At 38.5% G+C, this 60,948-nt stretch overlaps 1 protein-coding gene and 7 non-coding genes across 9 annotated transcripts; 3 read left to right on the plus strand and 5 right to left on the minus strand.

The window, feature by feature from the left end:
• The first annotated feature begins 289 nt into the window (after positions 1 to 289).
• Positions 290 to 383, plus strand: TRNAI-UAU. Its single transcript has 2 exons — positions 290 to 327; positions 348 to 383. It is a non-coding gene; the product is annotated as a tRNA-Ile (tRNA).
• A 2,865-nt stretch (positions 384 to 3,248) lies between these two features.
• Positions 3,249 to 3,321, minus strand: TRNAR-UCG. The gene has a single exon. It is a non-coding gene; the product is annotated as a tRNA-Arg (tRNA).
• Positions 3,322 to 8,161: 4,840 nt separating this feature from the next.
• ZBED9 (zinc finger BED-type containing 9) lies at positions 8,162 to 26,520 on the minus strand. Of its 2 annotated transcripts, XM_029242746.1 has the most exons (4): positions 25,639 to 26,520; positions 17,119 to 17,266; positions 13,425 to 14,920; positions 8,162 to 8,233 (listed from the first exon to the last, which is right to left on the minus strand). In XM_029242746.1, exons 1-4 carry the CDS (start codon positions 26,056 to 26,058, stop codon positions 8,180 to 8,182), a joined length of 2,118 nt encoding a protein of 705 aa, XP_029098579.1. In that variant the 5' UTR covers positions 26,059 to 26,520; the 3' UTR covers positions 8,162 to 8,179. The 2 variants fall into 2 exon arrangements, with proteins under 2 accessions (XP_029098579.1, XP_029098578.1); XM_029242745.1 differs by lacking the exon at positions 8,162 to 8,233 and having other exon boundaries at positions 12,217 to 14,920.
• A 2,473-nt stretch (positions 26,521 to 28,993) lies between these two features.
• Positions 28,994 to 29,065, plus strand: TRNAQ-UUG. Its single transcript has one exon. It is a non-coding gene; the product is annotated as a tRNA-Gln (tRNA).
• A 4,109-nt stretch (positions 29,066 to 33,174) lies between these two features.
• TRNAS-GCU lies at positions 33,175 to 33,256 on the minus strand. Its single transcript has one exon. It is a non-coding gene; the product is annotated as a tRNA-Ser (tRNA).
• Positions 33,257 to 39,239: 5,983 nt separating this feature from the next.
• Positions 39,240 to 39,311, plus strand: TRNAA-AGC. Its single transcript has one exon. It is a non-coding gene; the product is annotated as a tRNA-Ala (tRNA).
• Positions 39,312 to 54,936: 15,625 nt separating this feature from the next.
• Positions 54,937 to 55,008, minus strand: TRNAA-AGC. The gene has a single exon. It is a non-coding gene; the product is annotated as a tRNA-Ala (tRNA).
• A 5,370-nt stretch (positions 55,009 to 60,378) lies between these two features.
• On the minus strand, positions 60,379 to 60,450 carry TRNAA-CGC. Its single transcript has one exon. It is a non-coding gene; the product is annotated as a tRNA-Ala (tRNA).
• Between the last annotated feature and the right edge of the window lie 498 nt (positions 60,451 to 60,948).

Here is a 60,948-nt window from a genome sequence, read left to right on the forward strand (position 1 = left end):
TTTTTCATTCAAATGCTTTCAAATAACAGTCTGAATTTAGACAAGCCGTGGGAATCTGAGCGGAAAATCAAGATAGAGATAACTGCGACGCTCAGCCCCGGCAGCGTCTCTGTACCGGGGAGGAAACGGCTGCAGTGGCAAATACCAGTGATGCCTTGATTGCTGCTTTTAATCCCATCTGTGGAAGCCCCATATCAGAAGGTGCCATTTTGTTCATAATATTTAATATCTTTAACAAAAATACCGTCTTCATCTGTGAAAGTATATTCACTTATATCTCCCTAACGTAGCTCCAGTGGCGCAATCGGTTAGCGCGCGGTACTTATAAGACAGTACACTTGTGAGCGATGCCGAGGTTGTGAGTTCGAGCCTCACCTGGAGCAACTTTTACTACTACTCTCCCGTCCATACAAAGAGACAGGCCAAATATGAGGCCACCCCCGAAGAGATCAACTGTTGTGATTTCTGTCCTACATCTTGCTTGTGATTTGTCTTAGAATTCTCTCTTAAAGTCATGCATAACAAGTACCATCCTGCTGAGTGTGGTGCCTGCCTTCTTCCAGCACTTTGGCAATTTATCATTTGACACTTGCCAAGACGACTGTTCACAGTATTCAACTACGTCTGATTTGTCAATTATGTGAAATGCGGACGATCTTGGTTTTTCTTACAAGTCTTTCAGCGGAAAATGTCCTGTCCTTGAACCTGCTTTCCTCCGTTTCTCCACTCCTCTGGCTTCCTCTAGGATGCTTATTTATAAGTCCATGCTGCCTGTAGATATATCGGAGACACAGGTATTCAGTCTCAGAAAATGAGTTGAGTCAGGAGCCTATGTGTGGGTCACTTAATCTCACCTGGATTTAAACATTATCAGAGTCATCCTGAGACACGGACATGGAGCTCTCCGGCTTTACAAAAGATTTATAATTGCCCGTGCGCAAGTGCTCAGCACTATCAGTTCTTTTTCATCTGCTGCTACGTTTTGGAGTGCTTACGTTCTCCCCGGCCCTACCCTGAGCTGCCCACCAGGTACATGTGGGTTCGAAATAAGACTCACAGACCAATTTAGATTAACGCTGGTAAAGAAGTGATCGTGGATAACTTACTTACCAAGATATACAACAGACATATCTATAGGGGCTATTCAGAGTGTTGTTTTTAGTGTTAAATGAGATAATAAATTATTGATTGATTAATGGCCACAAATTCCTCCCATTATACATGTCCCTTTGCAATGTGGTTGTGCAGCAGCTACCATTAAGAGGCGGAGTCTATTTCCCTCCCTCTTGTATGTGAGCTGAACTTGTGCTTTGGCCAATAGAATGCTGTGGTAATGGTGTTGTGGAAGTGAGGTTGTGAGAGTTCCAAGATGGCCTCAAGAGTCTTACAACTTCTCCTCTTGTTGTCTTGGGACCCTGAGACACCATGTGAAGAAATCCCACCTAACTTCCTAGAGGATGGAAAATCATGTGGAGAGTGAGTCCCTGCCATCCCAGCCATCCCAGCCACACTCCCCAGACTGGGAGTGGGAACATTTTGGACCATCTGGTCCCAGTCAAGCTGCCAGATGACTGCAATCAATGAGTGACCACAAGCAAAACCAGCAAAAGAATTGCCTGGTTAAGCACAGCCCAAGTGGTTGAACTTCAAAATTGCAAACAAAATAAATAATTATTGTTTTAAGCCACTAAATTTAGGTGAGGTTTGTTACAAAGATGTAGATGACTGATAAAGGCATTTAGCGTGGAATAAGAGTCTATAACAAGCAAACAGATTGATTAAGTAAAAATTACCCACAAAGAAAACCCCAGACATCTTCACTGCTGAATTCTCCCAAACATTTTTTAATTGATATTAATTCTTCACAAACTCTTTAAAATTTGGAAAAGAAGGTCAAATTACCCTGATGCTAAAACCAGACAAAGATATAATGAGATAAGAAAACTATAGATCAATATCTCTTATAAACATGGACACAAAAGTACTCAACAAAATATTAGCAAACAAAGTCCAGCAACATATAAACAGGGATTACAAAAGGGCACGAGGAAACGTTTGGGGGTGATGTCTATGTTCATTATCTTTATTGTAGTGATGGTTTCATGAGTTATAAATATGTCAAACTATAAGTTTAAATATATGCAGTTTATTTTAAGAAAATAATGCCTCAATAAAGCTGTTTAAGAGGTACATTCATGGGAAAAAGCTCATTACGGCATTCGGCAAGAGTAGTTGTGGATTTTTTTCTTCTTTCTTTCCTTTCTTGTCCTATACTGTGGAAGAGTTGTGTCTAATTAGATTTATTTCTTCTTTGAATATTTTAAAGAAGCCCCTGGTAAACGAAAGGATGTGGAATTTTCTCAGAAGGAAGACTTGACAACTAATTAAAAATATTTCATAGTTTAAGACTATTTAAAATTGCGATTCCTTCTTGAATCTACTTTGATACGTCATATTGTTCTATTAATTTGTCCATTACATCTAAATATTTAAATGTATTTGGCCACATTCTTTCCACTTGTGTAGAGGCTGCTCCCTCTTCATCCTAATTTGCGTGACTGGCCTCTTCTCATAGTTTCAGGTCTCTGTTTTAATCCTGGTTCCTCAGATATTGCTGAAAGTTCAACTAATTCATCCCGCACCGTGCGGGAGAACCCACATGAGGTCTCTGCAGAGGCCAGAGAAGGACCGCGCGCCTCTCGGGAGGCAGCCACCTGAATCAGGGGCGGGTTTTAGAACATCGTTTCTCTAGCGCCTCTAAAATGTGGCAAGTTTTCCTTTCGCAAGGGGGCGACATTTAAACTGACTTCAAAAAAACAAATCTCTCAACATAAAGACGCGTTTTCAGCGTCAAACTGCCGAGAACCAACTGAAAACCAATGAAAGAGTGAGGGTCGTCTCACGCTAAAATAACAGAGACGTCCCGGCACTGCCTGACCAGCGAGCAAAATTCCTTGACATTTGTGCCCTGTCGCACCCACCTCGCTCACTGCTCACCCAACCCACTAGAAGAGGGTCAGGAAGACCAGGGCTGGCGCTTTTCCCTATTCCCACACCTGTGTGCCTGTCTGGCCAAGGACTTCTAAAGTACGAGCGGCTGGATGCAGGGGGCTGGCGCCGACCCCACTTACTGAATCAATCATACCAGAGGGGAGATCTCTGGAGTGCTCGGATGTTATAATTTGGAATCTGAGAGCTGGGATAGTGATGCCTGGGAAAAGCGAACCGGAGCGTGAAAAAGGGACTTACAACCACGAAGGGATTCGAACCCTCAATCTTCTGATCCGAAGTCAGACGCCTTATCCATTAGGCCACGTGGTCCTACAACGCTCCAGCTGTGAAAAATATTACAAGTGTTGAGACTCTGGACTATTTCTGTATTATTTAGTATTCATATAATTCTTACGAAGAGAGGCCTTCCTTATTAATCTTATTTAAAAGATGGTGTCATTGATACAAAAGCCAAGTAACTTCTCCAAGAAATTATGGTAAGAGGCTAAGACAAAATGGAAATTTCGCTTTTCTCCAAACTCCTGCCCTTAGTTTGACACCAAATTTCTTCTCTGAACAAAATTTTACACTTGCATTGTGATGCCTCTCTCAGCCGGTTGCATTAACCTGTAAAGAAATAGGAGAAAAGGACTGAATGTCCCTCTGTAATCACGGCTACAAACGCTCGGTTTACCTTCAGAATGAGTCAGAATTTACCTTCAGAGTCAGAATTAAGACCCTCCGGGAATAAATGAAAATCACAAGAAAGACCCCTCCTGCCACCCTCTCAGCCGGGCGCCCAATCCTGCCAAGACTGCTTCAATTAGGATTGAATCGAGAAGCGTCTTCCTAGGCCTGGCCCCTTTTGGAAACCACGATGAATAGACCCGCTGAATACCCTCCAGGGAGACCTATGTTAAAAAGCCCAACAGTTGCACTTAGCGAGCAATTAGAAAATGGCCCTCCTCTTGTGCAGCCACTGGGTTGCGGTGTTGTGTAGCTCAGAGGTAAGGAGCCAGACTTCAGGTTAGAAAGGAGGGGTTTTGAGTCAATTTGTGCTCGTATATTTTCTTTCCGGCACCTCATTTTCCCCAGCCGCCCTCATCTCAGTGGATCCCGATCCCCCACTAGTGATGGCGCGGGCGAGGAGAGCACACGGGTGGTGGGTAGGCGCACTCGAGGCTGGCCGGGTTACTCAACACCGCCTGCTTTGGACCCTCTTCCTGGGGGTGCTGTGGGCGTGGTGAAAGCAACCCGGTTGGAATCCGAGGCATCTGGGGGACTTCATCCCCCATTATTAGGAACTGGGAGGGTCGGATTTTGGTCTTTATCCAACCTGCCTTCTCAGCACATTCTGGCTCCCGGCCCCCCAAAGTCGGTTACATAGGTTTTGCACAATTTAGAGGTGCTGGAGAAACAGTGTTTTCTCAAAAGCGCTTCTGAGCAGCGACTGCACCCTGAGGAGGCTGCACTCTTTCTCTTGCTTTCCAGGAAAGCACCACCCCGGTTCTCTGGGCCACATCAGGCCAAAGTGACAGACTGTCTGGGGTCTATCCTTAACCCAGCCTTCAGTAAGCCTTCCAGGAACTGAAATCTACAAGATGCGAAAGGTTAACCAAAAAAAAAAAAAAACGCATTAGAAGAGTATTCCAGAAGGTGGATCAGAATGTGCAATGGTGTAAAGAATTTTGCCCAATTAATTTGAAATTTTAAATGAAACAGCAATTCTGCAAAAAACAAATAAAAAATAAAAATTGCGCTAAAGAAGAAATAGCAAATATGAATAGTCCAAACCATTAAATGTATTGAATAAATAGTCAAAATTTTTTCCACAGAGAAAACTCCAAACCCAGATATTTTAATCTGGAAGTTCTATAAAACATTCCAGAGACAATAATTTCACCTGGACACAAATACTTCCAAATACAGTAACAGAGGGAAGCCTCTCCATCGCATTTTATAAGCCTACTTTCATCCTAATATCAAAACCAGCATATCAAGAAATTAAAGGGAAAAAGTTTTGTTCACCTCCGTACAGACAGAAAAAAGCATTTAATAAATTTCAGTGTCCACTAATGGTACAGCAATTTGGAAATAGAAGGAAAGTTCTTTAACCTGATTTTTAAAATACAAAAATAGTCTGCAGAAAACAATACTTAAGGGCAAAAAATTCAAAACATTCTGTTTGAAATTGGGAACACATGGAGTAAACCAGGAACTGCCACTTCTATTCCCTACTAGACAAAAGGAGAGTTAAAAAAGGTGTAAGGAAGAAAGAAAGGAAGAAACAGAAATGTCTTTTTTTTTTTAAACAGATCGTATGCTTATTATAGTGTCAGTTTTAACACATTTTCATGACAGCTATAAAAATTTACAAAAACAATTATATGCAATAAAGAAAAATCTAGAAATCACACAGAATGAGATGTTAACATAATATTTCAATAACAAAAAAACATTCCAAAACAAATACATGGTATCATCTATAGAAATCACAAACTAAGCATACTAAATAATCTATTGTTTTATGGATACATATATAAGTAGTAAAGCTATTAAGTAAAATCAAGGGAGTGATTATCACAAGCATTAATACTGTGGTTATCTTAGATGAGAGAGAGGTGTAAAGTGGAGTGGGGCAAATGGAACTTCTAAAATAATGGCAATGTTCTCTTTCCTAATTGGTGACTTTGTTTTTCTTTTTAAAGCAAACTACTTTTTTAAATTGAAGTGTAACAAACATTCAGGAAAGTGCCCAAACATGAGCATATATAGAATACTTATATTTATGTAGGTATGTATCTGAATATATATGTATTATTGTATCACTGAATATTTACAAAGAGAATATATCTATGAACTCTCACTCAGATCTTTTGTTCCAGCTTATTGCCACTATTTCCATCAAATGGGATCCAGAATTAAGTTTTGTCACTTAGGCTGTCTGTGTCAAGAAATAGAACATTACCAGCACACCAGAAGCCCCTCTCACGTGCCTCCTAATGACTTTCCTCATAAGGGTAACCAGTCTTTTGACTCTGATATCATCTGTTAGGTTTGCACATTTTAATAACATATAAGTAGAATTATATAATAAGTACTCTTTTATGCCTGGCTACTTTTGTGCAGCACTATGAGATTCATCCATGTTTTTGCATTTAACAATATTTTTTATTGCCATATATATAGTCATATTGTATGAATATGCCACAATTTATCCATTCTAGTGGTGGATGTATGGGTTGTTTCCAGTTTGGGCATATCATGAATAGGTCTGTTAGGAACACTGTTGTATATGCTTTTTTGTGGACCTGTGCACAAATTCCTATTGAGTATTGTAATTAAGAGGTTGACTCCATTTTTGATATTTACTGACAGCTTTCAAGACCCATCACTCTCACTCACATCTAAGCCAGCCCATAAGAAAGTGCTTAAGCTCTCTCAGAGGAAAGATCAAACCACACTAGTCCTGGTTCTCAGGAATCTTCACCCGCCAGCCCACCCTCTAACCCAATAAAAGCCAAAGCCCATCACCCTTCCTTGCTCTTCCAAGCTGTTTTTGGACTTACCTGTGAGCCTCCCCTGCTCTCCCAGAGAGCGTCATTATGTGAGTGATAAACATTTTCATATCCTCTTGGTGCATGTGTAGCATTATCAGTCTTGCCATTTGAATCATTTGGGTACAGTGACCATTTCATTTCAGCTGAATGACTGCAAGACAGATGTGTACTTAGGAGTGGACTTAACTGAGTCACAGCAAGTGACTTTACTACAAACACTTTTGCAAGCAGCATATGTGATTTCCACATATCTGGAATTACATGTAAAATAAATGGACAAACTGATAATGGGAAAAAAAATATAACAAACTAGGTAAAAAGATAGATGAAAAACCATTATCTATAACCCAACAAACTCATTTAACTTGTTAAATGCAAGACTCTATTTCAACACTGTAGAAATGCTAGTGCCAGTGGGGCTAATGAAATATTTTTTATGTTGATTCAGGTTTTCTTTTATTTATGGAAAGTTTTTTTTAATTGAAGTATATTTGACCTACAACACTATATTAGTTTCAGTTGCACAATGTAGTGATTTGATATTTTCATTACGAAATGATTACCATGATAACTCGAGTTACCATCTGTCACCATACAAAGATATTGCAATATTTTTGACTATATTCCCCATGCTGTACATTTCACCTCCATGACTCATTCATTTTGTAACTGGAATTTTGTACCTCTTAATCTCCCTATTTCACTCATCCTTCCATTACCCTCCCCTCTGATAGCCATGGTCAATCCATGTTGTCGCAAATGGCAAGAATGTGCATATTCGACAATTCTCTGAACCCCTCCCGGGACAACTATCTGTATTTCCCCAGAAAATGGCCCTCGCAAGTTCACTTGCCTTTTTGTGATGGGAAGAAGAGAGTTGCGGAAGTTTAAACTAATTTTTAGGGTTCTGACTTTTTCCGGAGTCAGGAGGAGGCGGGGGTACTGTAGTACTTTTATACGGACAATTTCCTCATCCCTTCTCAGGGCTAAAGAAATGTGCAAAGGAGGCCCTACTGGGATTCGAACCCAGGATCTATCACAGTTTACAAGACAGGCACTTTAACCAACTAAGCCACAGAATCTAGCAATGAGTGGGTTTCAAAAGTAACTTTTATTGAATTCATCATTTTTCTTTGTTCTTTTGAGAAATATCCTCATATCTTCTTTTTCTGTCTTATTCATATGCAGTTTGTGCACATTTCAGTGACTGAACAAAGGGCCTGACAATGTGATGATTACTATGCCTCACAGTAACACAGAAGCTAAAATGATGCCATAGACACCACGTCTGAGTCCAGACTTTGAGTGAAAATATTGTAATACCTTACATTTCTCTAGTACTTTAGAATTTGCCAAAAGCTTCTGAATTTATTTCTTCTTTGAACATCAGTGACAACCCCAAATGCTGAGCATATTATCATCTTTATTTTATATTCAACTCCAAAAATGTTTAAGGACTTGTTCAAGTTTGTTCAGACAAAGAACCACTGGAGTTAAGACGAAGTCATTTTCTGGTGCTAATTCAATCACATTGTCAGTACAGCATTTTCGCAGTGCCGCAGAAACAAACAACCCCAAGAATAAAAGTGGCTTACCATAACAGATACCCTGTTCCTGCTATTTGTCCATCATGACTCCGCCCAGGATAATGGAGCCACCTCAACTTGAAACACTGATGGCGTCTTGACAGAGGAAGAAAAAAGATATGGCAAATCAAGGACTGTTTCTTGTTTTGTGCCCAAAAGTAACATGTCAGGTCTGCTCACATTTCATTATCCAGAGTGAAGTAAATGAGTCAAATCTGATATCTGTGGAGTGGGGCAGTATAATCTTACCCCAGGAAGAGGCAGTAAATACTTTTGAATAATAATAATTTATCACAACTACCATCCAATATTGTTTCTCATTTGCCAAACTCAGGATTTTTCTTTTAAAAAATTTCTTTATTTGTTCATCTCCTCCTTGTCTGTGTTGAAAATATTCAATTTTGTGGCTTTTAAGCTCATAGTTTGGGAAACATGAGTATCAATTTTGGTAACGATAAGCTGGGCTAGTGTGGGCGCTGTGGAAATTCAGTCAATATAATCTATTGTTGCTATGTATTTGGGATAAGAAGTAGGAGAAAGGATGAAAGATGAAATTGCAGTCAATTAAGAGGAGTAAGAACAAGGTAGTTCTTGACAGCAGTCTCCTGTATACCCAGATAACACTCATCTGGGACCCTGACTGACAATTTTGCATATGGCTAATAGTAAACACCACCACAATCAAGATGGAACATTTCATCACACCCCAGAATTCCCTCCACAATAACTCATTTTTACTACTGTATTCTAGTTGTTGAATAAACACAGTACATTTTATTCTGTGAACAGACATTTGGGTTGTTTCCCATTTGAGCTTTTATAAGCATTGATGGCTTTCCCCCACCTTACCCACTTAAACACTGCATCTGAACATGCACCAACAAAACAAACTTATTATCAACTTCCAACCAAACCACCCAGGATCAGTTTAACAAACCTAACATCTTACTGACCCCCTCCCTTGCATTCAAATTCTAATTCCACCCCTTGAATTCACTTCCCTTCACTGATGAAGTCTGTCATTTTAAAGAAATTATTCCCCTCCTGAAGTCATCCTACCATCTTAATATCCTAATAAAATGCAATAATGAAAAGACATACAAAATACAAGACAAATTTTTTTAATATTAGAATGAACAGATTTAAAATTACATCTTAATAAATATAACAAATATAACGGGGAAAAATAAGAGAATTATAAAAACTGTACACTTTTGTTTACATATAGGCAATTTATATAGAGAATTGTCAATTTAATCATAACTTTTCACACTTCCATAATGCCTATATGTATACTTTGAATTAAAACCTTATAAATCAGTATTTTAAAAATTTAATGTGATAAGTGAGCTTGCTTCTTGCTTGTTAATTTGTCTAATCTAGGTTGGATTGATGACAACGCTACTCTCAGGGGATAATGTATATTTAAACTGTTTCTATGTTTTGTTTTAATAACACTTAATGTAGAGAACCCAGTCTCACAGAGGTATGTTGAGGGGAACAGAAGAAGAGATTTTAAAGCAATCTCAGCAAGCTCAGGATATTCATTTTTAACTTTTATCCAAAATGAAGCAAGTGATGCTGTATTTTCAAAATTCATTTTCAATCCTTCATCAGTAGCCAGTTTCAACAACTTATCCTGTAGGGTTATAGTTAAATATAAATTATCTTTTGATGAAAGAAATGGATTTTGTATCCATGAATTTCCTATGCGTGGATCTTCTTTTGATGGAAAATACAATTCAAAACAATCTAACAAATTTGTAAGATGTTCATTGACAACTTTTCGCAGATATGCAATATCAAGATCATTACCTACTTCACTGATAACTGTTGTTAAGTTATGGAACATGTCATAACAATCTGTAGAAACTCTTTTTTTCCAAGCTTCTAACTTTTGTTTTTGTCCTTCAATCTTATCTGCCATTGAAAAACATGTTGCATTCTTTCCTTGCATGCAAACATTAAGATCATTAAAAATACTGAAGATATCAGATAAATAAGCAAGTTTGGCTGTCCAATTCACATCTTTGAAAAGTTGGGACCAAACTGGTTTCTTGCTTTGCAGAAATACTAAGAGTTCATTTCGTATTTCAAACATTCTTGATAGAACTTTTCCCCGTGATAACCACCGTATCTCAGCATGCAATAACAGTTGCTTATGATCAGCTTCCATATTATCACATAATAAAGAGAATAATCTTGAATTTAACGTATTAGATTTTACATAATTCACAATTTTTACTATGTCAGTAAGCACACTATTTAGTTCAGGTGATATTTTTTTCATAGCAAGACTTTCTCGATGAATGAAGCAATGTGTTATTTTACATTCTGGTGCAAGTTCTTTAATCTGGGTAACCACTTCAGAATGTTTTCCTGTCATTGAAGCTGCACCATCAGAACACACTCCTACACAAAACTTAAATTCCAAACCACATTTATTGATAACATAATTCTTCACAGCCTCATAAATTTCTGAGCTAGTTGTGTTTGTTGGTAAAGAGGCTGAAAAAAAGAATTCTTCCTTTATATCATCATCATGTTCAAACCTCACGTATACTAAAAGAATTATCATGTTAGCAATATCTCTGCATTCATCAAGTTGCAGTGAAAAATACTTGGCTAGTTTTATTTGTTCTATGAGTTGGTCTTCCATATCATTCGCCAGTTCCTGAATACGTCGTGCTATGGTGTCATTGGAAAGTGGCACTTGAGCTACCTTCTTTGCTGCAGATTCACCCAACATTTCTAAGCAAACTTCTTTGATGCAGTCCTTCACTAGTGTCTCGGCAATTGTGTATGGGGTTTTAGACTTAGCAACCGGAAGTGCTACTTTATAAGAAGCCCGCAAAGCACTAATGTTTATGTGAGAAACATTGAACACCTGCTTTGGTTGGCTTTTCAATTCAGTACTCTTTCTTTCAAAGAATTCTTTTGGCTGTGAACTTATTTCTTTATGTTTTGAATATAGATGCCGCTTAAGTTTTGATGGTTTCATTGCTTCATTAGCCAGTACATCTCCACAAATAATACACTGTGGTTTCAGCACTTCACCATCAATTACAGCTACAAAACCAAATTCAATATATGAGGGATCATACTTCCGAGTAAAGCTAGTATGAAGTCTTTTGGTTTTCACTTCCTCAGGATGACTTCCATTGTTACCAATTCTTTTACTACTACTGCCATATTCAGAAAAGGTATGTCTTTTCTTCACAAAAAAGTCCAGTGAAGCTTGTTTTTCCATCTGCAAATTAGAATTAAAAATAAGTAATACAAATTTTACTTTTGTCTTTAATAATGTTAAACTAGAAATCAAAAACTAGGCTCGCATCATCAAAAAGCCTACAAATAATAAATGCTGGAGAGGTGTGGAGAAAAAGGAATTCTCCTACACTGTTGGTAGGAATGTAAATTGGTACAGCCACTATGGAGAACAGTATAGAGGTTCCTCAAAACACTAAAAGTAACATACGATTCTGCAATCCCACTTCTGGGCATATATCCAGAGAAAACTCTAATTCAAAAAGATATATGCACTCCACTGTTCATTGCAGCGCTATTTACAATAGCCAAGATATGGAAGCAACCTATATGTCCATCAAAAGATGAATGGATAAAGAAGATGTGGTATATATATATATATATATCAACATGGATGGACTTACAGATTATCATACTAAGTGAAATAAGCCAGAGAAAGACAAATACATGATATCACTTATATGTGGAATCTGAAAAAAAAAAAAAGATACAAATGAACTTATATCCAAAACAGAAAGAGACTCACAGACACAGAAAACAAACTTATGGTTATCAAAGGGGAAAGAGGAGGGGAGGGATAAATTAGGAGGTTGGGATTAATATATATACACTACTATATATAAAATAGATAACCAACAAGGTCCTACTGTATAGCACAGGGAACTATACTCAATATTTTATAATAACCTATAAGGGAAAAGAATCTGAAAAAAGAAAATATATATAGAACTGAATCACTGTTCTTTATACCTGAAACTAACATGATATTGTAAATCAACTATACTTTAAAAAACTTTTAAAAACCCCAAAACTAGGCTTGATTAAAAATATAAAATGATTTTTAAATTAAGTTATAAAGATAAATAAATACTTACATTTTCTCAGAGTTTTATACACTTTTGGGTTACAGCTGACAAGCTAATCATAGCATATCACACATTTTTTTTTTTTTTTTTTTTGCGGTACGCGGGCCTCTCACTGTTGTGGCCTCTCCCGTTGTGGAGCACAGGATCCGGACGCGCAGGCTCAGCTGCCATGGCTCACGGGCCTAGCCGCTCCGCGGCCTGTGGGATCTTCCCGGACCGGGGCACGAACCCGTGTCCCCCGCATCAGCAGGCGGACTCTCAACCACTGCGCCACCAGGGAACCCCTATATCACACATTTTAATATGAACCTATTGTGCTTGACTAATGTAGAGCTGCTACCACATGTGACTCACCTTGAGAGTTTAACACCCAAATTGAATATTCTATTTGAAAAGACGAGTTCATTAATCACGTGCTTGGGCATTGCAGCAAATGTTAAATTGTTGTAACTTTCCAAATACTCTCAAATTTGTGTACTTACCTAATTATGGACTAGTATAAACAGTTTGCAGACCAGCACTAGTCTGAAGAACAAACTCTGAGTACCACTGGCCCAAATCATGTGTAAGCTTCACATTTCAAAACACTTACCTGAACACATATTATCCTCATTGGTCTTATTTCACACTCTGCATTTAAGTCAGAAAACCAAACTCTTTCCCAACACAAATCCATATCTCCCAACCAAACTTATCATCCCCTGCCCTTCCTAAATATTTCTTCACTTGACCTGAGATGCCCTTTCTTAGCTTACCCCTCAACCCAAACTCACATATAATTAAAACAAAATAACATTAAATTCATCTGTCCCCAAATTTATCCTTCTATAGAAACATACCATCATGCATACCATTTATCCCCTAGCTTTCTCATTCCACTAAGAAATGCCTGACATCAGAAATAAGTAAGAGATACTACTGTTTTTCACCCCAGAACAATAAACAAAGCTGCATCCAAGGTTATAACTTCCAACTTGAAAAAAGGAGTGGAGGGAGGACATTAAATGTAATTGGCCTTTCTTTGGAGAAAATATACACAAGATGGCCATAATTTTGCTTTAGTACGCCATGTCAAAAATTTCTCACTCATCATGGTCACAGTAAAGTATGAGGCTCTTCCCCTGCTTTGATCTACAGCAGACACTCACTCTTACCCATTCTCCTACTTTGTCTGATGAAAATGGTGTCTCCGATGGCTTTAACATTTTGGAGGGTTGAACAGTCAAACTTCTTGGAATCTCATCATGTTTCCTTTTCATTGTAGTGGTCTCATAGCAAAGACTACAAGTTATTCTATGGTGATAACCATCAGTCTCACGTTGAGAGGGCACTCCACAGATTGCATGGACGTTTCTATCACATGATACACAACTATTAACACCTGTGCATTCTTTTTCACAAACTACACAAGATAAAAAATTCAGTCTGCTTTCAGGAGGAGTTTTTTGGGCTATCTTAGGAGAAATAGAAAGATTTTCTTCAATATCACTACTATCTGTTCCAGTCTCAATATTTTCTTCATACTGGGCTCTTAGAGTATTTTCTAATTCCTTGTCGGCCTGTTCCAATTCATTTTCTGTGTTCAGGCTGGCAATAAGTTCTTCAGTTAGCTGAGATTGAGACAAGCCCAGTTTAGCTTCAGAGCTAAATGTACCCTCACATGGAGTCTGTTGCATGCCTCTGTGATAGGGTTGATTTTGGGTCATCTGAATAAACCACAAAAATTCAGCCCAGTGTGATGAATTGTTAGTTTGCATCCAGGAGATAATCCGATTTTGGATATCCTCATTAGTTTGATTTATAGAATTTAGACTTTGGCAGGGCTGAGGTTTCCCATGGACAATTTTCAGTTCTGGCCAAATATAACTAAGTTCACTGACAATCTGGCTTGAAAATTCCCTCCCATTGTCAGACTGTAGAACACTGGGTGCTCCAATAATCGTAAAAATATCTAAAAGAGCATGTGCAACCTCTTTAGGCCTTTTAGATTTTAATGACCGCAAAAAACTCAACTTTGTACGAAGGTCTTGATAATGCATGATAAATTTATACTCCCCATCAGGATTCAACTGCATGTCTATAAGATCTACTTGGCATCTTGAGTTAACTTCCTTAATTGGCTTCGATGTTAGAACTTTCTTGAGTTTTGAATTTTTCTGTTGGCATGGTTTGCAGAGTGTCAAGTATAGCATTATAACTTCTTTTGTGATGTTCTTGTATTTTGCTTGTAACTCTTTTTCCATGCGGGTACGTCCACCATGTCCAATGCTGAGATGTGTATCATGCAGTATGTCAAATAAATCCTCACTGTGTAAATAATACCGTACTTTATCTGTTTCCCCATTTACAGCCTCAATCAGCTTCTCACGTCCTTGTACCAGGATCACATCAAATCTAGCCAAGCGACGGTAGTCAACTGATTCTTTTTTTGCCTTGGCCTTAGCCTCTTTCACTTCCCTTATTAATTGACAGTACTTTGCTTTAGAAAATATCTTGGTATTATTACTCTTGTTTTCCAGTAACACTGCTAAGCTTCTGAAGAACTTTTCTCTCATGTTTTCTGGTTCGATTTCTGCTTCATTAGTATCTAAGCTACTAAAGTTATCATCACCCATGGTTTGAGACATCATGGAAAGCCACAAAAATGACCCTAAAATATAAAGAAAAAAATCAGTTAGACTATTTGGGAATATAATTTAAAATATGTATATTGCTCAAGTAGCCACTAGAGAGAGCTGGGAGTACAAATAGATGCTATGGACACACAAGAGGGGGAATACAATTTTGGTTAGGGAGTCTACCTTTGGAGGAATAGAGAGGGTAAATGAAGAACTCAACCCAGGAACAAAGAGTTCTGATATAGTAAAGAGTAGAAAGCCAGGATGTGACTTTCCAGAGCAGTATCCAGGGTTAGCCTTAAAGTAAAGCACTGTTTTATGTAAAACAGGGAGCAAACTGATGTTATTATTTTTTCATTTATTTATTAATTACACAAGAACATTTTTTTTGGCTAGAGAAGTCTCAGAAATACAGTCATAGATATTTTTAAAGCCCCAGACTATACCACATTTTGTTTTATTCAGTCAGGTTAGCTGTTATAGCAACATTTGGGGCTGAAGTTTCAACATCATATATTTGCATGAGCTCCTTTTCGGTGCTTGTGAAACTATAAACCCAATACCAATAATCTTATTACTGATTTTAATAAAGAAAGAGTAGCAGATGAACCTGAAGTAGTGAAAATGCTCTGACTTAACATAGCATATTAAAATAAATGTTTAGAATATTCATAATAACAGAAACACTTAGAATAAATCAAATTTGGCTAGTCTTAAGGAAACTATTTTGAAAAAATCAAAAAGAATAATTTGGAATTAGCATATCACCTCTAAAGTCTTACAGCTGCTTGGAAAAAATACTTTCTCTCAAGTCAACATTGTTTATACTACTAATTTGCATAACAAATATTGAATTGGTAAATTTAAATCATTCTCAAATGTTCATAACTTCCAAAACTTCAAATTAATATGTTACTGTGTGTTTTGGCCTCACTTAAGTCTCAATGGTTCCAACAAGATTTCCTTGACCATTTAATTTAAGCTTACAGTGAGTTCTCCTTTCTTGAGGACATAATTTATTCACAACACAAACTAGCACTGTAGCACTTTCTTCTTTAACTGTTTCATAGAACTAACAAGATTGTAAGTTTCTAAAGAAGCAGGGATCACTTTTTCCTCCAGTATCTTTTCCATTATCTAACACATTACTACATAGAAAAGTGTCAGATAGGGAATTCCCTGGTGGTCCAGTGACTAGGACTCAGGTGGTTTCATTGCTATGTGGTCCAGATTCAACCCCTGGTCGGGGAACTAAAATCCTGCAAGCCAAGCCTTGGGTGTGGCCACAAAAAAAAAAAAGTGTTGGATAAAAATGTGTTAACTTTATAATGAGGATGACAACACTCACAATAAGTGGTATTTCAAAATGTGACTGAAAAGACCATTATATAGATAGTATTTCTTTCCACACTGATACATTTTGCATCATGCTATGGAGCCATGAACATAACAGAAGGTAAACAAGGATAAACTGGGGGGAGGAAAGAAATACAGGGCAACGTAAATGAGAACCAGAGCTTCAGAATATGTAATCTGAGAATATGAGCTTCAGAAATTAGTACAATCAATGTTAGTAGGTCTAGGATAAGCAGAGAATAAGGAGTTGCTAGGGTTATAAGAAAAGAAAAGAAGAAAATTATATCAATTATACTTAAGCCTTTGGGAAAAGACTCCAAGGGCTTTTACTTATACTCCATAACTTATACTCCATAACTTATACTTATATAGTTATGTTATGGCTTATACTCCATAACTAGGCCAGCCTGTGCTGCTGCCTCCACCACACACTACACTGTTAATAGTCCTTAGATCTCTAGTGGACAGACTTCAGAAATTCCATTTTCTTCAGTAGAATATCGAAGTAGTATTTCCAAGTCTTAAACAGTCATATGTAACAAGAATTGGGGGCAGAGGCTACAGAAATGGGACCCATGTCTACATTGACAAGTGATCAGCATTTACATACAGAGGCATCTCTGATTTATCTATCCATAGGTACTTAATTCCATTGCAAAATATCCATGAAAAATCTTGTGTTCAACTATTTTTTACATTATTGCATGACTGCTTAATTCAACTTCTTTAATAGCATTCCACTACATTCGTTGACCTTTCCTTCAGCCATATTCAGTAGAAGCTGCAATGGAATAAAATTTGATAAGCTTTCCATGAATGGACACTTCCCTCCTCCCAAATCTCATCCTCCTTCCAAAGACTAACTTATCTTCACCATTATCTTGAAGTGCATGTGGCTCTGGAGATTCACATTCCATTCCGTCCTCTACAGTCTGGAGATGGGTACCTAAGGACGCCTTTGCAGTATCTAGAAGAGTCATTTCTTCCATAGGAACTTCCTGCCCATATGTGTCCTGTGGGACCTGCGGATAAACAGGTACATTTGGAAACTAATATAATATTAATCACATCACTGCACAAACCATAGCTAAACTTCATAACATTCTTCTACTGAAACAGAATGGATATAAGAAGAAAAAAAAGTCTTCATTGAATTCTTAAGAGGAGTGCAAGATAGAATAAGGAGAGAAATAAAAAATGCTGGGACGAATAAAGCCAGAGCCATACAACAGAAACTGTCTGCATTGAACAGGAGTTGATACGCATCCTCGTGGTTTCTGTTTTAGGGAATAACAATGGAAGCACATTAAAGGAATCTTTCCTAATTTTCCTCCTAACCAGAAGAAAATTGTAAATGGGTTTCAGTGTGAGCAATTAAAAGTAAATATTTGGGGGGTATGCAAATTATCTAATAGGAACTAACTGAACTGTTAAACCCAGGAAGAAGTCTGATAGTTGTTTTAGACCAAATGTGGAAAACATTAGCCCAGTGTGTTATGGATGGGAGAAAAAAAAAGCCAATCAAAGTGGATAACTGTTGGGTGAAAAGAAAACATTTATCTCTTCCTTACACCAATGATCTAGTACTCGGTTTATAATTAAATTTACCCAATTGTCCCCATACATTCAGTTAACCCTTGAACAACATTGGTTTAACCCTTGGGTGACTATCTATAGGCGGATTTTTTTCAATAGTAACTACTACAGTAAATACTACACGATCCCTGGTTGGTTGAATCCGCATATGCAGAAACAGATATGGAAGAACCATGTATAGGGAGGACTATTTTCAACTGTGCAGAAAGTCAATGCCCCTAACCCCTCACCCCCATAGGTGTTCAAGGGTCACCTGCATTTTATGTTTGCTTTTTTTAAGTCCATGATCCATTCAGTATTTATACATTGTTTTTGGTTATTATATCTCTTTTGCTTCTTTTAATCTAAAATCATTTCCTGACTTTTTTTTTCCTGACTTTTTTATGACATTAAATTTTGAAAAGTCAGGGCTACTTGTCTTATAGAATATCGCACATTAGGGACTTGCCTAATTGTTTCTTCACAAGTAGATTCTGGTTAAACTTTTTTTTTTACTTTCTTTGTTTTTTGAGGAACAAAAACCCAGTATTTTTAATTTGATCATTTTTTTTCTTGCAGAGCAGTATTAACGTCCATTACACCTCCAGCAGCAATGCCCTCCTCGGCCAAGGAGGTGGGTTACGGATGGAGCCGAATCTTGAAAGCACCCGAGCCTCAGCCTCCACGCGACTGCTTGGCGGCAGGGAAAGAACATTTTTGGAAGAATACTACGTAAGTAATGTGTACTTACTGTGTCACATCACAGGTTACATTAAGTTGTCAAATTATTTTATTGTAGATAATGCTAAATTTGATTACTTAGTTAAGGTGGTAACTACCAGATCTATCCATTCAAAAATACACTTTTTCCAACTGTAATAAATAATAATTGGTAATAATTTGGAGCTATGCAAATATCTTATTCCCCAATGGTTTTAACATTCATTGATTTCTGCTTGTTATACTGGGCGTTGCAAAATGGTGACTTCCTACTTTTACAATTCCTTCTACATTTAATAGCTAGCAGTTTTCTGTAAAGAGCTTTCTGTCCATCCTACTTTGGTGTCTGTCTCTCTTTTTGAGTATCACTATAGACTTATTTTATAATCCATTCCATCCTCACTCACTTTGATGCTCAAACTCTCAAATTTGGCCAGTGGGAGCCCCCTTGATCTGGCACCTGCAACCTTTTGACATGACCCCACTAGTTTTTGTTTTGGTTTGGTTTGGGTTTTGGCACATCCAAGCTTTCTAGAATAAACAATACAAGGACCACATTGTATTCTCCCTGTCCCAGATCTAGTTTAACTGTTTTTTTTCCCAAGAAATTTTTATTCATTTTAGAGGACAACAATGTTTAGTAGCAAAGATTGAGTAGTAGTAGGCTCATTTTTAATAGGTGTCATCTCCTCTAGGCCCTTTCAAGGATAAAGCTGGTAAATATATTTTATAAAATAACATGAATTCAACTCAACTTCAATACCTATAGAATTTTCCTCACCTTTCCATCTTCCATATTAATATCTTCCTTCTCCCGCAGTTAAAAAAAAAGCAGTTCATAACAATGTATATATATTATTTACTCATTGGCTCTAAACTACAATAATACAAAAGAGTTTCAGAATCACCATGCTTTGTGTTGTAGAACACTTCCAACAACATACCTACTAAGTAAAGTTCAATATATCTTTGCAGCTTTACAGGCCCATAGACAGTATCCCGCTAAAAGTATATGGTCAGAGTACTGTGGTCAAGCCACCTGAATTATTATTTTCCTCTGTATTACTATGTTAATTTGATATATTGTTGAGTTCATTTGTTTCTGTTTTTATCATTTTGAATTTAGTATTGTTTCTTAAATACTGAGAACATTTACGTGATATAAAAAAAAAACGAAATATGTATCCAGAGAAGTCTTGCTCACATTCACATAGCCTGCATTCTACTCTCCCCCACTCCCATAAGAAACCATTTTTTGTTGTTGATGCTTTACCCTCTGGGTTTTTTTTTTGCAAAAATAAGTAAAAACATTATACATACGTATACACACACATGTCTGCATGTATATATTTGTGTGTATATAATACATATACAAATTAAATGCAAATGTGTGTATACTTATTTTTTCATATTGTATAGTAGTTTACACCTCCTTTTTTTTCACTTAATATAAAAATATTATCTGGAAATCATTTCATACCAGTTCATAGATATCTTGCTTATGCTTTTTTTTGTGTACATAGTACCATTATATTGATGCACCATAGTTTATTCAATCACCCTTATACGAATGGGCATTTAGGTTGTTTACAATATTTTGCTTTTACAAATAATGCTGCAATGAAAAACTGTGTCTATGTTGTTTCTTACTTGTATTTTCCAAGTAAATTCCCAGAAGCAATATTGCTGAAATCGTAAATGCATAAATATGTGTTAGATGGTGCCAAAATCCCCTCCATAGGGATGGTACCATTTTGCACTTCTACCAGCAACATTTGAGAGGAACTGTTTCCCCAGTCAGACCAACAGATTGTGTTGCCACGCTTTTGAATTTTTGCCAGTCTGATAGGTGACAAATGGCACCTCAGTATAGTTTTGATTTGCTCTTTTTATGATTGAAGTCGAGTATCTTCTCATAGCCATTTGTTTGTTTGTAAAAAAAAAAAACAACTGCTCATGTCTTGTGATTATTTTTATTGCATTTCTGTTAAGGAGATTCACTTATACCTATGACATATTTTGCAAATATCTTCACTAATTTATTATATTGATTTGCTTGTGGGGGTTTTTTGTCCTGCATTTAAAAAAAATGTTTCATGTAGAAATAAAGGTTTTTGATATTACTTCTAGATTTTGAGTAATTCTATACATTCAGATTATTTTAAGAAGTCATGCTTGTTTTCTCCTAGTTCCTGGATGTTTAAAATTTTATATATTGATCTCTGACACATTTAAAGTTTATTCTGGTTCTGGAATATGGTATGAGGTATGGGTTTCATGTGTTTCTTTTTGAAATGGCTATCTCTTTGTCCCAACACCATTTACTTAAAACACCATTTTCCCCACTGTGATTTGAGATGGCACATATATTGTGTACTCAGTTTTCATATGTGCTCCAGTCCACTTTCATACTTTCTATGGTTTCATTGATCCAGCTATTCATGTGTCAGTACCACAATTTTACCTAAAGAGGCTTTATGGTATGTTAGTATCGAATGAGACTATTGCTCTCTTCTTTACTCTTCAAGTTTTTCCTACCGATTCTTTCACACTTATTTACACATATGAATACAGTTCAGTGTTTTAATCCTTTTCAAAAGTAAGCAATTAGTTTTGTTTTCTCCTAACACAGTAGATAGAAATTCATCTTCTATTGTTTTCAAGTTTTGGGTTCTAAGCAACACAGATATCCTCCCTGGCTATAGATGAACCTATAATATAGTAATACCTCATTGTTATTACCTATTAAGATAATCCCCTTAGAATTCGCTTCTATGGACATTGGCTGGTTGGCTGTGTTCCTCAGCTTCCCTGCATTCTGCTTGCTTACTTCTTCTTACTTCCATTAGAGGGACTAGTCCAAGGTAGGTGGGCCTGGTCTTGGAAGGAATAGGAGGAATTCCACTCTGCCTTTACCACAAAAGTGTAAAGGGTGCCTCTGGATGGCAAAAACAAATCACAAAGCTGAAATTACTTCAAACTGGTTATGAAAGTCATTTGTCTTTCACTATATGATTCCCAGATTTGATTTTTTAAGATATCTAATAAGAAATTTTGGTCATAAAATAGTGGAGTAAATATGACTGTATTCATTAGAAATGCATGTATTTCCCAATTAATTAAAACACCTAACTTATAGTGGCTTAAACAAATAGGGGTTTATTTTTGTCATATGCTAAGAAATCCAGAGGAGGGCAGTTGCTGGCATTGATTCACATACCTAACAGTTCTGTAAGGGACCCGAGTTGTCTTTATATTTCTGCTCTGCCATTCATAACATATTGGTATTCATCCTCATGCTTATCATCATGTCATGGTCACAAGATGGCTACCACAGCTCCAGATATCACATCGACGTTCAAGACAGGAAGTGGGAAAAGGCAGAACTAAACACATCTGTGCCATTTTATAAGGAAAATTAAAGCTTCTACAGAAATTCCCAGAAAATATGCTTATTTCTCTCTGGCCAGACTATGATTGATGCATGGCTAACTCTAGCACAAGGAAAGCTGAAAATTATTTAGTTAGGTACATAGCCAACATGAACAAAATCAACATTTTTTAAGCAAGAAAGAAGGCGTGTACAATAGATACTGGGTTGGCAGCTAAAAGTGTCTGCAACAATGGCATTTCCCCCTCCCTTCAGAAATCACACAGAAACAAGAAAAATGAGAAACATTTATGCAAACTTGACATTCAATAAGACTAGGAGATTTCTATAACCCTGAGTCACATGAAAAACTATCAAGTATGAGCAGAGCATAACCCTGAACATTACCCAGGATTGACAAAACACCAAGTCCTACCAATGGTTGCATTTTTCAACGAAGCTAGAAGAGGAAAATTTTAAAGTAACAGGTACATCCTAAGGCAAAAAACTAATATTGTTTATTTGAAACAAAGAGAAAAGGTGTGCTGGCTAGAGATAAGAGACTGCCTGTACAGGCATCTATGCAGTAACATATGAACTCATGAAAAAACATGCTTTCTGCAAAACTGCACAAAAAATAACAGGATTTATGGAGAAAATAAAGTTGTAGGGTAGACTATTTAAATTCTACACAACTTTGTCAGGAGAGCATTAATAAAACTACAGAAATTCCAATAAAAGTACAAGTAGAGTCAAAAAGACATTAAATAAAGAAATGTTACATTAAGTATAGGATTTTACTTTGAAAGGTGATGGTATCTTGTTAGAAAGAGGTGTAAGGAAAGGGTGAGGCAAGGGTAGAGGATATCATCATCAGAAGTTCGGATGGACAAGCATTTGCACACTTTCCAAGAAATGTAGTGATATTACAAAAAATATAATGACGGTTCTGGCTCATCATCTTGTTTTTATTTCTTTGATATTGGCTTATAAAAAGACATGTAGTTTTTGCTGCTTAAATATTTTCTTTCATAAAGAAGCTGCTAACATGGCTCCAAACAGGACCTCATGCCACGAAGTAAAATCCTGCTGTGTTCTGCATCATTATCTTCTATCCACTGTAACTGCTTTTCTATCATACTTAGAGCAGAAGGTAACTGAGAAGTGAAATGCTCTTGTGGGGTGGCTTGTTGAACTGCACCATCCTCTTAAACGCTTCCATTTGAGCCTCAGCATCTAATTGTTGTGGCTCTTGTGTAGAGAGAGCCTCTGCATGAGATTGCAGCAGTTCCTCAATATCTTCACTCTCAACTTCTTCAAATCCAACCTCCTTTGAAAGAGCAATACAGCTTGCTTTGATTTGAGGGAGCTCTTCTGAAGGTTCAAAGCCTTTAGAATCATAAATTAAATCAGGGAGAATCTTACACCACACCCCATGCAAACAGGCTTTGGTGACATCATTCCAGGCCTCTACAAGACTATCAATTGCAGGTTTAACGCTCTATCAATTCCAGAATTCAAAAACTGTGTGTGCATTGTCACCCCCTGTTGATCCAATAAACACCTTGAATGTTATCATTAAATAATAAGCTTTAAAAACTGTGACCACACCCTGATCAGGGAGTAAAGTAGTTGTATGAGGAGATAAGAAGAGAACTTTAATATTTGAAGAAAGTTCAGCAACTGTTGGAGGATGGCTTGGTGTATTATTGAGAATTATAAGAATTTTGAAAGACAAATTGTTCTTCTTGCAATATTTTAAGAAATCATCTATAAAACATCACCTTGACGATAAGTAAATACCTGCCCTGTCATCCAGCCTCTCTTGCTAGACTTATAGCAGTCACCCAGGCTAGTCTTTACAATTCCTTTTAAAGCTTGTGGGTTGGCAGAGTGATAAATCACACAAGCTTTAGCTTTAAATTCCCACTGGCATTCCCACCCAGCATCACAGTCAGTTGACCTTTTGTAGCCTTAAACACTGGATCTTATGATTTCTCCTTCAAGATACAGGCCCTTGAGGCCATTTGCTTCCAATAGAGACTAGTTTCATCAAAATTAAAAATCTGATCCAGGTTATAGCCTTCTTTATCAAATTTCTTAACACTCGGGGAAATGTCTTTGCAGCTTCTCTGCACTCACAGCTTCACCAGAGATCCTAATAATGTGGAAACCACAGCAGTTCTTGAAGCCACTAAACCAGCCACTATTTGCACTAAATGAAGGCACTTCTGCAGGATCTTCCACTTTCTTCTTAAGGTCTTCATGTATTGCTAAAGTCTTCTCTTTAATTTTGAGAAAGGTTACCTCTGATTGCTTCTTTCTTTGGTATAAAATCCAAACAAATGTTCCATTTCTACCATTTCCTTATGCCTTCTTCCAATAAATTTTGTAGCAATGGAAGTTGTTCCAGCTAGATAACTTTATTTTCCCAGCATTGTCTCTAATTGTTCGTAAAGTTGACTCTTTTATTTCAGTTGCACACCCAGTGTCACATGTTCTTTCATTTATTTCAAAACATTTTATAATTTCGAGCTTTTCTTCAGTTGTTAAATCTTTTCTTCTTTTGTGCTCACTAGCATAAATTTTATCACCAGCATGCTTCTATGGCACTTGCAAACCCCCTTCCTTGCTCATTTTCTGAAATACAAAAAAGTTTAGCAAAAAATGCACCAAAATGGGCGGGAACTATGCACATAAGGGCTTCCAAAACAGAGACTGGGGCCAAGAGAGCCAAGAGGAAGGATATGGAAGTGGATGGACATTATGCACTGTATGTCTTCACAACTTGCTGCACTCAGCTATAGTCATATACTTTGCATTCAGCTGCTCTCACTTGGTGGCCCAAAACATCAACTTTCTGGGAAAACTCATATATGAGCCGGCACAATTTCAGCACTATATTGACTTATTTTCCTATTTACCAATCTCATATGAAAGATTCTGCATTCCAGAAAAACATATTTTAACAGATCAGACTGTATACATACAATGTTCATACTCAAAAAGAATTCAGATAAATGTATAGATAGTAACATTATAGAAATGTAACAGTGTTTGGCAATATCCATAATGTTCTAAAATTACAGTCATAGAAAGCAAGTATATTCTCTTAAAAATAACCTCTAGTGTGATGGGAAAAGACAGAATACTGGCTCACATACCAACAACTGCAAGTACTGAAAAGTATCTAGAAAATGATGCAATTAATCTCTTCACTGTACAGATGAAGTCATCAAAGTCCAGAGAAAGTGTGTGTGCCCAAGATTATACAGCTAATTAGTGACAGAGCCTATCATAGAACCCAGATCTTATGATTCACCATTTCCTGATTTTCCATTAAATTAGACTACTTTTCTATTTGTCTCTCCTAGAAGGTATTCCTTATATTCCTGCACTGATTTACTTTCATATATGGTAAAAGTAGCGGGGATCGTAAGAAGAGATAGCTACCTTAATCTCACAGTCACTAAATAAGAGATATTTTCCATTTGCAAGCAACAGACCAAGGTTTCCCATTTGGTTAAACCATCTCCTTATTAGGATCAGCTATCACTGACATGCAAATTGTTATCCCAGAAGCATGAATCTATTCGTCTGCACCAGTGATCAAATAATAATGCCCAGAACCAGAGTTTGCAGCCGTCAGTGTGAAGTTAACCCCACTTACTCTACCTTGGACCCACGCACTCAAATTCTTCACAGAAGATGGCCCCTCCAATTTCTCACCTGCTGTCTGGGTTCATCAAGCTCCCTCTCCAAATCTTCCAGCACAGTCACCACCTCCTCTCCACTCTCAGGATGATGCTCCCGCACCCAAGCCTGGAGCTCCTCAGGCAGGATGGTCAGGAGCTGCTCCAGCACCAACAACTCCAGGATCTGCTCCTTGGTGTGTATCTCTGGGCTCAACCACTGACGGCAAAGTTCCCTGAGTTGGCTCAGAGCTTCCCTGGGTCCGGGAGTCTCCTGATAGCAGAACTGCCGGAAGCGTTGACGAGAGAGTTCCCTGGTGTGAGACAAATCCTTCTGTAGGCAGGATTCCTGATCCCAAATAGGGTCTTCTTCTTTAACCTTTACTTTGATAATCTCCCCTTGTTCCTCTGAAACCTGGCCAACCAAGGCTGGGAGGGCCCCCGGGGCTGCCGCCATCCTTAGCTTAGCTTAGAGAAAGGCTCGCTCCAACAAGGGTCTAGGCAGATTTTCCTTGAAGGCCCCAGTCAATTCTTGGTCAGGAAAGTTTTCGATATAAGAAAACCCTGTTGACCAGAAAAGTTACAGACGCAGCTAAAAAAATTTTGTTTAGGTGACAACAGGGCAGTTACTCGAGCAATTCCATTGAAAGTGAAGCCATTCTCTGACAAGACGGGAAACTGTGAGCACAGAACTACTCACTAAAGCTCCAGGACCACAGATTGAGCGGCAGGTTACTTGCGAGACAGAAAACTGGGGAGACTTTGGCCCTAAATAAAGCCTAGATATACGAGCTCCACCAAGGAAACCAGACAGGTCTCTCCGAAACCGGCGCTCCCTGTGGCTCAGGCCCGCGTGGAGAGGGCGAAGGGCTCCTGCCACACGGCTAGCCGTCTGCGGAGGAGGCCCGATTGTCGCCGCGCAGACACAACCTTCCCTCCGCCTGCACTTTCCTTCAGAGAAGCTCGGACCCTCTCGCGCCACGCCAGAGAAATGGGCCGCGGGCTACACTCCTGGCCGACGCAGCTGCTCCCACGTTCCCGCCAGGCCGGGGGAGCAGCGCTCACTTCCGGTCCGCTCTAGGATTCCAGGTGGTGCAGTCATCTCGGTGGTCGTGGTAACGTTGGTGAGCACCCGGAGGCAAGTGCTCTGTAAACGGTACAGAGACTTAACTCCCGAGTTACCCAGTTCCCGGGTGAAAAGAGTTTCACGGTGTGAGTAGCGCTAGTGTAGAGGCTACTCTGGGTGGTTGTTTTTTTTGTCACAGTGATAAGCCGTCGCTGCACTCAGACCCGCAGTACTCACCGCCGCGTCCTAAAACAGACGTAGAAGAGCATCCCTGAGCGAATGCCAAGTCAGCGAATTTGTAGGCTTCAACCGGCCTTTTCTCGTTAGATTTGGGCCACTGTCTCCTTTCCCATTCACCGTAAATCAGACTCGAAAAAAGAAATGTAAGATCTAGTTCCTTCTTTCCATTTTATAGATGGGAAAAATCAAGATCCATATAGTGAGCTTCCCCCCTAACGACAGGAGTAGCTATTCCTGTGAGCCATGCTGTGAACAGTCCTGTGAAACTGGCCCCAGAAACCTAACAAGGAAAATCTGGACGTGTTTTCAGAGTCTAACAAGTCATTACAGGTGGGCAACCAGGAAATTCCCACCTGGCTCATGCTCCTTCAAGGCAGTGTGCTCTGCCAGGCAAGGTATTCGAAGATGCACGGAGCAGGCAGTGCTAGAGTGGATGCAGGTAAGCAAAGAGAAAACGCTGTTTCAAGAGGAAAAGGCTGTGGCACGGGTGGATTCTGCTGGAGGTCTAGAAGCCTAGGAATCATTGCAAGTGTCAGCCTTAATTCCTCTTCCTCCTCCCCACCCAGCCTGCCCCCACGGCCTTGTTAAGAGCGCTCAATAAATAATAGATGTCCGAGGAATATTTGTTGAATTGCTGAATGCCTCCTTTTCCCCATTCTCTCTCTGCTTCTACTTTGTTCCCTGTTATTACTCACATTTTGGCATTTCTGATTCAAGAGACTTTGAAGGATCAGAAGGTCTTTTTTAGAGATCTCTAAATCAAGAATTTTTACCTTTGAGGTCTGTAAATGATCTTGAGTGAGTCGCTAAACCCAGTGAAATTGTATATACAATTTTTGTCTATGTGCGCGAGTCATCAGATCATCAAAAGGACTGAGATGGAGCTCCCCATTCTTTTTCCTAGCCACTATTAACATGTTGCACTTATCTTTTGTGGTTTCCCCCTAACCAACTGTTAACCCTTTGCAGTCAGGGATTCTATCCTCTACATTTTTCATTTTCTGCATTCTGTGATCACCACCATACTGAGCACAGGAGGCAGTCAGCATGGAGTAAACATGACTTCTAAGTCCTCTACTGAAGGGCATTAATTTTTTTTTGTAGATTTTTCACTTTTAATTACTAAAGTGACTATATCTCACAAAAGTGAACACGACAAAAAGTGAGAAGCTCCTTGATTCCCAATTCCGCTTCTTAAGCTATTTAAAAATGTATATATAAACTCACAAACTATGACTTACAAAAATTAGTTCATGCTATATATTACAATTCAGCAAATTTCTAGGTTGTGTTTATTTGTTTTAAACTTAGATTAAATGCTCTCCAGAAACTGCCAAACCAACATGTGGGTACCTACATCTATCCCATTCTTTTTAGTATATTATTTCCGTTGAATGGATGGGCATATTTTCAAGTTTCTGATATTGCAAAATATTACAGTGAACATCCTTAGACATATATTTTAATTTTTTAATTTTTTGTATTTCTGTAGGATGGCTTTTTTACAGAAAAATTGCTGAGTAGAGATTATTTTGATAGATATCGCCAAACTGCTCTTTGGAGGGGTATTTATCACGAGCTTCACTAAGTGTCAAGACTGCTCTCCAAGGCCCTGGAAGGGGTCGCCCTGTATGAACATGTTTTTGTAAAACTTGCAAAAGTATATTATAATGGAAATTAGTTAAGACTGCGGCCTCTTTTTATTCCAGTTTTTCCTCTGATACGTTATATATGCTTTACAGTAGCTGTATCTGTTGAGAATGTCTATTCTTTTTCTTAAAAAGGACCCCCTTGTGTCCTTTTTAGGAAACTTGTGTAAGTTTCAGACTTCACAAAATCTGGATCCGCCTCTGCTGGTCTTCCAAAAATTAATTTATGCTCCCAACAGAAGCAGAAGAGAGAGTGCCCGGATTGCCCTGAATGATATTTTGCCCAATGCCTCTTCCCCAGCGACAGTAAAGCGTCAGATTTCATTATCAGCGTGGTCTCACTGAAGCTTGACCTAACTCTTCTGGGTTAGAGCTATTGAAAACTTATGAAGGAAATATTTAACTATGATTACAGACGGAGGTTTACCTTTTCGGTTGGTCCCATGGTGTAATGGTCAGCACTCTGGACTTTGAATCCAGCAATCCGAGTTCGAATCTCGGTGGGACCTCTCTCGGGAACATTTTATAGTTCTTGGGATCATATCTGAACCGGAAAGAAAGCGTTCCTCTGCTTTACACATTTGTGGTCGTGTGCAATAGTACTGGATTCTACGACTCTGTTCAAACAAAAGGACAGAATACTTCTCCTGGGAACTAACGAATTCTTTAAAATTAAGCTTTCCAATCGCACAAAGTTCAATAGCAAGGAGGCTGACTAGAAATGGTCAGCCTCCCAGCAACCTCATGAACTTTTCAGGGCTCGGGCGGAACAGCTCCAGCAGCGCAATTCATTGATGGAGACCGCATCTCAAAACGTCCAAGGTACCAAGGCCTCCTCGCCGCGCCCGCTCCTAAGCCTAAAACCCCACGTGCCGGCCGAGTCGCCGAGCCTCGGCCGGGAGCGCGCTTTCTCCGTCCGGGGTCACTTCTCACCTCCTCTTCCCATTCCCATTTCACCGAGACAGTTCACTCTCCTCTGCCTTCTCTCATTCCTTCTCGTTCTCATCACCCACTCCAAAGGCGAAGCCGGCTTGGAAACTCCTCGAAAGCCTGCAGCCGCGGAGCGCGCAGTTCCTGCCGTCCAAGCAGAAAAACTCACGTCTCTCCCCGCGTCTCCCCTCTCCCGCCGCTCGGGCCCGCGGGAAATGGAGCGAACCTCTGAACGCAACCTCCCCAGAAAGTGTGCACCCGGGAACCTGCACCCGAAGCACCCGGGAAACGGTTCTATGGAGCTGAGGCTCAGGGTCAAGAAATGTCCCCCTGAAAAAGTACTCTGTGTGTAGACAGAGATCACGTTGAAGACAAAGCTGATCAAACGTAGAAAGTCCAGTTAGTTCTAGATAGCCATTCATTTGCCATTAGAATGAGAAACGTAGGCGAGTGGGAGGAAAGATTTCCTTCAGCTGGACAGGAACTAAATTAGGAGGAGACAGGTATCTATGTTCTGTACAAATTAATCTCTTCTATGTCATAATAGGCAACCCTTAAATCCAGTGATCTATTTTCAGGTTCCTTCTTGCTTCAACATTTTAATGTTCTCATATGTAACCAAAAAGTAAATCAAGTCCTACTCTCACCAATTCCAGTAACTCACTAAACTATAAATATTTCATTGACTCATATTATGATTTACCATTGGTTACACAGAGACTTTGTAACAAAGTAAGGTTACTAAGTTTATGAAAACAGATTCTTTTGTTTCCCACTATGAGCACTTGATTGTATCTCTACTTAGATGGTCTGTGATGATGCTAATTGCAGGGGGAAATAACATTTTCTGCTTGGAGTGTTGCCTTAGCAGGTATGGTCCTGTCTTCTTTCAACCGTGTTGATGCTAGTATGATCAAAAGTATCCTCCAAAGTATCCTCCTCTCTCTTCTGAACTGACCTGATAGCCTTCCCGGTGTGGGGTGTTTCTAACTGCATTCTCTCCAACCAATGCCACCTCCAGCCTGTGGTTCTCAGACATCTGCAGCACTAACATCCTAACCCAAAGCCAAAACCTCAAATAGACTCCAGAGTTCCAACCACCCTCCTGGAACTTTAGGAAATGACGTAACAAAAGGGAGAACCACTTCATCTCAAATACTGAAGGAGAATTAATGACATAATCATTATGGTCATATTTAGCATCAAGGACCCATTTGTCCTAGCTCAAATTCAGCAACTCAGACATTATTCCAAGCCTCTAAGTTACAGTAATGAAACATACCTGGCTGGAGGAGGTACCTGCACTCAAGTGACCCAGGGCTGGAGAGAAGGCCAAGGAACAGCTGATATAGGGAGGCAGAACAAGTAACAGACGCATGAGAGGCTGGGAGAGCATGTGGACACTTCTGTAGGGACCTTATCTGGTCTGTGGATCTCCCATTCTTTAAGGAAGCTGAAGGAATCCCTGTGGATATTAACAAGGACTCCCTCCTTGACCAAACTTGTGTCAAGCTCCTCTGAGCCCTCTTACAAACCATCTTTGGCCTGCCCAGGCCAGTTTTAGTAAAGAATCCTGTTGATTCCAGTCTGGGCAAGAATCCTGCTAAGCCAGTTTATCTAGAATCCCCCCAACACCCTTGATGTCCAGTCAAGTTCCCCTTCCTTCACTCTTGATATTTAATCAAGTTTCTTTCAGTAATTTTCCACCCAATGACTCCTTACTCTGCCCCTTTGGCTAAAAATCCTCAGCTGCCTCTGTTGCATTCCGAATGGAGTTTAATCTTCCTGATTGCAATAGTCTTAAAGTCTTCCTTGTCTGTTTGACTCCATCTGGTGCAATTTTTCTTTGACAGTTTCCTCAAAGAACTGATAGACACATCCTAGGAAAACTGCTTTTTCAGAAAAGAGAGCTAACTCAGGATTTGAGGGTGCAATAAATGTAGAGAATGTGTGTCCAATGTAGACGACTGAATGAATTAATGGTAGCCAATTTCCTGAGGATATAAAAACAGATTTTAAAATTTGTCCAAGATATGAGGATGTGGCTGGTAAAATTTAAGGCAGGAGCAGATTTCCTGGGCTGAACATTTACAGAAATAGAGAGCATTCTGGGTGATTGGATGTAATACATAGATACCTCAGCCAGACACAAAGCTTTAAGATCAACATGAGAAGCATCTGGATGCTTTATTAAATTACAGATTCTAGAGCACACTCCCTGAGATCATAAGTTAATAGATCAAGAGTGAGGCCCAGAATTCTTCATTCACAACAAGCACTTGAAGCAGCCTAGAGATCATACTTCAAATACTGCTCTCACCTTAAAAAAAAAATAAAATAAAGCAAAAAATATTCTATCTTTATAAATGTAACAAATATTTTGTTGTAGTAAAAGAAATGAAAATTAACTTGCACTGCAGTATCACTATCACCTACTAAAATAACAGAGAAGCCAAAGTTGACAACATAGCATAGTGGGGAGGGTGAAGGGAGAAAGGACCTCAGTCATTACTGGCTGGGAGTATAGATTAATAAAATTCCTTTGGAGGGCAGTTTGGCAGTAGGTGTGAATATTTCAAATGCACATATCCTAGGACACAGCAAACTCCTTTTTAGAAATTTATCTTGCAGTATACAAGTATATCTTGCAGTATACAAGTATATCTTGCAGTATACAAATGCACATATTCAAAATTACATATATATGAATAACTTTATACATAAATGTCTCTGTATAATATTATATATAAATGTATAAAGTTATTCATTGCAGCATAGTTTGTAAAAGCAAAAGATGGGGGAAAAACCTAAATGTCCAATAGAGGGCTGGTTAAATAATATACAGTAACCCATATGTTGGAATACCATGTGTCCTTGGAAAAGCATAAACTGTCACTTTTTTTTATGATATGGAAAGTACTCCAAGATATATTGCTTAGGGGAAAAGGGTAAGGTACAGACCAATATGCATATTATGTTATCATTTGTGTTACCCCTTTTTGAGATAAAAAGATATATTTACTGCACGTGGTACATATTCATATATGCTTATTATGATTCTGGAAGGAATTAATAACAATGGCTATCTGTGGCAAATGTAATTAGGTGGTTGGAAAATAAGAAAGGATGCAAGAGTTTTCTGTATAGCTTTATATGTATGATATTTTAATAAATATTTAAATAATTTTAAATTAAACTATATTTTATGAATAAAATATTTAAATAACTTTTATTTTGTAAAATATTTTATATACATATAAAAATATTTTGCCCCAAAGTTCTGACAAGTTGGAGATCACAGCAGAAACTACACAATATTGACATTCTTCTGTTCTGCTAGAGGAGGAATCCTTGGATCTAACAGGAAATGTCATGTGGGATATATTTTCAGTTTTGTCTCTTTAACAAACTTGGTGAAAATTGCAGTACAGATGAAAATAGGCTGAAAATATCCTGCAAGTGTAACACAACATATAATAATTTGTTGTGTATATCTAGGCAATGTTTTATTATATCGCTCTTCCTCGAAAAAGTCCGTGTGAATATAAGTACACCTCCCGCTCTGAGGCAAGTTGCTATATTAGATGTTCACAGGCACTATCCACATGACAAGTAGCAGGTGAGTCAGTGAAGAACACCCTGCTCACACAGTGGCTGCCCTGAAGGCATTAAGGTCCAGAGAACCTCACGACGAGGGTGGGATTCGAACCCACGCGTGCAGAGCACAATGGATTAGCAGTCCATCGCCTTAACCACTCGGCCACCTCGTCTGATGATGTTGAGACAAAATCATGTCCTTCATTACTGCAATTCCGTTCTGTCATACTATATCTAATTGCCTTTCTTTTCTGGTTTAATCCTGACTCAATCCTCACAATCAGATTTTTTTATATACATTTCACAGCAACCATAAAACTGAAAATGACACTTAGAGTGGTTCGATTACTTGGCACATACAAAATGAACAGGTAAAACCAGTACACGTCGGTATTTAAATACACAGGTCCTTGTTGAACACATGAATGAATGAACATAGCCAGGATTTCAACCCTGATTTGCTGACGCAGCTCCAGTCAGCTGCCCTGTGTTCTCCCAGAGAGTAGGGTGCCTCTGCCGCTGCACTCTGAATTCGAGGGGCCGAATTCCCTACGTCCTGATTAGAACACGTCCCGGGATAGCTGTTTTCTGGGAGAGACCAGGAAACATCAAAACCTGGCTCTGTAGTTTTTATATTTGCTTCTGAAATATGCTGGACTGCTGAAAGACTCCTTCATTTCGGTCTTGTTACCTTCTCTGGGGCTTGGGATTCATCAGTCTGCGACACACAGCAACGGGTGAAAACGTGGTTGAAAAAAAGTATCAGCAGAAAATCCGCAAGCGTCCTGACCGGGCCGTTTTGTTTCTAGAGCAGATTGGCGTCTTAGAGCAGATTGGTGGCCCTTCCCCACCAAGAAGGGCCAGGTGGGAAAATCTTCACTAGTGCAGGAGCCAGGACGCCTGGGTCCCGTTGTGGTTCTGTCCCACTCACCGTGTGACCTCGGGCAGGCCACTTCACCAGTTCCATATCCACTCCTTCCCTCTTGCCTTCACAATTCCACCACCACCACCATTCTTCCCCACCCTCCCCACCCCCAGGAGGAAGCTGAACTTGACAACTTCAAATAAACTCGGCATCAATAAACCCCTGTCACTCACTAGGGTTCAACTGCTTTTCTACATTTAGTGCAGAGTTTTGGAGAGAAATTTGAAAAGACTCTCACATGCCCAAATGCTGTAGCTCCTTCCTTCCTATGAAATCTCTACTTCGGTTCTCAACTTTGGAAGAGTGACCCTCTTCTTTCCCTCTCATGTTCCTTTACTGAATTTCATAAACTCACCTTCAACATACAACATACCCTGAACCACTTCTTTCCCACTACAGGTTTTGGCCCATAAGGAGAAGTCCAGGCTCAGTTCCTCCACCTCTCTGCTCTTCTGATGTTAAATATTCATCCCCACAGTTGTATTTCTATTGCCATTTGGCTTCAAGATAACCTGCTCCTCTGCTGATCCAGGTCAGCTTCCTGCAGTTCTTGTTCCCAACTGCTCTGATTCCCAGGCACCCTAGGCAGGGCTCCCACATCTAGAGCTTTATCACTAGTCACCCTGACCTGTGCTCCACGTGCTCCTGAATGACTTTAGGCCCCATATAATATTTGTTTGTTTTGAGTGACCTCCCTAGAGAATTCTCCAATTCTTTGTGAGACCAGAAATGTCACAAAGAGTGCACTATCTAGGGGCTAATTGTTGGGAAGTAGGAGGTCCATCAGAGCTTCTAGTCAATCATAATTGGTGAACATTTCCTTTAATTTTCCAGTTTTTCGAGCTGCATTCTTTGCATTACTTGACTTGTGGCTGCTTCCTCCATCTCCAAAGCCTTCAGTGTAGCATCTAGCTTCAGTCCACACATTGCCTTCTTCTTCTTTGCTTCCCTCTTATAAAGACAGTTGTGATTATATTTAGGACCCATCCAGATAATCCAGGATAATTTTCCCATACCAAGACCCTTGATTTATTCATATCTTCACTCTCCTTTACCAAATAAGGTAACATTTACACGTTCCAGGGTTTAGGACCTAGATATCTTTGACGGCTGTAATTTGGCTTACACAGTACATATATTTTTGAACCCAGTGATATAACTCCTGGGCATATCTCCGAGATATTTAGGGAAAACTTTACAACGATGCTTACTGTAAACAGGCACAGCACCTAATTTTGTCTTCAATCTAGTCATTAGTCCTCCTCTTTTCTCTTCTCTACTCTTCTCATTCTAAATATTATTAATGTGTGAGTTCTCCCACAGAAAATCCAGAGTATTTGGGCTTGGTGTGATCCCTAGTTTTTATTTTCAATCCTTCTTGAACACTATTTTTCCACTCTCATAGCTTTTTCCTCTTTACCTTCTCCTGCCAAAAATCCATAAAGAACAATTTAACCTAAAGTAGGTTTTGGAAATTTCTACTTCCATAGGTAACAAAAAACCTTTTTTCCCATCGAAAAATTACCTGGATCCTTATTTTCTCTAACAGCAGTGAGCCTGTTATCCAGACCATGTTTTCTGAGAAAAAGTATTTAAAGAACATTTTTCTGTAATATGATTGATTTCACAGAGGGGTCATATTTTTCCCTGTGGTTCCCCTTGTATCTTCAGAGATCCTTATGACCAGTAAATAATATACAGTCCCAAAGACATGGGGAATTCCTGAGCTGGGGAAGATGGCGGTCATCAAAGGGATACAACTAGATTACTCCAGGCTGAGAAGTTCCAGTTTAATACCAACAACAATAAGAATAGCCACCAAATAGTAAAAGCACACTCTGTTCTAGGTCCCAGTGAATAAAAGTTTTGTACATTTCTTCTTTAAACCTCACAACAGTCATGAAATATAGGTATTATCATTTTCAGTTTACATGTGAAGAAACTGAGATTTAGAGAGATTAAATAACATATCCAACCCAGGCACCTGAGACATCTCCAAGGCCATTTCAATCCCCAAATCTGGCAGGTTGCAAGGCTCTGTAAACAAATAGATAATACTGTTCCCCTTTTCTCCCTAGGCCAGTGTTCTCTATTGCAAAATCCAAGTGGTGTTTGCTCCTGAAAAAATGTCTGTCTCACATTAGGCTTCACTGGACTTTCTCATTCAGAAAGCAGAATTGCCCAGCATGACCTCTGGGGAGGGTAAAGGGATCTTGCTAATTTGCTCCTTAGGCCTCTTTTGTGGTTTCTTAAAACCTTTTAAAAACTTTCTGAGGAGATGTTAAAATGAGTATAAATTGAAGAAGAAGAAATATATGCTATAGAGCATTGCCCTGTGGAGAGTATGGACCTGAAATCTGGCCCTGTCAGTACTGATCTTGAGGATGTTTGGGCATCTCCAGAGGGAGCTGCAAGTTGGAGGGACAGAGGCAAGACTCCACCATTGGATTTGAGAGTATTTTAGGAGGGGAAATGCCAATAAAACGATCCAGATATCACTTCTCATTGCCTTGTCTGCCTAAGAACAAAATGGAAAAACAACAACAACAAACAAAAAACAAAAACAAAAAAAACAGAAAGAGAAAAAAGAGAACTCCCACTTAAGTGTAGAAACACTAAATCAGGGGATTCAGGTCACATACAATTCTCTAGTACTCTGAAGATAAAAGCTTACCAAAAACTAGTTCATTTAATTTTCCTTTTCCCACATAAAAAGATTCTTGTTGAACTTTGATAGTGCATCTTGATGCTCTGTATTAGCCACTATACATCATATCTCAGGAAACAATAACGAATTGCTCTTTTCTTTTACTTCAAGGTTAATCATGATATCCTTGGTAAACACTTTACCGTGGAAGGGAAATCTCTTGTGGAGATAAACCCCAGGCAGAAACAGGAAGAGGAACCCCCCAGCGACTGAAATAACATATCTCTGAACACTGTTCTTGTGTTTGAAAACTTCATATTGAAGTATAACAAACATACAGAAAAAGTACACAAATTACACTTGGCAACTTTTCATACAGTGAACCCATTTGTGTAACCAACACCCAGATGAAGAAAGAGAACATTCCCAGTATCCCAGAAGCTCTTCTCCTGTCCTCTTCTAGCCACTACCCACAAGACAGGAACTGACTTAATTTCTTATACCATACATTAGTTTGGGCAGTTTTAAAATTTCATACAAAAGGAATCATATACTCTGTTAGTTTCTTTTCACGCAACAAGTTGATGTTTGTGATTTCCACCCCCTTACCCCTATTTGCTTTGGGAATATCAGAGGAGGTAGGACTCAGTTAAAAAAACAAAAACAAATTCCCCAGCCCAAATTCTCATCCTGACCATCAGCTCCCTCATCCACTTCTGTTGAGCAGAATCCCAGTGTTGGGTGTTTATTAACTGGACATGAGGACAGACTCAGTCTAGGAGAGTGTGAACAAGACAGTGGCTTAGAAAGTAAAAAGGACTCAAAAAAATGAGGGAGACATTTCAAACAGACATAGGAAGCCAGTTTGAAGGGACTCCCAGTGGCCAAATCTGGGACTATTTGTGCACCAAAGTAGTTAAGTATCATAATCAATTATAAAGCATCAAAAAACTAGAAATCCATACAAATGATTGTTTAGTAACATGCCAAGCACTGACTGTAAATATGGTGGAAGGACTGGAGTTGGAAAATCATTATTCTGTAACAATCGTAATGGATTTGCTCAGACTGCGCATGTTAAATCTTGGGGGAGATTTTGATGAGGAACAGGATATTTGCAGTCTGAAATCACTGTCCTACAAAGCAGGGATCAAAAGGATCAAAATTAACCTCACCAGTGAGTGACAGAGAGTCCTCACCTGTCTCCAGGTATGGTACTTTGAGAAGCACACAGCATTATCTACGTAGTAATCCACTGGGGAATGCATAGTCTGAATCTAATCAGGAGAAAACATCATGTCAAAAACCAAAGTGAAAGACATTCTATTTTTAAAAATAAAAGAAAAAATACACTATTATTGAAATGGCACATTAATGTCATGGAAAAAAAAGAAAGGCTGAGGAAATGTCCCAGATTAAAGAAAACTAAAGGCATGTCATCTAAATACAATACCTGACACTAGACTAGATCCTGTACTCTAGGGGGTAATTGGTCAAATTGGAATGCAGACTGTAGATTAAATACAGCTATTTATTTAATGTTAAATTCACTGAAGTTCATGATCGTACAGTGGTTATGTAGTAAAGTATTTAAGGGTAAGTGAACATGATATACTGCAGCTTACTCTCACATGGGAGAGAGAGGGAGGACATGGGGTAAAATATTAACAATAGCTAAGTCTGGGTAAAAGGTATATGGTTATTTGGGGTAATATTTTTATTTTTTTCAAAATTTTAATAAGTTTGAAATTCAGAGGGAGAAAAAGAGAGACTGCGCTGGACGTGCCGGAGAAATCAATGCATGTGAATTGGGCCCGGGCCAACTCTTTAAAGTATAGGAAGCTTCCCCGCTTCCCAAACCTTCCGAGGTACTAATAATTCTTCATAGCTCCCTGGTTCCCAAGGGATTGGTCGCGGAGAAACAGAAGCCAGTCCTGCCTTGCCTGCTCACCTTTTATCTAAATAACATCCCAGCCCAGCCCAGCCCACACTCGACTAGCTCCGCAAGGCAAGGGGACTCCAGGGTTTTGCCGGAGGTAAGTGTTGCTAAATTGGACGATCTGGGCGCCTACGGTCCAGGACATCGTGAGCTCGCTGGGATGTTCCCTGCCATCACCACGAAACACTCAGTGGATTTTTCTGGCTTCCGGAAATGGAGATGATTTGAGGGTCTTTGTTCCAAGGGAGTTGGTGCTGGACGCGGGAACTGGAGCTCTGCCGGCGCGGACCCGCTTTGACTCCACCTCTGCTCCCTTCCCAACGCCACCTCCTCAGTGGGTACCCCGGCTGCCCAGCTACCTGAAGCCTTACATGTGGAAAGGGCAGGAATGGAGGGAGGCTGGAGAGAGTGAGAGACAACAGATTGTCGAGACAACAGATTGCCTCTTTTCAGCCTCCTTCCTTTGGAGTCTCATTCTGTTGCTTTCGTATGAGGCCGCTGCTCAGTCTGTTTCGCAAATGGAGAATTTTACGCAAATGGAGAATTTTACATTCACGTTTCCTCTGCAATTTACTAAATCTTTGAGAAGCAAAGAAATAATGATTATAAATCACGAAAGGAATCCGAAGAAAATCAGTCGCAGTTGGGGGTGTAGCTCAGTGGTAGAGCGCGTGCTTAGCATGTACGAGGTCCCGGGTTCAATCCCCGGCACCTCCACCAGTTTTGAGAGGATGCATTTGTGATCAAACCACTTTTCCTTTCATCTCTCCCTTTAAACCTGGTGTCTTCTTTCATTCAATTTTCTGCCTACCTGTACTGCCTTTGTAGTACCCAGTTTCGCCCCGAGAGCGTTGCCACCACCAGAAATGTCCTAAATCCTACGTGACAAGCGTTTTTGAAAGATAATTGGCCTGATTTCCTTGGATGCCAAGTTAAAAACAGAAAAGAAGAAAACAGAAAACAACAGACTCTCGGTTTCATTCACTTTCTTCCGAATTCTGAAGAGTTCTTAGAGCAAAAACCAAACTGGAAGTGGAATAGCAGAAAAATATCTTATGATTTCTTCCTTACGAGTGTCCGACCACCCCATACTTAGTTTTCTTAAATCACTAGATATGGAAGCAGTGGGCTCCAGTCATAACCACAAGGTTCTATGCACAGAGAAACAATAAAGCACTGTCTGTCATTGTACGTGATGCCTTCCAAGTCTAAACTGAATGATACAGAGTGAATGAAGACTGGCTGCTTCAGTGAATCCAGACCATTGCTGCTTTGCTGAGATAACTTATTGGGAGTGTGAGAGATCAAGCATCTAAATATCTCCTGTTCAAGAAAATTTCAATCAAAATAAATGACATGGGCTCATTTCAGAAATAAATCTGAGTGAACGACCACTTCCACTTTGCCAACACAAACAAGTATCCCACAATAACAATATGTCTTAACCAACCTAAAAATCAAAGCTGATTTGCTTAGGCCCACCTAGTCTGAAACATTGGTTTCATAATATGAGAGGGGAAAAAAATAAGTTGTCCCTTTTAAACGTATTGATTTCTAGGAATTAGTTTTTATTCTGGAAAATAATTCTGTACAATATATATTTTTAGTAAGTTTTTATCATCTGTACCACCTATTTAAGTCACTTTAAGTGTATCTGTGGTCACAGAGATTTAATTTCTTCATGACAAGATAAGGATATCCACTATCGTTACTATTTTAATGCTATAATGGAGGTACTAATCAAGGAATTTAGCATGAAAAAGTAATTAGAGGAGCAGGTAGTGGATAGGAAGGGATAAAGCTCTCTCTCTATATCTTGGTAGGGTTATATATCTAGAAGCTACTCCTCAGAACAGAAAAGCGACTACAAATGGACAATTTAGTAAAGAACCTGGTTGTAAAATTAATACACACACACACACACACACAGGTCTTCCTACATCCAGACTTTGGAGGTTTTTGGTTATTGATTCATTATTTTGAAAGCTGACAAATGAAGGAAAAGAATCAAGTACTTATACTACCTCCCATACAGAATGTATGTCAGGATAAACATACAGTTGATGAGGAAAATTTTTTTTCTTTAGAAGAATGACAGCTAATACATGCAGGAGGAACGATAAAATAGAGTCAACATTTTGCAACTGATATTGCTATAATGCATCCTGGTCACAGTCATCAGTGGTTGCTACAACCATGAGGTGAAATTGGATGGGGGACCTCTAGAACAGATGGAGCGGGCTGACACACCCGATCAATTCCTCTCTAAAAGTGAGACTGCTACACAACATGTGCCTCTTGACACAGTGAAATAGAACATGCCTGGGACCACCAATGAAATACTTTTATTAAAAAATTAGTGCTTTGTCTAGTCTAATAGATGGAACCATCTGTTTACAGTAAATATTGGGAATATAGGAATATATTTAATAACATCACAAAAATGCAATCAGTCAAATCCAGAATGTGGGACATTCTGGACAAACTGACCCTCAAGAAAGAAATGGCATGGGGGAAAAAGGGAGGTGGAACTGATACAGATTAGATGACATGTAAGGAGAATAATAGACAAATGCAACATATCTGGATCCTGATTCAAACAAAGTAATTGGAAAAAGAAACAATCAAACACATACTGAGGATTTGATTATATTAAGAAGTTTTATTATTTTTGCTGGTTGTGATGTTATTGTGGCAGTGTTAAAAAAGAAAGTTTATAACTATTAGTTGTACATGGGAAAATATTTATAGTTGAGATTAATATCTGGAACTTGATTTTTATTCCAGGAGGGGAAAAAAAAAGCACAAAAAGAGACAAAGAAGAACAGCAAAACTATGATAAACGCCAAAGTTGGGTGGTAAGTACATGGTTATTCATTATAGTATGATTTCTACTTTGTTTTAAAATGTCCAAAACAAAAAGCTAAACATTTAATACTTTATATATATAATATACTTTATATTGTATATTAAATATATTTAAATTTTTATTTTCATCAAAGAATGGCTTCTATTTCTTTTTTGTTTTTTCTTCTTTCTCTAGTTCCTTTAGGTGTAAGGTTAGATTGTTCATTTGAGATTTTTCTTGTTTCTTGAGGTAAGATTGTATTGCTATAAACTTCCCTCTTAGAACAGCTTTTACTACATCCCATAGATTTTTGGATCATTGTCATTTGTCTCTAGGTATTTTTTGATTTCCTCTTTGATTTCTTCAGTGATCTCTTGGTTATTTAGTAATGTATTGTTTAGCCTCCATGTGTTTGTGTTTTTTATGTTTTTTTCCCTGTAATTCATTTCTAATCTCATAGCGTTGTGGTCAGAAAAGATGCTTGATATGATTTCAGTTTTCTTAAATTTACTGAGGCTTGATTTGTGACCCAAGATGTTATCTATCCTGGAGAATGTTCCATGGGCAATTGAGAAGAAAGTGTAATCTGCTGTTTTTGGATGGAATGTCCCATAAATATCAAATAAATCTATCTGGTCTACTGTGTCATTTAAAGCTTCTGTTTCCTTATTTATTTTCATTTTGGATGATCTGTCCATTGGTGTAAATGAGGTGTTAAAGTCCCCCACTATTTTTGTGTTACTGTCGATTTCCTCTTTTATAGCTGTTAGCAGTTAGTTGTCTTATGTATTGAGGTGCTCCTATGTTGGGTGCATATATATTTATAATTGTTATATCTTCTTCTTGGATTGATCACTTTATCATTATGTAGTGTCCTTCTTTGTCTCTTGTAACATTCTTAAAGTCTATTTTATCTGATATGAGTATTGTTACTCCAGCTTTCTTTTGATTTCCATTTGCATAGAATATCTTTTTCCATCCCCTCACTTTCAGTCTGAATGTGTCCCTAGGTCTGAAATGGGTCTCTTGTGGACAGCATATATATGGGTCTTGTTTTTGTATCCATTCAGCAAGCCTGTGTCTTTTGGTTGGAGCATTTAATCCATTCACGTTTAAGGCAATTATCTATATGTATGTTCCTATGACCATTTTCTTAATTGTTTTGGGTTTGTTTTTGTAGGTCCTTTTCTTCTCTTGTGTTTCCCACTTAGAGAAGTTCCTTTAGCATTTGCTGTAGAGCTGGTTTTGTGGTGCTGAATTCTCTTAGCTTTTGCTTGTCTGTAAAGCTGTTGATTTCTCCATGGAATCTGAATGAGATCCTCCTGGGTAGAGTAATCTTGGTTGTAGGTTCTTCCTTTTCATCACTTTACATATATCATGCCACTCCCTTCTGACTTGTAGAGTTTCTGCTGAGAAATCAGCTGTTAACCTTATCGGAGTTCCCTTGTATGTTATTTGTCATTTTTCCCTTGCTGCTTTCAATACTTTTTCTTTGTCTTTAATTTTTGCCAATTTGATTACTATGTGTCTCGGCGTGTTTCTCCTTGGGTTTATCCTGTATGGATTCTGTGCTTCCTGGACTTGGGTGGCTATTTCCCATGTTAGGGAACTTTTCAACTATAATCTCTTCAAATATTTTCTCGGGTCCTTTCTCTCTCTCTTCTCCTTCTGGGACCCCTATAATGTGAATGTTGTTGTGTTTAATGTTGTCCCAGAGGATTCTTAGGCTGTCTTCATGTCTTTGCGTTCTGTTTTCTTTATTCTGTTCTGCGGCAGTGAATTCCACCATTCTGTCTTGCAGGTCACTTACCTGTTCTTCTTCCTCAGTTATTCTATTGATTCCTTCTAGTGTAGTTTTCATTTCAGTTATTGTATTTTTCATCTCTGTTTGTTTGTTCTTTAATTCTTCTAGGTCTTTGTTAAACATTTCTTGCATCTTCTGGATCTTTGCCTCCATTCTTTTTCCGAGGTCCTGGATCATCTTCACTATCATTATTCTGAATTCTTTTTCTGGAAGGTTGCCTATCTCCACTTCATTTAGTTGTTTTTCTGGGCTTTTATCTTGTTCCTTCATCTGGTACATAGCCCTCTGCCTTTTCATCCTGTCTCTCTTTCTGTGAATGTGGTTTTTGTTCCACAGGCTGCAGGATTGTAGTTCTTCTTGTTTCTGCTGTTTGCCCTCTGGTGGATGAGGCTATCTAAGAGGCTTATGCAAGTTTCCTGATGGGAGGGACTGGTGGTGGGTAGAGCTGACTTGCTCTGGTGGGCAGAGCTCAGTAAAACTTTAATCCGCTTGACTGCTGATGGGTGGGGCTGGGTTCCCTCCCTGTTGGTTGTTTGGCCTGAGGCAACCCAACAATGGAGACTACCTGGGCTCTTTGGTAGGGCTAATGGCAGACTCTGAGAGGGCTCAGGCCAAGGAGTCCTTCCCAGAACTTCTGCTGCCAGTATCCTTGTCCCCACAGTGAGCCACAGCCATCCCCCCGCCTCTTCAGGAGAACCCCCAACACTAGCAGGCAGGTCTGGTTCAGTCTCCCCTGTGGTCACCGCTCCTTCCCCTGGGTTCCGATGTGCACACTACTTTGTGTGTGCCCTCCAAGGGTGGAGTCTCTGTTTCCCGCAGTTGTGTCGAAGTCCTGCAATCAAATCCCAGTAGCCTTCAAAGTCTGATTCTCTAGGAATTCCTCCTCCTGTTGCCGGACCCCCAGGTTGGGAAGCCTGACATGGGGCTCAGATCCTTCACTCCAGTGGGTGGACTTCTGTGGTATAAGTGTTTTCCAGTCTGTGAGTCACCCACCCAGCAGTTATGGGATTTGATTTTACTGTGATTGTGCCCCTCGTACCGTCTCATTGTGGTTTCTCCTTTGTCTTTGGATGTGGGGTATCTTATTTGGTGAGTTCCAGTGTCTTCCTGTTGATGATTTTCCAGTAGCTAGTTGTGATTCTGGTGTTCTTACAAGAGGGAGTGAGAGCACGTCCTTCTACTCTGCCATCTTGGTTCCAATCTCGCAATCCTCCCTTTCTTGAGCAAGGATTAAATTAGCCTTTTACATGTTAAGATTGAACAATCGTGATTTATTTAACATTTTGAATATAGAAGCTAAAAATAGGTATTGTGGGGTTACGAGGTCAGGAAACAGAAGCTGGTCTTTCAATAAAATAAAATTACAGTTAAAGTTATTGAACTTAGCATAGGGAAGGCCTACTTAAGACACACAAAGAAACCACTACATAAATAAAAATATTGGTTCACTTGCCTTGGTCAAATTTAATATGACCTTTTGACAAACTGATAAACCAGGATAGACCATTTATATTTATATAAGCTACATATGATGAAAATTGTTATTAAAAATAAATAAGAAGCTTCTACAAATCAATTTCCAAAGGAAACCAATTAAAAATAAATAAAATAGTTTATTTTTTCTTATCTAATCAACAATTTGGATGAAGGTGGAACTTACGTAAGGCAACCTTGATTGTTGAATATATTAACGTGCAGTGAAATTTGTAATTGGGTGTGTGTGTGTGTGGTGTCTGTGTTTCAATCTAAAATGAACTGCAAGTGCCATTTATTTTGACTTAAAATATTTTGGACAAGAGAATTTAATATCTTGTCCCCAAACTCTCCCGTTAGCTAATAGGCACTTATTTTGAAGTCAATCTGATAAATTATAGTACCATTTATAGCTTTATACTTCAAGTTAGAAAGAAAGAATGGAAGGATGGAAGGAAGGAAGGAAGGGAGGAAGGAATTTCATGTTGTGTTTTTGCCAAAACAAAATTTTAAAAAATTTAAAGGACATTACAGGGACAATTAGCAAAGTCTGAATAAGGCCTGTATATTAGATAACAGTACGATATCAATGTTAATTTCTGATTTTGGTACTGTGGTTGTATTAGAGAATACTATTATTAGGAAACACACTGAAGTAGGTAGAGGTAAAGGATCATCATGTCTGCAACTCTCAATGATTTATATATATACATATATAATAAATTAAATGAGATTAAATATTCAGATCTGGGAAATTTGAATGATGATAAATAGGAATTCTTTGTCCTGTTCTTGCAACTTCTCTGTAAAGATAAAATTACTTTAAAAGTATAGTTAAAAGAAAAGGTAAGAATAAAATATAACTTCAGATAATCAAATCCCTTAACAAAAGCCCACATTTGGTGAATGGCAGATCCAGGAAATGGATAGATACTTTATCACCTAAAACTCGATGCTCCTTTCTCTTCTGTGCATGGTCAGTCACTTTATTGCCAGCCTTTTCTCTGCATTCATATATAGACAGATTTTGGTTTTTTACAATAACAGTTTGGTCCATTGAATGAATGGTGCTTTCTTTAGAGGGGAGAAAACATCTCTGAATTGAATTGAGAGCCACTTCACTTTTCAATCTATGCCCCAGTGCAGAATCTTAGGAGTTTTCTGTCGCGTTTGCACTGTAAGGAGACCAACTGAGCTCTTTGCTGAGTATGAGGAGACTACAAAGCTCCATTAAACCTCGTTACAAAACCGCACTTGGGGTTCAAATAACCTTAGAAGAGCTGACCTCGAATTTCTCTTATTTTGGTAGTTAAGAACTTCCAATAAGAAACAGAATGGAGAGTTAAAATTTCCAAAGAGAACTCCCTGTTAGCACAAATACCTTCTCACTAAAACATTGGTGAATTCATCATCATTAGATAGAGAGAGAAAGGATAGGATTATGAATTATTGATCTAAAATTAAGGAAAAGGAATGGATGCATTTACTTTATTTCTGTCAAAGTTTTACTCTAAAAATGTCTTGGGAAAAAAGTCACTGTCAGCAATGCTTCCCCTGGAGTTGTAGAAATAGGTTCTTTCTCATTTGGGGGGATTTTCTCCCTAAAACTTGATGCCAGTTCCCTTTTATTATTTTTTACATTTATGTTTTCTGCACCTCTGGTTAAGTTGCTTAAAATCTACTCTTTTTCATTTTAAATCTATCTTCCAAAAAGAAAACAATATGCTCTGCCTCTCTTTCCTACATAATTCTTCCCCTTTTTTGCAACTCAAGTGTCCCCCTCTGTGACTCCCCAGATTAAACAGAATTTTTCATATATGTTCTCCTAAATCTCAGTCATTCTTTTTTGTAGCATTTATCATAGTCATGATATTATATTTCTGTCTGTGATTATGTAATTGATTTCTATCGCCTTCCTTCCCACTAAGCTCTTAACTCTTTGGAGGTGGAGACCAGAACTGTTCAGCTCACCTTTCCACATGCTGAATGAGTAGGCATACAATACCTAGTTTTTGGAATGAGGCGATGAAAGAATGTTTCATAGCTATCAGCTAAAATAGATAAAGGTAGATCTTCTGCTGCTTGGGGCCAGCTGTAAGAGTTGTTTGTCTGTACAGATCTTTCAGAACTCATTTCAGTGATCTCACATCCAGAAATATAACTTCTTGAACCTGATATGCTGGCCCAGAGTCATGACACTGATGACCAGATGTTTGCCTCTAATGGCCCAATTTTAGTCAGCCTAGGAGAGGGAATAATAGTCCCATAAAAATCAACATCAAGAAGTAAAATATGCCCCTATAAGCGCTATGTTTCCTTAATACCTATTTGTGATTTACTTTATTGGTTTATGAAAGTCAAGGATTTTTTTTTCAGTGGTTCATGGACACCTAAGAGCTTAAGGGGATCAGTGAACACCTTCAAAGAATATAAAAAATTTATCCATATGTCTGTTGGAGCATTTTTTCGTGGTGGTCATTGGCAAGTTTTCATCAGATAATCTAATGAGTTTATGTGCCATACAATTTTAAGAACTATTATTTTAAACCATACTGGATACTGTTTGACTTTATAAATAAGATTATTTGACATTTTAAACCATGACTTTGAACTGGAAAATATTAGGTTTAGACCCTAATTTGGTCATTTATTTCCTAGCTGTGATTTGGGCAAGCTACTTCATTTCTCTCCAATTCTCAGTTTTCTCATCTCTAAAGTATGCATAATAATGCTTACTTTTGTGAGTGTTTTTAGGGATTTAAAGGTATGTGAGGAAACACAAAAATGCAACATAGTAAGTGTTCGATAAATTGCAGCCATTTTTCATCTATGTATAATTTAAGTAAGATTGCTTGGTGTTTGAGAAACCAGCAGAATATATTTTTAAATGATTTGAATAAAAAGTTTTCCAATTTTACTCTGGAAATCTCTATTCATAATTGATATTGAACACCTAAGTAGTTAAATTCCAGTACAGTATAACCATATGATAGACCATCAGTAGAGAGCCTGAGGGTGATTGAGAATGCAGGTGTATGAGAATGCAGGTGTAATTAGAAGAGGTTAAAAAAAACCTCCAACCACTGCGATTAAAGAAAATATCAGAGAAACGACTTTTAGGAGGGAAAACAGACACCTCATTAAGACCTGCTGGGATTCAAACCGAGGATTATCCTATTTACGTGACAGGCACTTTAGCCAATTTAGCCACAGAGCCTGCGGTTCGAAAGTTAAGGCCTCCTTTCTGTTCAAATCGTACTCAATTAGGTGAAAACTTGAGTTAATTAGAGTCACTGCTCACTTTCTTCTCGAATAAATCGACCTTGCAGAACAGACAGACCCGCGATGGAGACTCCTGGAACTTAAGACTCCCATCAAGCCTAGCAAAACGCATGCACGCACTCACACCGTAACAGAGAAAATGTACTTAGAACAACCATGGAATGGGAAAGAGTAGATACGAGCCGAGTGTTCGTTGTGGAGGAGGGGACTTCTCTGAATGAGGCCAAAGAAGTTCTTATATTCCATCCGATTGTAGTAATTTAGAATCCTCAAGTAAGTGGATAGTCTAAAAGTAGAGTGAAAAGCTTTAATAGCAGAATAGGTCAGTTAGAACTTCAATCAAATTAATGGCATTCCTGGTTGTTAGAAGAGGGCACACTTGTGCACTGAAAAACAAACAAAACGGAGACAAACAACCCAAAATTCCAGACACATTCAGACTCTGCTAACAGCTGTCCGCTTGTGCTCTGCTTGGGGAAGTAGGAGATGGCCATTCAGGAGGCGGCTCGGTCAGAGTTCACTTAAAGGTTTTATGATTCAAATCCCAGGAGCCTTTGCCTGCCCGAGGCTGGGAAATGACCTCTGTTCCTGCAGCTCTTAGGAAGGTGCACAGATGGAAACCACAGCTCCCTAGGCTCTGGGAGGCGTCGCAGATCGGGAAATTCCTCCTTTTCTATACTACCTTCTTATTGGTTCTTCAAAAGGATGTTCTTTAGTATTTTCCTCATGGGCCCTCAACTTGTAGAAGCTAAACAAACATTTACTGATTGTACAATTATGAAATTAAGAATCCATTCTTAAACTGTTAACACTTGCCTCCTGGTTTTCTGCCTGTAATTGGAATAAGGCTGGCACTGAAAAGGGAGTGAGTTCATCAAATTAGCAGATGCCACGGCACACCCACCCAGCTTCTGCTGCCTGGTTAAAATACAAAATGCGAGGACTCCAAAATTCTTTATTTAACCAAGTAAAGGCTGAAAGGAGCTCTGGGCCTGATAAGACCTTTGAATCCCAAAGTCTTTTTTAATTCCTTTCTTGGGTCAAATGGTCTGGCACTGACATTTTCTATCCCATTCAGAATGTTTTTATAGTGAATATAAACTTATTTTCTTGCTAACCAGGATAGTCACTTTTTAATTTAATATATGCTAACAAACTTCTATGATAAGGCTCACGCTACTACTCCATTTACAGTTACTGTATATTTGGAAAATATACAGTTTGGAAAACAGCACCTTCAAAATAATAATGGACAAGGAATCATGGTGCTTCTGAATTCTAATTAGCTCAATTGTTTATGATCAGGACTGTATAAATTTCAGTTACAAAAGCACAATTGGGATGACAGCATTTTTGGCTAAGTATTGTTCAAGTATTGTCCAACAAGAGTGATATTACTGAGTACCTACTATGTGTCAGGGGCTGAAATTAGTTCTATGGATACAACTAGGTACCAGATGGCCAAAGATGATAGAAAATAGAACAAGGAACTTTAATAAAAATTTAATATGATAATAAAAGAAGCACAAGATGATAGATGAGCACCTAACAAGGGCTTGTAATACTCTGTACTATGAACACTGCCCAGTTCAATACATTTTTTGATGATTTCTCTTTAATGTATTTGATTTTTTTGTAGAAAAAGTATATTTTACATGTATATATAATGTATAACTGTACAAGTAGTACTTGGAAACATCTTTAAAACTTTCATGTTAATCCCAGGTATTTAACCAAAATAGGAATCTCTGCCAAGGTGGAATGAAATAAATCTGACCAAGGCCCAACAGTAGGAAGGTCTGCAAGGCGCATGAAATAAAATTATCATGAGAGTAGAAAGAGGCAGAATCCATGGAACCTATTCCAATGAGGTCCTTCCGGAAATAGCCTTGCACTCAGGCAAACAATACGTATGAGAACTGAAAGAGCAAATAACATATGAGACCCCAGAACAATTTGATGCACAAGTGCTTGATTAATATTAGACCCAGGGCTTCCCTGGTGGCGCAGTGGTTGAGAGTCCGCCTGCCGATGTAGGGAACACGGGTTCGTGCCCCGGTCCGGGAAGATCCCACATGCCGCGGAGCGGCTGGGCCCGTGAGCCATGGCCGCTGAGCCCGCGCGTCCGGAGACTGTGCTCCGCAACGGGAGAGGCCGCAGCAGTGACAGGCCCGCGTACCAAAAAAAAAAAAAAAAAAATATTAGACCCAAAATAACTAAATGAGGGATATGAATATGGATAGTGGAACAGGGGATTTTTCATAACTGCAATGATTTCTCATTACCCTAATGAATGCTTCCTCTGTTGAGAATAGGGTGATTCAACATAATACTAGCTATTAGATGTTATCAGTTGAATTTTCTCCCGCTAAAAATTCATATGTTGAAGTCCTAATCCCCACTACTTCAGAATGTGACTGTAGAAGTAGTTGAGAAAAAGGGTCATTACTAATGTAATTAGTTAAGACAAAGTCATCCTGGAGTAGGGCAGGCCTCTCTGGTACAATATGACAGCGGTTCTTGTAAATGGGGGAAATTTGGAAACAGACATACACACATGTGAACATGAAAGCGGAGATTGGGGAGGGGGATGCACCCATAAACCAAGGAATACCAAAGGTGGTCAGCAAACCATCAGAAGCTACGGGAGAGGCATAAAAAGATTCTCCCCCATAATCCTCAGAAGGAACTACCCTGCCAACACCTTGATTTTGGATTTCTAGCCTCCAGAATCATGAGATGATAAACTTCTATGGTTTAAACCATGTAGTTTGTGTTATTTTGTTACAGTAGCCCTAGGCATCATCCTCTGAATATGAGCTAAGTTCTTTCCTAAATTTTGCCCCGAACTTAACTGAAGACAATTTATTTAAAAAAGCGTTGAGAACTATATTCAATTTTCTATGATAAACCATAATGGAAAACAATATATATAAAACAATATGTATATATATATACATTCTTATGTAATATATATATATTTCTATATAGATATCTGAATCACTTTGCTGTACAGCAGTAATTAACAAAACATTGTAAATCAACTGTATTTCAATAAAAAATAAAATAAAAAGAGAACTAATGAATAAGGGGTGATGGGAGGTAAGTGTGAGAAGGGCTCAAGTACACTAACTAAAAACCTGAACAAAAATTACTATAAATTTTTTATAGATATACATACATGTAGTAAAAGATTAAAATGCAGATTGGAAAGATACTAATGGACTTCAGGATGGTGGTTACTTTTATGGAGAGAGGAAGGGGAATGGGAAGTGAGGGGTGATGCTTCAGCCATACTTCTAAATTATTTCCTTAGGGAAAAAAGAAGATCTGGGTAAAGGGTACATGACATCTATTATAATATTCTCTGTATTTATGCTTTACTATTTCATAATTACTTTTAAGTTCAATAAAATAAAATATATTTGCATAAACTTTCACATTATCGTATTGGAAAAATAACAAAAGTAAAAGTAAAGATTAGTGCACTTGCAAAGCCCCAAGTATTCACATATTTGCTTTACATGTAGTAGAGCCTCTTCCCTTAACAGATATTGCCAGAATTTCTATAGTTTCTAGAAAATAACAAAGAGCAGAGACATAATCTTTGCCATTAAGTAGCTAAAATGTTAGTTGACAAAACAAAATGTATCTATGGGTAATGATACTGTAGCTTTACCTAGGCCACATGGAAATGGGCTTTCCCTGAAGCACAGTGACATAAGTAAAGGCAAGCCTTCCAACATTTTATGTCAAACATACCAGAAAGCTAATACAAGGGGAAAAAATAAAGGCAATGACTTGGAATAGCAATCTAAAGTTTCCTCACTTTGTGAAACAACCATTCAAAATAACTTAGAATTTACCCTAAAAGAAAAGTTCGGGGGAAAAAAGTAGTAGGACCCTTTAAGGATTAAGCACAGGAAGTTCTATGTGAGCAAATTAGCTCTCCCCTGTATAACTTTTTTCTGTCTCTTCAGTTTATTTTCATTTTTAACTTTTATTGGTGAATAGCTTATTTAGAATACCAAAAGATATGAATATTGCATTTTTATGCACCTAGCACATTTGTTACTTTGTTCATTACTAGAAAGTTAATCCTTTTTTTGTCATTTGGTAGCAACTGTGAAATAGCTATTCCAACCCCCTTATCCAACCCTCCTCTCCTTTGATCACCTCACACTATATGAATTCAAAAAATGATCATCAGATTGCCTTCCCTGAATGTTTAAAATCTCCCAGATTTACAACATTTTCCTGAGGTCCTGTTGTCTAGAATGCACTCGGTGCTTTGTGACCACCTAGAGGGGTGGGATAGGGATGGCGAGAGGGAAGGGATATGGGGATATATGTATACGTATAGCTGATTCACTTTGTTATACAGCAGAAACTAACACAACAATGTAATGCAATTATACTCCAATACAGATGTTAAAAAAAAAACAAGCCTTCCATTATAAAGTCTTAGCCCCAAGTTATCAGTATCAACTCCCCTTTTTCATGAGGAAATTTTATTTCAGAAAATGTAGTGTCTTTCCTGCTTCAAGTCTAGGTCAGAGCCATCTCAAACCACTGATAGATATCCCCAAATTTAAATTTTGGGGTGGGGGGAAGCTTAGAGTATATTTGTTCTGTCCTGGAAGGCACTGAATTATTAAGTGATCTACTTTCTTCCCAGTGACCAGCTTTGCAAACACAGGGATCTCAGGAAGTAACAGTTTTCATTTCACAGTCCTTGAACAACTGTGGTAAGATAAAGAGAGAGAGAGGTGTTTCTCTTTACTTAGCAGAATGGTATGTGAAATTAAGTTATATCCCATGGATCACCCCTGTCTGCCCTTGACTTGGCCAGTCTGGGGGCTGCTCCTGTATCTGTGACTACCTCAGTCACCAGTGGTGTTTCTAGATAAGCTTAGACTAACTGAGAAAGGGATAAGTCTGCAGGTATACCTCTCTTATGCCTCCTCCCACCTTTGTGGATATTTGGAGATAATTTAAATAGAGAATTTCTAGACCAGTGGTTCTCAACCTTAGTTGCATATTCAAATCACCTAGGGTGATTTTTAAAACGCTAGTGTCCATTCCACACTCCAGACAAATTAAACTAGAATCTCTCAGAGTGGGATCCAGGCATCAGAAAATTTTAGAGCTCTCCAGGTGACTCCAACGTGCGGCCAAGTTGTAGAACCACCGCTTCAATTTTAAAGAAATTTGTGGGCTCAGGGAAACTGTATTGATTTCATCTTTCCCTCCCATCACCCAGTACACACTTTACCTACCAGATAAAATAATTTAGTTAGGACACTGTTCTTGGATTGCACGTAAAACTTTTTTATTGGTTAAATTAAGGTGAGTCTTTTCATGTGGTTTGGAATAGAGAAATCTTAAAAACAATATTTGATGAAGTTGATCATAGTCTGGTGACATGATGTGACAAAAAAATCAGGTGGTAAGTCATAATTACAACTCAAAACTGGTTCCTAGGTAGAACTGTTGGTATCTCACCACTGCTAGACTTGAGTGTGGGTAATACGGCATATTGAAAATGGGAGGAACAAGAAAGGATAAAGTCTGTGAACTATTTCCTTATGAACCGCTCAGCTGGTAGATGCTATGACTACTATTTTAAGTTTGTTCAAAGTGTTCTAATATCTTTAGAGCTATACCAGAGTTAAACTATTGTAGGTCTGTAATAAATATTGGCAAGACCAATTGTTCAGTACATGACAGCACAGGACGATTTAGCTAATAGAATGCAAGCTTCAGCGCACCACACTTTCAAAGGCCCATTTTAAGACCCATACTTTAATTTTGTGGTTTTTCTTAAATAGTCAAGAGGCACAAGCACTAGATCCACCCATGAATGACAGACCAAATCATTAAAGAGTCCAACATAAAGGATCGCAGCCATTATTATTTTTTAACACTGGGCTCTTGTACCTCTAAGAATTTGGTACATTCCATCCCCTAAGGTTCAGGAGCCCTTAACTACAGCCAGGCAAGGGACGCCTGGAGCTGCTGGAGGCCTTGCTGAGAAATAAACGGAACAACAAAAAAACTGTTTTCTAAATTTCCTTCCCTTGCTAATGTGACAAGGTGTCACAAATTGGAAGTTGAGACAAAAGCACCAAGATACAGGAGATGCTGCATTCCAAAGGGGAATAGCACTTCAACAAAACACACAAAGGAGCTAGCCAAAGAAAGTCCTTACCCACATGAATGGTGTAAAAGGGCTAGGTCTAGAAAGAGAAGTGGATTTTTGGAGAGAATTAAAGTCAGTAACTTTAGAATCAGTGAGGCAAATTCAGAGATTACAAAAGAGATCAGTATAGAAGGAATCAAATCCACAGCGATGTGGACGCTGCGAGCTCTGGCAAAACGCACTGAGGGGGAAACATGTCTGCGTCGAAATGTTTCTACTTCACTCCTTTGTGTTCGATTTCTGAGAGAACTGTCACGTTTTAAGAAGCGAAATTTACCCAATACTTTCACAGCCTCCGGCCTGGGAAGAGTGTATTTTCTTTCTAGGGGAGCTTCCTGTGAAATCCATCTTTCTTATTGAGCCTCAGAGTATGAAACCTGAGACAGAAGCTCAGCCTACCGTCCCATCTCCCGTTCGAAACCCCGCAGCAAAATTAAGTGAAAATACTAATCCGTTCGCAAATCTTCCATTTAGAGTTTACATGAATAACTGTCATTTTGTTTTTTCATGGAACAGGGACTAAAGTCACTCTTGATTTCACTTTGTGGAAGACCATCTCTAATCCCTGCTGAGGATGGAAAGGAATAAAATTTTTAAACGGAAAGGTTACTAGCATAACCCGAGCAAACGGTTAAGTACCTGGAGGCAAGATGGTTAATCTTCAGATTCTACAGGAATGTGCTGTGATCGTAAGGCAGAAGAGAATTGTTTCCGGAGCTAGGAAACAAAAAGTTGGAGATGCTGGGGATCGAACCCGGGACCTCATGCATGCTAAGCATGCGCTCTACCACTGAGCTACATCCCCATCGCGCTTGAAAGCTGTTTTCTAAACTACCTTCATGAAATAAAACAAATTTACATTTTTAAAACAAAATTATTTTGTTCTTTTCTAAACGATACAATTCTCACCTTCTATTTTATAGAACTCTGTTACCAAGGAATTCCTATTAACCTGTATCTTGCAGACATTCAGTGACTGATGAGAATACACTGATCTCGGAAATCTGAGCAGGAAACAGTCTCACAGACCCTCCTTTTCTGAGTGCTTGTCTCGTTTGCCGAAAGATATGTGGAACAAAGGAAAATTCCTTACAGGAAGGATAAAAAAAATACTTTGCCAATGACTGTCTTTAATTATGAAACCTACCAAACTATCCCCAATTCCCCTCCCCAATTCTGCACCCTAGTCCCGGACTCCAGAAACCGCTATGTAACTATTAGAAAACAAGGAGCCAATGAAGGTATTTCTGTTAGAAAAATAAACTCCTTCCACTCTTAGCAACTGGGAGGGCTAAAGGGTAAAGATGTTGGATTGCTTCCTAAGGCCTCTGATCCTCATTTTATCCAAAGAATACAAATCAAATCCAAGGAATACGAATCCTCGGATCTCGTTCTGATTCTTTGGAAAGAAAAGCCAGGAAGTAAGAAACGTGTTACTTTTAAGATTGAGGCAAAACCTCTGCTTCCGGGTTGCTTTATTTTTTCTGCAGAGGGAGTGGTCCTTTGGAATTCAGATCACTCTCAACAAGGGTCTCAACAAATCAAGAAGGTTTTATCCCTGCCTAGTTCTGGGCAGTCCCCGGATATAGTAACCTGTGAGCAAACCTGGAAGAATGAATAAGAATGTCAAATAGAAAGGAAACGAAAACTGAGGATACAACATGCGTACAGGAGTGGAACTGTATGTAGTTCAGAACGGTTTGAGTTGGGAGGTGCAAGGTGGAGATGAAGGCAGAGAAATCAGCTTGACCAAGATGACACCTGCATTTCTCATCTTTTCACCTTGCTAAGAGAACCTAAATTTTATTCATGTAGTAGAGATGGTGGTCCCAGACAGTTTACATAAAACATGAGTCATCTAAAATAATTATGGTTTTTCCATTTCTTTTTGCCAGGGACTCTTTTAATGGTAGATCCATGACCCTCTGGTGGATAAGTTACACTAGGCAATCAGCCTAAAATCTTCGGAGTTTTTTCAGGATAAAAAGAAAAACATGTGAGGAGAGCCACACATCTTAATTTAGCATTGCTATTTGATTTTCAAATAGTAGTCTGCAAGCTTGAGAGAAACATAAAAATTGTATATTTTTTGTAAATAATGATTATTCCTTTAAGAGAAATGTTAAAAAGGCTTGCTGTGAATATTAGTTATCTATTGCTGAATAATACTCCAAAATGTACACGGTTAAGAAAAATAATATTTATTATCTCAGATTCTGTGGGTCAGGAACTCCAGTGTGGCTTGGCTGGGTAATTCTGGCACCAGGTGTCTCTTGAAGTTGAACTCAGGGTGTCTACTGTGCATGCAGTGCTCTGAAGGTTGGACTGCATCTGGAGGATCTGCTTCCAAGATGGCTCATTCACATGTGGGTAGGAAGCCTCAGCTCCCCCTCATGTCTTGGTGACTGACTCAAGTGGGAGAAGACTGCACAAGGGTGTGATGACCAGGAGGTAAGGATCATAGGGGGTCTTCTTGAAGGTTAGCTAAGACACTGTGTTATCCTTAATTGTATATCAGTACTTATTACAATACCCAGTGTAAGTAAATATTTGAATCATTTTTAAAATGTAAATGAGTGGATGGATAGAGAGATGGATGTTTGCATAAATGAATAAACAGGAGAATATTTTCAGTGGCTACTTAGGAAATTTTAAAAGTGAGAAATCATGAAATTTGGCTTCAATCCTCTCAATTCCATTCAAAGAAATGGAAAATGTATAAAAATGTATAACTTATCAAAGCTAACATAAAAAGTTATAGAAAATCTGATTTAATATATTGCCATTTAAAAAACTGAATCGGGAATTGAAGCAAAATTTCCATAAAATTTGATTTCCAGTCTGAGATCAATTTACTGGCATGTTCTATGAAATCGTAAAGGAAGCATTAACCTCTGTGTTGTACAAAATATTCTGAAAAACTATAAGTTATTTTAGGAGATTAGTATAATACTGATACCAAAACCCAGTGGAGAAAATACAAGAAGGAAAAATTATAGGACCATTTCACTATAAGTACAGAGACAAAAACATATAAAAAACTAGCAAACAGACTTCCAGTTTCTGGTTCCATATATAAGGGGCTGGGAAGTCACCACTCCACTCTATCAAGAAGGAAAAAGCTGAGCAGACTGAAAAATCAACACGTCTTCCTGAATCTATAAGAGAGGTGTGGACACAGGGCAAACGGCTGCGCCCAAGAATGGAGAGATAGACAGGTGAATAAAGGGAGTGATGACTTACCTGAGCAGTGACTCACAAGTGGAAACCACAGGAAGAACCAAAACCTGAACTGTAATTGATAAATTGCTTAAGGATCCATGTAAGCAAGTCTGATAGTTAAAAACTCCAGGGACCCTGAGTCATGGCCAGGGCAGGGTGGAGGTGGCATCCCCACACTTCTGCGAGTTTTACCCCTAGGAGTTTGACCAGATTCTCACATTAAATATGCAAATATTGGGGGGAAATTCCTTCATGCTTCCAGCAGAGTGGGGAGAAGAGGAACCATGTTGAAATATGCCAGAGCACTCTGTTGTTCTTAACAAGGCCTGCCTACTAAAGAATCTATTTAACCAGACCCTAACTTGCTGGGGTTTTGTCAGAGCCTAATTGTCCTGAAGGAAGGGAAATACTCAGTTCCAGCTGGCTCTAGACTTTCACATGAGAGAGGGAAAAACCCAGCTCCAGCATACTCCAGCTATGTTGTCCCACCTAAGTCGGGGCATTTGCGGGGGCGGGGGGTACAACTGAGAAACAGTTGTGAAGTTCACGACCCAGAGGTAAAAGATCATTAAAAGACTGAGACCTAATCATTGGACTAGAGAAAGCTTCTCCTCCCCCAACATCTCACCACTACATTACTAAAGTCCTATATATCCTTTTATCAAGTAAACCATGTCAGGCTATACAGAAAAAATTACACAACATATCAAATGGCAAAAAACAATTTGAAAAGGCAGAGCCAGAAGAGAACCAGACATTGCAGGGATGTTGGAATTATTAGACCAGAAATTTAAAACAACTATGACTAATATGCTAAAGGATCTAATGAATAAAGTAGATAGTATGCAAGAACAGATAGGCAATGTAAGGAGAAAGATGAAAATCCTAAAATAAACAACGGAAAAAGAAATGTGAAAGATTAAAAACACAGTAATAGAAGGAAGAATGCCTTTGTTAGGTTTATTAGTAGAGTGGACATAAGTAAGGAAAGACTCTGAACTTGAGGCTATATCAATAGAAACCTCCAAAACTGAAAAACAAAGAAAACAAAGGCTAGGGGAAAAAAAAAGAACAGAATACCCAAGGACTCTAGGACAAGCACAAAAAATATAATATATGTGTAATGGGAATACCAGAAGGAAAAGAAAGAGGGAAAGGAGAGGAATATTTGAAACAATAATGACTGAGAATTTCCGCAAACTAATGTCAGACAGCAAACCACAGATCTAGGAAGTTCAGAGAGTGCCAAGAAGGATAAATGAAAAAAGAAACAAACAGAAAACTATATATAAGCATATCATTTTCAAACTACAGAAGATCAAATAGAAAGAAATTACTCCTGAAAGAAGTCAGAGGAAAAACAAAACAAAACATCTAGCCTATAGAGGAACCAAGGTAAGAATTACATTTCACTTCTACTAAGAAACCATGAAAACAAGAATAGATTAGAGTGAAATATTTAAAGTGTTGAGAGAAAAAAACCACAGCCTAGAATTCTGTACCCTGCAAAATTTTCAAAAGTGAGGGAGAAATAAAAACTTTCTCAAACAAAAATGGAGGGAATGTGTTCCCTGTAGACCAGTCTTGCAAGACATGTTAAATGAAGTTTTTTAGAGACAAGGAAAATAATATAGGTCAGAAATTCAAATCTTCATAAGGAAAGGAAGAATATCAAAGAAGGATATGGGAAGGTAAATAAAAACTTTTATTTTCCTTAGTTGATCTCACAGATAACGGTTTGTTCAAAATTATAATAGCAACAATGTATTTGATTATATGGTTATACAAATATTGTATATATACTTATGTATGCTTATATATAACTGAAATAAATGATAGCAATGATACAATAGCTAGGAGGGAGGAAAAGTAGGATTTTTTTTATTACAAGGGTATTTACACTACCTGTGAAGAAGTGTAGGGTTATTGGAAGGTGAACTTGGATTAATTGTAAATGTATACCACAAACTCTAGAGGGACCACTAAAAAAAGTTAAAGAATTATAACTGATAAGCTAAGAAAGGAGAAAAAAAAGGTTTTTGTGGTTCCTCAAAAAATTAAAAATAGAGCTACCATATGATGTAGCAATTTCACACCTGGGTATACATTATTAATATTGTGATTTATAATAAGAAATGTATATTTGGCCTTCAGACCTGCTGCTGGCACAGAGCTCCTAAAATCCTTAGAATTTCCTAAGTGAAGAGAGAGACAAAGGTGTTTTTGTTATGTTAATGAAGTGAGCTTTGGCCTGCTTCTAGAGTTAGGGGCTGGTTGCTAGGAGAACAGTCATGCTATTAAGGGTGCCTTCCATTTCCACAGGCTATTCCTAACCTTTACTACATTTCCAGACCTGCTGTACTGGACTGTGTCCAGTTTTTCTGCACAGAAACGTTGAGCAATGCCAAAGATGCAGTGAGAAATAAAATGGTAACTAGGTTAGTAACTATGCATAAAGAAATTCCTCTATGGTCATAGGGTGTACCCTTGAATACTGATGTGCAACTACCACATCAATACTAAACACATGCTACCTTCTCCTCCCCTTAAAAAAAATTACTGAGATATTTTATTTTTACTGATTATTTTCCAGTGGATAGTGGGAATGGATAGGACCTCCTTTAATTGAGCTAAATAAATCTTTGATATGCAGCTGTATTCCCTTTTCCTGGGTGCATTCATAGGATGAATTTACTTGTGAATTGTCCCTCTGGCTTTGTACTACTCACTGCGTAATAAGACACCCCAAGGAAGTTTCCAGGAAGCAGGGGAAATGGCGGTGGTTATTTAACAAAACGGAAGAGAAATAAGCACATAGATGGAAAATAGCTCGATCTAAAGGGAATGATAATGGGAGAAAAATGAGAAAGAGCTAGAATATTTTACTTAATAATGTAAGGCCAAAGGCTGAAAACGAGAACGAAGGCTGAAAACGAAAACGAGAGGACCTAACTGGAGATGCCGGGGATCGAACCCGGGGCCTCATACATGCGAAGCATGCGCTCTACCACTGAGCTACATCCCCTGCTGGAGGTCAGTTACCGGGCAGCATTCCTGTGCCTTTAAAATCTCAAAGCGTTGTGCACAATTTTGGGTTTTTTTGTTTCCAACTAGAGAGTAGCCGTCATTGAAGACGAATTACATCTAAAGCCTCTTTCGGATTATATCCAAGTAGCCCCCTTCCGAGGCCCGTCGACAACATCCAACTCGTATTGTTACTGAGAACAGAGCCCAATTTTAGTAGCTTCAGCACAATTATTCTTATTTTAGTAGTTTCAGCACAATTGTTTTTTCTCCCGTCAGTCAAATCGATCCCCGGTGGAAAGAACTGAGGGATTTTTCAGGACCCTTTGAAAAATGGTCTACGAGCCAAAACAAAGGCTCATGGAAAATGCGACCCAATTTTTTTGCAGCAGAGTAAGTTGAATGGTCAAATGAACCTTTGGAGCTGCGTCTTCCAACTTGATCCCACTTGGAGGAAAAAAAAAAAGAAAATTGTCCAGATAGATGAAATGTGAAAATC

This window comes from Monodon monoceros, unplaced genomic scaffold (assembly GCF_005190385.1).
Source record: "Monodon monoceros isolate NGI ecotype Baffin Bay Population unplaced genomic scaffold, NGI_Narwhal_1 Super_Scaffold_3, whole genome shotgun sequence".
Classification (NCBI taxonomy): Eukaryota; Metazoa; Chordata; class Mammalia; order Artiodactyla; family Monodontidae; genus Monodon; species Monodon monoceros.

Coding starts and splice junctions, on each gene's coding strand:
- ZBED9 (XM_029242745.1), bottom strand. CDS start 26,058: ATGGCGGCAGCCCCGGGGGCCCTCCCAGCCTTGGTTGGCCAGGTTTCA. Junction 17,267..25,638: donor TTGATGAACCCAGACAGCAG/GTGAGAAATTGG, acceptor GTTTATCCGCAG/GTCCCACAGGACACATATGG. Junction 14,921..17,118: donor ACATGCACTTCAAGATAATG/GTGAAGATAAGT, acceptor TTTATATTTTAG/GGTCATTTTTGTGGCTTTCC.